The 72,089-nt window shown below is 38.5% G+C and overlaps 2 protein-coding genes across 3 annotated transcripts in view; one reads left to right on the top strand and one right to left on the bottom strand.

Moving 5' to 3' along the window:
* Positions 1 to 10,008, bottom strand: part of ddias (DNA damage-induced apoptosis suppressor) — a 39,044-nt gene extending 29,036 nt beyond the window's left edge. Inside the window, exons 1-5 of one of the 2 annotated variants that reach the window (XM_042494171.1) lie at positions 9,710 to 10,007; positions 8,481 to 8,642; positions 7,712 to 7,811; positions 6,494 to 6,801; positions 3,523 to 5,018 (exon numbers count right to left, since the gene is read on the bottom strand). In XM_042494171.1, the coding sequence (XP_042350105.1) occupies positions 3,523 to 5,018; positions 6,494 to 6,801; positions 7,712 to 7,811; positions 8,481 to 8,642; positions 9,710 to 9,831 (2,188 nt within the window). In that variant the 5' untranslated portion in view covers positions 9,832 to 10,007. Of the gene's footprint in view, positions 1 to 1,250; positions 5,019 to 6,493; positions 6,802 to 7,711; positions 7,812 to 8,480; positions 8,643 to 9,709 lie in introns of those variants that run through there. The other variant, XM_042494170.1, reaches the window with a different exon arrangement.
* Positions 10,009 to 13,644: 3,636 nt separating this feature from the next.
* On the top strand, positions 13,645 to 42,187 carry LOC121949157 (voltage-dependent T-type calcium channel subunit alpha-1H-like). The gene is made up of 32 exons (XM_042494775.1): positions 13,645 to 13,705; positions 14,874 to 15,010; positions 15,130 to 15,218; positions 16,828 to 16,987; positions 17,825 to 18,143; positions 19,410 to 19,502; positions 20,664 to 20,830; positions 21,397 to 21,451; positions 21,543 to 21,662; positions 21,984 to 22,132; positions 22,978 to 23,163; positions 23,296 to 23,413; positions 24,745 to 24,900; positions 25,028 to 25,141; positions 25,321 to 25,377; positions 25,643 to 25,728; positions 25,883 to 26,006; positions 26,367 to 26,435; positions 26,874 to 27,058; positions 27,203 to 27,329; positions 27,612 to 27,737; positions 28,912 to 29,001; positions 29,327 to 29,507; positions 30,746 to 30,912; positions 31,008 to 31,117; positions 31,240 to 31,373; positions 31,603 to 31,661; positions 33,305 to 33,383; positions 33,665 to 33,786; positions 35,198 to 35,356; positions 36,505 to 36,588; positions 42,101 to 42,187. The coding sequence occupies exons 1-32, from the start codon at positions 13,667 to 13,669 to the stop codon at positions 42,185 to 42,187; spliced, it is 3,948 nt and encodes a 1,315-aa protein (XP_042350709.1). The 5' UTR covers positions 13,645 to 13,666.
* The last annotated feature ends 29,902 nt before the right edge of the window (positions 42,188 to 72,089 follow it).

Here is a 72,089-nt window from a genome sequence, read left to right as displayed (position 1 = left end):
TGCCATTTTATGTTTGCTCCAACTAATCAGTGACATGTGACATATCCATGTCAACCAATGGCATTTTTTAGTTGTTCTGAGTCGTTACAATCAGCATTTTTATAACATCAAATGATCATGAGACTACTTTTATTTGAAAGGAGTTGCTTGTCGTGACGAACCAACAGGTTATCGCCTCACTTTGCAGTTCCCCCGTAGCACTATGCAACCTATAGTGTCTCTCAGTTCATCATTTTGCCATTAGTTTATTTTTTTAATGATGCCCTATAACGTTATCACACAGGTATTTACAACCTCAAGATCTACAGGTCCTCCGAGGCTCACTGCTTTTTAACCAGTGGCTAAAAAGATCTAAAACCTGCCATCACCATCGCCAAACCTATCAGATTACATTTAGTAGACAGTCATTTTACTGTGTATAGGGCAGCATATTTTTACATCTTTCTGGGTGAATTTATAGTTTATTTTCACCAAACCAGAGTTGGTGAAGGTTTGAACCATAAAAAGAGGAACCAAGGCAGTCATTGTAAATTCTATTTTGCGTCTGTCAACTTTGAATTAATTGTGTTTTACTATAATAAAATTACAGTTTATTTAAATGGAGTTTGTTGGGTTTGACGATGATGATTTTGGGCTGTTTTTGCAATAATCTAATCAAACATGAAGAATAACAATCTAAGACCGTCAGTGGCAAAACAAGCAATTTTGATGGACGTACGTCAACGGTGCTAACGTGCCCTGAGAGTTTATATTGCAGCCTGGCTACTCATGTCGCTAAATACCTGACCAATACCCTTTCAACTCTGGATTTCTGCGTTTATTTCATTGTTGTAGTAAAAGGATGTGGTATTTTGTGGTCGTTCCAATAAATAAAGACTGTATCTATGCTAAAAATGTACACATCAAATAAAAAAGATCAACCAAAGAGGATGCTGTAACATCCACGTACATGAGTATCACACCAACCCAGCTCACTGTGCCTCTGCACCACATTAAGTACAAAGCTTCAGCTGTTAAATTCTTCATCTTGCTCTCTCTTCTACTCACACATCCAGAACATTGGAGTCATATTCAGAGACTGCTATTCTTAGCTCTTTGGCATGACACTGTACACATTCATTCCTACATTAACACCACTGCAGAGACAAACACAGTAACAGCAGAGCAGCGTCTCTCTGCTGCCAACACAACGAGCTGTGATTTAAATGAGACTGGAGAGCATTCAAAAGTGACACAGCGTCTTGCGGCCTTGGGGTGCATACCGTATTTTGAAAGCAGAACGTCCCTGGCTTTTTTCCAGCTTTTATTCCAGGGTTTTTGTTTCAGTGCCAGTATATTTTGTCTCTATTTTCTATTAATAAAGGCAAAAATGCAAAGACAAAAAAAAAAATGAAATTGAAATCCAGTGAATCTTAGATGTGACAGCAGCAGTTAATTTATCAGATACCCACATATGATCATTTTTTGAATTCAAAGTTGTAGTACAAAAGGAGAAAAGACAAGGTTATGAATAAAAAACAGCAATGACTGAGAGGGTGGAGCAGCAGAAAGATTTTAAAACAGAGTTAACAATGTGTCATGGGCACATACTACATGGCACGGTCCCAATACCTGAAACTAGGTAAGAAAATCCACACCTGCATGTTCAAAAGATTTTTGATCTGAAGCTTTTAGTTACTAAAACGTTTCCAATAAAAGTCTCAATTATTCAACGACCGTGGACCATGTGCATGAGATTCTTCCTTTCAAAACAAATCACTTATGTGTGGACATTGAAACATTAAACCCATATGTGATTAGAAAACCAAAGACATTAATGAGGAATTGTAAGAGCGTTTGCTCTCCTGCAAAGGCTTTCCACAAGATTAAGGAAATTGGCTGCAGGGATTTGCTCCCACTCAGCTACAAGATCATTTAAGGTCAGATGCTTTAGTTGGATGCTGAGATCTTTAGTATCACCCATTCTATTTGGGGTGTTTACAGATGTCAGATACTTACATCTAATGCTTTTTAAGACTTTTTCAAGACCATTTTAACCAAATTTAAGACAAGTTTTTGAAAAAAAAATCATCATTTCTTTTTCCAGCATTACAGGTAAGTATATAGGTATGAAGTAATCCTGTGCAGAGGTTTGTTTTTTTTAAACGCGAATATTGTTAATAAAGTGAGTTTGATTAAAAAACATTTTAGGGAAGTGCAGGCATGCAGTATAAACATTTGTAGGTTCTGCGGTAGATTTAAAGACTCTTAACATCTGAAATGCGGACTTTCATGCAGAAAAGCTTGACTCATTTTGACAAAAAAAAAAAATAGATTAGTTAAAATGTTTGCAGCAATAAAGACTAATGACCTTTGAAGCCTTATATTTGTAAAATTAAATTAAAGATATTTTAAGACTTTATAAAGACCTGCAGTCACGTCTACTGCAAATGTTTGCCAATGGAAATTGCATAGCAGTATGCTCAATTGTATCCCAGCCTGAGGCAGTTGAACCCACAATTTCTTAATATTATTTTTAAGATAAGGTGCATACGGCATAAGGTGAGGCAAGGCCTGTAGTGCCTTTCTCCTCTCTGAAATATTTAAAGGTTCAGTGTGTAGGATTTGAGGAAATCTATTGGCAGAAATGGTACATAACATTCTAATAGTAACTAGTGTATAATCACCTGAAACTAAGTATAATTGTGTTTTTGTTTCCTCAGAATGAGCTGTTTATAGCTACACACAGAGCGGGTCCTTTTTCAAGGAGTCTGCCATACTTTTTCTACAGCACCCCAGAGTGGACAGACCAAACACCGGCTCTGGTTAGGGCCATTCAAGTTTTCAGGTCAGCAACCATAGTTCCCATACAACACTGTTTCCCAAATCTCTCCTCGAGTACCACTTGTCCTGCCTGTATTAGATGTCTCTCTCCTGCTCCACAGCTGAATTAAATGATCAGCTTGTCATCTAGCAGCTTCAGGAGTTCATAACGAGGTGATCGCTTGAATCAGCTGTGTTGGAGCACAACTGCCTAACTCAGAACGCACGTTATTTTTTGCTGTACAGGGACTTTCCGCACAGAGTTGGAGTCCAAAAAGGTTAATTTTAGCCTGCCAGATAACGTTATATAGCTGTTCTTTTTTATGGCTAGTGACACAAAAACACCACGTGACACTTCTAAGGAAGATTGCAGATACAGCAGTAGAAACTGTTAGGGTAGGACAAGCAACACTAGCCATAAAAAAGAACAGCTATATATATTAAAAAGTCTTTAATTCTTACATAAATTTGTAAGGTTCATCTGCAAAAGAACCTCTCAGACCGAGTCAGAGAATAAATCTCTGGACCAATCACATGCCTCATTATCATCGTCAAGGAGGTAACATTTAGATCCATCAAGACTTCCCTCTTCACCCGTCTCACTGTCATGACTTTCTGTTTGTGCCGGACCTCTCTGTAATGATGTGAGAGTTTGATCCAACAAACAAAGAGTTCTTTTATAATTCACCCCATCTCCCTGCTGGCTTTCCCGACAATTACCCAAATTACTGCTGCTGTTATCAGTCGGCCTTTTTCCTCTGAGCTTCACACACTGTCGTCTTTCAGCAGCAGGAGTCGGAGGAACGATTACTTCATTGTCTTCATGATCATAGACGCTCATATCACAATTACTTGAGTCACATTTGTGCTTGATCCTTCTGGCTGACTGTAGAACCCGTCTCAGATGGTTCTTATGCGTGTCCGGTTTCCAGAACCTTCTTTTTGGGGTAAATCTGTGTCTGCTGGATGTTGAACTCCATGCTAAGTTTTCCTTTGTTGGCTCTCTGCTGCGCTGGGACAGCTGTTCATCACTGACGCAGCTTAATTTACAAAGAGCAGAGGTGGCAGTAGCTGTCTCTTTCCTGTCCCATTCAGGAAGACGTCTATAAAAAACACCGGAATCTTGACTGTCAGGTTGAGAACTGACTTCAGATAATGTCAACGTTCTGCTTGGGCCTGTCACAGCACCTACTTTTACAATGGGGGTGGACTGAGAGGGAGGGATGAAGTCCAGCTCTTGTGTGTCTCTATTTATGCAATTTTGACTTTTCAGTGTCTGTCTTTGTGGTGTCGAATGTGTCGCGTTATCACTCCTCTGGTGCGTTGTTTTTGGTTTGGAAAGCGGCGGGCGAGCCTCCGTGGTCAACCTGACAGTTTCTGCATGTGTGCTGAGCTTGTTTGTGCTCACATTGATTATGAATGAGCTACCAAAAAGATCTGCTGAACAATTATAGGTGTCCTCTTCAAGCTGCTCTTCTTCGTTTTCAAAAGACAGAGAGCAAGCTTTCTCGTCCTCCTGGTTACCCTCACTGGAAGAAATATTTCTGGATTGAGTCGTGTTGGCACTTCCTAGAGGGCTCTTATATTCCTGGTCGGATAAATCATTTCTGTCACCTCCATTCGGTGCAGGTGTGTTGGCGATATCCAGTAATATCTGTGAGTGGCAGCCTGTTATCTGAAATTTATGTGAGTCGTTCTTGTGTTGCGAGCTGATTTCCAGGTTGTTTCTTGATGTTTCTTTTTGATTTTCCGCATGTTGTTCTGTTTGTTTGTCAAAATCTTTGTTCTCTTCACACAAAAACTCTGTCAGACTCTCAGAGAAAGGCAAATCTTCCCAAGCCAAGGAGTCTGACAACAATGTTTTGGTAGAAAAACCCTTGGAGCTGTTATATGCAGGTGGAGGGGGACTGAACCAAGTGTTCAGGATGGGGGTGTTTCCAACAGCCTTTTCAGCAGATGAGTATGAGCATTTGGCTAATGATGGACTAAGGGAAGAGCTGCACTCTAAAGAAAGAAGAGGTGACGGTGCTCTCTCCTCTGTGACTTTCAGGATCTCTAAACAGTCTCTTTGTGCATGATGTGATGTTTGTGAGCTCCTCTCGTCTCCGCTGTCCTGGGTGCTGCAATCTTCCTCCTGCTCTGCTGATGAAGTTACTAGTCCTAGTGACTGTTGCCATGGAGGGGTGGGAGTAAGGGTGCCGTCTTGGTGCTGCGAGCTAGAATGAAATCAAAAGCAACTGTCAAGAAATGTCACAGAAGGGAACAATTCATCCAGTGACGCCACCTGACACATGAGAGCTAAAGTGAAAAATAATGCTTTTGCATGAATGAATGTAGTGAAATTAAATGCTGTAGTTGAAATGAAAGAGAATAATTGAAAGTCGCATGTGAAGTGCAAAGATAAAAAGCTTGTAAAACTAGTGTTGTTTTTACAGTACATAAAGAGGATCAAGAGCAGCTTTAAAGAGGGTTTAAGAAGAGCTTGTAAGATCTTTTGTTGTTTTTAATTTCAGATTGAGTCTAATTCCCATTTATTTTCAATTTGTTTCTGACCTCTGCAGAGTCTAGCTATGATATAAAATACCAGGGCTGTAACAGTTCATGTATCAATACCCAACCATCACGGTTTGGGGGTCACGGTCTGATGCGCGCAGCTACACACAGAATACACTGCGTGTAGATTAATGGACGTAATATGGAACATAAGTTGTTACAATCACACAATGGCAAATGCAAATAACACACCAGAGCTGGAAGACCCGCCTGTTTGTTCCCTGTGGGGGTGAAACTGTTCCTTGAGAAACTAAATTGCCAGCCAAAAATTAAATACGACTGTAACTGGTATCCCAATCTGCGTGACATCAATGCGAGAGTTATTCTGTAGTATTTTTTTTTAAATATAGTTGTTACTGATATTTTTGAAATTTCACAATGCAAGGTCACAAAAAATATTCATCAAATACTACTTCCCATGTCATGGCATTTTTAAGACTTTCAATACATTGACTGAAGGCATTCTAATAGCAAGAAAGGCCTTATTTTTATATTAATGAATTCAGTGCCTTTTTAGTTCCATGTTATGTCCTTTGTTCCCTTCTTTTATTTAGTTTATGCACATTTTTCTTATGTGTATTAGAATGATAATTGACATAACAATTTGATACATGTAATTTCCTCTTTGTTTCAATTAAAATATTTGAAACATGAATTAAACAACTTTTCAGACTTTTTGAGTGTCTGCAGGAACCCTGGTATAAAGCATGGTGCTATTTTCAATTTCATAGCATAAGGTGTTTTTCCGTTTTGTAGCCTGTTGCTGTGACCTGTTATTACCTTTTGAGAAAGTCTTCAATGGTTGTACAGTCTAAAACAGAAGTGTTTGAAATGTTCCTTATTTTTATAATAAAAATTGTTTACTGAAGCTGCCAGAGGAAAAAGTCTACTTCAGTTCACTGCAGGAGGATTTTCTCTGACTTTGACACTACTATCTGTTCAAAATAAATAAAAAGAAACAGATACTCATGCATTTGTGTTTTTTTTCCCCCCACAGGACAAGTCTTGCATCAGACCATGGCTCCTAATCCAGCGTATGAACCAAACCATGACCTCTGTATACTGTTACACCCATATAACATACTAACAATTATTAGGCAGAGAGCAACAGTCATTAGTAGCTTCGTATAGTCATTACCTTTGCAGTGACTGCGAAAGAAGACCTGAGGCAGAAAGTGTGGCATTATTGAAGCTGCTAGCTGGAAAGTGGCAAGGAATCAGCAGCAGGGTTGTTGCTGGGGGTCTTTTGCTGGGATCGGCGGATTCTTTCTCATATTCGGCAGCTTTCTGAAGAAGGATCCGATAATAACTGACCACTGTGCAGCCTTGTAGGCCTGTAGCTTTGGGGAGCAGCATCTGACTGGCAATAAAGTGGACTGCTTCTTTACTGCTGAAGCCATCTGCAACAGGCCCTCTGAACCAAGGCCAACTTTCTGTTTCGGCTACCTGAAGGGTACAGAAAAGATCAGGGGTGGTTGAGGTTTGTTTACAAATGAAATTCAATAAAGCTGCATTTTGGACATGATGTTCAAATATGTATGATTATAGACAGACCAATACTGGACTTCTGAGGTCAATACTGATATCAACATTTTGGTTTTTAAAAAAAATCCGACAACAACATAAACACATAAACCTTAGATTTTCTTTTAGTCATACCGGCAGCATGGCACAGAGGGGTGTCAGTCTCTCAGCTGGTTGGACCACCACTGTGGTCCAGACTAAAATATCTCAATAACTTCTTGATGAATTACCATAGAATTTGGTAAAGACATTCATGGGTCCCAGAGGAAGAATCCCACTAACTCTGGTGATTCTTTGACATTTCCTGCAGTGCCACCAACTAGTCAAAGTTATAACTGATCCTGCAAAATATCTCAACATCTACTGGATGATTTGGTATGAGATTTTGTACTGGCATTCATGGTGTGTGTGAACATTTTGGTGATCCCCTGACTTTTCCTCTACTGGCACCATGAGGTTGGCATTTGTGTTTTTTTTAGTGAAATGTCTTAACAAGTGTTGAATGGATTGCTATGAAATTTGGTACAGATGTCCATGGTCCCCTCAGAATGACTTACATAGTTGATCACTTAACCATCTCTCTATTTCAATAAATATGTATTTTACTCTCCATTACCAGTATACCAGCAAAACTGCTGACATTCCCCATCAGCAAAAGCTGTACTATGTCATGTGCTAATTATCAAATGTTAGCATGCTAATATGCTAAATTAAAATGGTAAACATTATACAGGCTAAACATCAGTGTATTAACATGCCAACTTTAGCCATTTTTTGCTACTTATCATCCAACATATACACTAATTTGAGCAAACCTCAATTGCAAATGTACCTTTATACCAAAGATGAAATGTCTGCCAATGAAACAGTCCTGGACAGCCTTCACCAACAATGTGGATCTGGTTGATGCTCCATCTGAGTTCTCCACCAACCTGCAACATTACAGACGTGACAGAAATTCACACTGTTTTTTTAGGGGCTCTGGCTCCTCTAGTCAACTCAAATTGCTCCCTCTGGCTGTGCCTCTGGTGTGTGTGAACGTTTCAAAACTGAGAAGCAAGTGGTACCTTGTACAGTTGCTTTGGCTCACATAGAGTGAATGGGTGAATTTGACTTAGTGTGAAAGTACTTTGAGTGGTCAAACAATGTAAACACTGGTAGAAGCAGCGTTACATCACCTCACTTGATACAAAAACTTCCACAACATCATAAGTTAATACACTTTTCTAAATTAAAAAATCAATACCTAGGTAAAATAGTAGAGGTGCTGTTTCACACCACAAATGCTGTTAATAAAAGTGTCTGTTGTTTATCATTCACACAGCAACATATACTACCACCAAACACAGTAGTAATACTGCATAGGAACTTGGAAGTATCTATAAGTGAGCCATCCATACAGAAACTTGTCCAAAACTAATGACACACAACACAAAGAACGATGTAATGCTTCAGATACAGAGCATGTTTAAGGTACCCTTAAATGTCCTGCAAACCTGAAACACTTTTGGTCTTTCAGGTTATACAAGACCGGTGTAAGTTGACAGAGTAATAAATTGCTGAAATTTGGAGTTGCTTGACAGACAGTTTCCTTTGCTCACCTCTGTAAACCACTTGCATGGATGCCAAAGAAGGGGTTCAAACAGGTCCCAAATACTGTTACTCCAAATATGCTTCTGTCCCGGGTCACCTTCAGTGAGAGACGATACCTGTAATCAACCTGTTCCCTCAGACAGCTGTAACCACACTTGGAGCATCTGCATCTGTGAAGAAAAGACATGGCAGACAAGTTAAAGTGTCTCCATGTGTGAATGAGTTCTGGGGTTCCCACACAGTTTCATAGACTCAATTTCAAAACTTTTCAATGACTTTTTAAAGATCCATAATACAATTTCTGAGACCCTTCATAGTGTATAACACAAACAGAACTATACAGTATATGAATATTAATCTGCAACTTTTTCCAATATATTCTTGATTTATTTGATTGTAAACTCATTTCTGGATGCAAGTCTGAAAAACAAATGTTGCAGCATAAAAATTAGACAGACACTTCTTAAGCCTTGGAATTGGACATGGATGGATATCTACAAAAGATTAATGTAAAACTTATTTATTACAACAAAATTCAGGAACTTTTCCAGGCCTGGAAAATGAGATTGTGAAATGTCTTGACTTTTACAGGTTTTCCATGACTGTGGGAACTCTGAAGTTCATTTGCTTTGTAGGAATCAATTCATTTTCTGTTTAACCCTGTGAAACATAAGCAAACTGACTTAATTATATTCAAAAACATGGGAAAAGGGCAATTAGCAACTTAACAACTGTACCAAAAATTAGCAAGAAATTAGTAAAAAGTACAAGAAAATGTCATGAAAATTAGCAAATAAAAAATAAACAAAAAACAATGGGAAAGTAAAAAAACAAAACATAAAATGACAGAAAATGTATAAAATTATAATTCTGTAAAATTATTTTCAAATACACAATGATGATAGCAGAAACACAGTTTTCCCCCTTCATTTTTAAAAATAATTTTCCAAAACTAATTTCTTTCAAGTTCTAAATAAATTAAATCAATTTGCTCAGGTTTCTAAGGTTTAATTACTGAACACAGCACAAGAAAGTTGTTGTTGATCCAGTTTTCAAAGGGTTAAGCTTATTTAGATAAGTTACAGACTTTTATAGGTTTTCCACTTTTTAAATTAATTCATTTTTAGTTAACTTGAACAACTTTCAACAGTCAAAGTAAGACTCTGAGAATAAGATCCACTTTTGCCCCAAGAGTACTGGAATAAATCTGTGTTTTTCGATGTAACTGTGTTTTTACCTCGTCACGTCCTGCTGTTCAACATCAATCCTGGAGAAACAGCTTTTGCAGCACGGATAAAACACGCAGGTATCTTTCAGAGACAACACAACACAACCCACCAGAGCCCGTCTAACAGACATTTCCCAGCAGAGTGAGCTGCTGCAGCTAGCAGGCTAACATTAGGCTAACTGAAAGTTGTCACAAAACGCATGTTAAGTTATATTAACTTAACTTTGACGGCAGCAACTTCAGCGTGACCAAATATTTAAATAGACAGAGGCTAATGCGGATCAAAGCTCAACATTTCTGTGTTTTAACCTGTCTTTTGCTATCTGAAATCACTTGCTTGTTAACTTGCTCACAACGTAATTCTTCTTCTTCTGCTTGTTTTGATTTACTGGCAGTTGGAGAGCCCGCTGGGAGGCGCATTATCGCCCCCAACAGGCTGGATGTGACACCCCAGAATGGCAGTGGGAAAAAAATCAATATTATCTACTAAATTAATATAAAAAGACCAAGCAATAATTAGAATATATATTTTGGGCGTACAAAATGCATAAATAAATCTTACCCTGTGTTATTCTGGATACTATACTTTTAAAAAACACACAAAAAAACAGTGGTGCTTATTTTATTTGCATTCCTCGATGGTATAACTTGAACAATGTCATATACAGATATGACTTCACAATAAACATTGATCTAACATTGATTAAAACATTTTCAACAGAGAAACTGCACTCCTCTTCATTTAAGAATTTATACAACATTAGACTTGCAGTACAGTTACAGCAACAATGTCCACCTTTTATACCAATAAATTCAAACTAAAACCAAACATATGATGGAAATATGAATAGAATTATTTTCACTACAACTTTTACAGTGGTATTATTGTTTATTTTCCAACATAAGTTCCAGAATGTGAGGACTGAAGCTGATGTTTATCTGCCTTTAAAAATAATTAATTGTGTTTGAACAGAAGCAACACTTTATATGGCATTACCTGTTGATATAAGCTGCATTAACTCAAAGGGGATATTTCTGTAAAAACAGAAACATTTACAAGTGGACAAAGACACCCAAGGTATGGACTTTTATGTCCGGTAAGTACTTCTCCTTTTAATGCCTCAAAATACAGAGAGGTTTACACACCGACCTTTTGTTAACTTAACAAACTAATATTATGTTTTACATTCATTTAAAACATTAGTCGACATTTTTATCAAAAGCGACCCATTCACTGAACTGCTTCAGTTGCTAGTTTATATTCAGAAACAACTCATTAGCACCACCGAAAAAGGTTACAGGTGAGACCGAAACTACTGCCACATTCAGTAAAGTACTATGAATTATCTTTGTTTACAATTAACCAACATAAAGTATGTGCAGTTAAACATTTGCAGTTATTGCGTCTCATAATATGATGGGTCACTGGAGTTTCTGTAACACCACCAGGGTAGAAAGATGGACGTCGACTTGATTAACTTTGCGAAAAATATGTAACTAACATGGAAAACAGGTGGGTAGAGATGTTTTGGCATAAGTTATTGGCCTTTATATGGATTTGACATTTATTAAACAGCTTACCGTGGAAGTTTCTGGGTCTGAAGTGCCACGCAGCTTCTGTCCGTCAAATATTCATGCGACATTTTAAAGCCGTTAATGATGTGCTTTAAACTGCTGACTCATAGCTAACTTTAGCTAATGTTAAAAGTGATTTTCGCACGAACAGTCAGCTAATTCGCCGTTAACCTGGACAAACTGTGGTATGGTGATATATATTCAAGCCAAGTTTCGGATTTTGTTACCTCTGACATTATTTGTGCATCAACGAGAGGGTATTTAATGATTTTAGGCAACGTAGCGGCGGCTAACATTATCCTAACATTAGCATACAACGAGCTAGCTTACAGAAGCGTCAGTCTGCGATACGTTTGCGCATGCGTCATATTGGATGCGACAAATCTCGGATATAAACAAACACAAGTAGACATAGAAACTGTGATTTCTGAATGAATAGCACTGACGTTTACATTTTAGTGATTTTGATTCATCTCAATCATTGCGACATAAAATTTTTTAAATCAAAATAAGACACTGCAACTGGCAGTGAGTCTGCTTCCTTTTCTTTTAGCAGTGAAGTGATATACTCAATAACAGAAAATTATAGACCCTTATTTTATTGTGTACAATAACATTTCATGGTAAAAAAAATAAAAAAGTAAAGTAGGCTGTTATTATAAATCAGATATGCACAATACATTATACAGGTCAATTGTCTATATTTTGTTTGATCAATATCATATGAGGACTAAGTGCTTTATTAAATTGAACTTGATTTGCAAGACAGCAAATGCAATATAAAACAGGAACATAAAGCAAAGAACAAACAAACAAAATAAACATGCGATACCAGGGGTTTATAAAAAAAGTTCTACACAAATACAAACTGAAAACAGAGATATATGTATATATATATACTCAATTATATATATATACTCAATCAAAGTAGAAAATCATATTAATGTATATTTTAAAAATCACATTTTGCATGCAGAGCAGTATGAGTGTGAGTATTTGACACTGCACAAAAAATAATACCTATAAAAATCAATTGTGCTGCTTATCATTGACATGTCCTAGGCTGTGATAATAAAAAAAAACATTTTTGCATGTAATATATTAAAGATAATTCAAAAAATTCTTTGCAACTTTTACTCAAATAAAGTGTCTGATTGTTTTCCACCACATATATCTCCATTATGTAAAATGAAATAAATTACTGTATTTTTACACATAGCCCTGATGTCAAACCATGCAGATAACTTTGGTTTTTAGTGCTGAGGCATTTAGTTGTTATCATGGAGTTGTATGGAAATTAGTTTGTAACACCTGTATCAATGAAACCAAAACAATTACGAAAGAAAACAGAGACATGTCTTTGCAGAAACAATGACTCAGTGACTTAGGGGTAATCCACAATCTGTTTATTTATTTTTGTTTGTTTTTTCGCTGCCTTTCTGTCATGTCTTTTTCTCCCTCCATGTCTTTTCTTCTCAGTCTCACCTGGCTCTTTACTACTTCCTCTCCACCTCTTTCTGTTTGACCTCCCTTCAAAGTATGTGGGTCTGGACCTCATCATGATTGAGTTGGAGGTGATGAAGAAGCAGCCAGCGGTGGCACTCGCTGTACCAGAGCAAGGAGTCTCGGTCTTCTCGGAGGAGGAGCAGCTGCCCTACCCAGCCCTGGCTCCTGTGGTTTTCACCTGCTTAAAACAGACCACAAGACTACGAAACTGGTGTCTGAAAATTGCCTGTAGCCCATATCCTTTCTAGTGCTGGAAGTTTAACTTTGTCTGACCCCTGGTAAGACCAAATATGTGCAATTAGAGTGATAAAAACCTATGTGAGCTTGAACAGAAATCTCTTTCTCGCCTATATGATTGTGGTATCAGTCTTCTTTTGCTGCGTTCAGCACCTTTAACACATTTTTCTTTCTAAAATTTAGGGGGGGGCAATAACCAACTTGACAAGAAATGCCCCACAAATTGCAAGAAATTAGTAAAAGGTGACAAGAAAGTTACCTGGAAATTAACTTTAAAAAAGGAGGGGAGGATTATTTAAAATTATGTCACACAAAATGTATTAATATATAAATAAAAAAGATAATAATATATCAAATTAAGTGTTGTTAAGTAGCTTGTTTCCTTCTCTCCATGTTTTTGAAAGAAATTGAATCAACTGTCTCAGGTTTCAAAGGGTTGAATTATAACAGTATTACAATATTGTATAAACTTGGGCATTATTAGTCCCATTTGGTGCCTCCAGTATGTAATCATCTGTTGTTGATGATTTATAGAAACTAATGAATGAATATGATCTCATCCTTCGTGTTTTTACCTTATCCTCTTCCTCCACTTGGTTGGATTCTGTGTCTGTACTGATGGTCCTGCTTAACTGTGGGAGTCTGGGCATGTACAAGCCGGGTGTTGGGAGGAGCTCCAACCTAGAGGTTAGTATAACCTTTGCATTTACACCAGTGAAATGTACATTTACTGTGTCATAAACACCAAGTTTAAATGCAATTTAAAAAGTGCATTTCTTCTGTGTACATCCTTTCTCTCCATGAAAACACACGACCAGCACTAATTCTATCATTGCAGCGTGGCTCGATAACGTGCTGTTATGCAAATCATGCATTGGCTAAATGCTATATCGTGGTGTGAGATACGGATGTCCAATTTCTTTTTACAGATTTTATTTAAACAACTTAGTCAGGATTGCACCATCAAGGATTAACTATTAAATTTGTTTAAATCATGTTTTAGGTTTAAATATTGTTGCACCACACCGATTAAATTTAAACCACTATTTAAATCTCAGTTTAGTGTTTACTCTAAACCTAGATTAAATTTAATTCTGTTGCAAAACTTTAAACTGCAGTTTAACCTATTATCCAGGGTTAACTTTAAACCTAAAGTCAAACAGTTTTAACTGTCACAGTGGTTGCCGTTTTGAGATGGATTGAGCAAAATAATCAAGTTCTTCGAAAAAAGTTGAGAGACAGACTCTGGCTTTTATAATAATGAGTTTTTTTCTCTTTTATATTTATTAGGAGCCAACAGCATGCAGATTATATTTGTATTTATTTATAAGTATTTTATAAGTATTTGTTTATTTACCTGTTACCTGTTAATTTACATATGACACTTGTCCCTATTGATTAAACTCAGTATAAATTCTGTTTAAATAAATAGACCTGGCCTTACTAAACCAAGAATAATTTTTAAAAGTGCAAAAGATCACTGCTTATTTTAAAATCTGAATTTACTCATTTTATAACGGGTTTAACTAAACTCTGATTAGAGCTAGTTTTAGATTAAATTAAATTAATCCTTGTGGGTGCAACTCAGCCTTAAATTAAAGTTCATTTTAAACTTCACTTCACTGCTTCAGCTCGGGCTATTCTGGTTGAGCCAAAGACAACATTAACACTTTTCTGCACTTAAAGCAGGTTGAGATGTTTCACAGAGAAACTGGCCATGTCACTCCACATTTGCGACAAGATAAATTCTAACATAAAATGCCAATGATGACCTATTGTACATAAAATAATAATACTGCTTTTGCCACTCATATCAGCATAGTTGTTTCACTTTTTCTTTAATCATGTGTGCCAGGTGCTGGATTTCGTTGTCTTTGCATACTTTATGTTGGAAATGCTCATCAAGATGGTGGCCCTGGGAGTCTTTGGTTACACAGGGAGTTACCTTCGCAACAACTGGAACAAGCTGGACCTCCTCGTCAACTCTGTAGAGTTAGTATACGTTTATGTTTTCATATTTAGTGATAGGGTGTGTGAATTTTGTTTGTTGTAAATGAACGAACCCTAATTAAAAGTCTTCTCCCGGTTTCTGTCTGCAACACTTCCTCCAGGTTGTTTGGTTATTTCATGGATTCTCTCAGCATCCACTGGCCAGTCTGTCAAATGCTCGGGCCGATGCGACTGATCGGAAGAGTACCAAGTAAGTCAACATTTTAACATTTTGCTGTTTTTTAAAAACAAAGCTACAGTGGGTAATATACATAGTAATGTTGATATTCTGAAACTTATGTGAGTAAAAGATTTCAAGCTTTCAAGCTTTCACTGTGACTCAGTGGTTGCCGATCCCTATAATAAACCTCCTAAAGTAATCTTCTTTGCATTTTTCCTTCTGCCCTTTTTTGTAGAAATAACTATTTCAAAATAAAGCAGGTTTAGGCATCTGAAACATGTATTTTGAGAACCTCTAGGACTACATTTAACACAGAGGGTTGCTACACAGTATGTAAAAGTACAGAATTTGATTTAGCAATTTTAAGCGCTGGTGGTTTGGAGTATGAAAAACATTTTTGGGTTTTAGATTATTACCTCTATTTTGTTCTCTAAAATGTAAAATTCAGAATTTCTAAAAATAAATTGATCATACAAGCAGAGTTCTTTGTTTACCACAATGTGTGAAAGAGAGTGCAGGCTAAAGCAAACTTGATGTCGTTTGAAAACAAAGAAAATAGTATAGCTGGGACAGAGTAATACGCTTAAGGCCCCTAAATGGCCAACAGAGGCCCTGGCTAAACTGAGTGACAATCAGATACAGATTATAAAAGTCTATAAAAATTGAATTTACTGTTGGTTTGGACATAAGTGTTTGTGTTGATGTTGTTCCATTGTGTGCCTTGACATTAACGTTATGTATTTATATATTGTGCAGTACGGTGATAACCGAACAAGTGAAAACACTCAAGAGAGACATACAAATACAATGAAACTAAAGACGGTCAAACAAAACAATACAAAACAAACAGGGAGTACAGCACAGGCTTAAACTGGTGGGTATACAGGCAATGTGGGGGGAAAAACAGACATAGCAAAAATGTGTACACAGATGGATGTGTGTTTGTGTGTCTGTGTAAGAGAGACAGAGAGAGATTGGGATGATGACTGTGGGGAGGAATGAGGTTAGCTATTAAAAAATAGAATTAAATTAAAAGTATTTTGTCTCGACACAAATGTACATATACCACATTCACATGGTTTCATTTTTAGCATAAATTATTGATTTAATATCATTTTTGAAACAACAGAGAAAAAACTTTAAGGGCATTACATTTAAAGTTTACATTGAAAGATAAATACAACCAGACCATAGCATGACAGTGGCAGCTTTTCTCTTCTTGATTAGTAGCAGCGAACAGTAGGATCACTTTAGCAGACGTTAACAATAAGAGACAGCGAGAAATCACAGCTAGTGTTAGTGTTTCGATGCTGCGGAAAATGAGTAGTGAAACGTATTGAAATTTTCAGAATTGATATCGATAAATCGATATTTTTGCCCACACCAGTGTGTATTGTGAATGTGTATTTTTGTATTCTCATCATGTAACTGTGTAGACCCCAAGGCTGCTGCAATGCAAAAGCAAATGGGGACTTAATAAATAAACAAACAGACTAAGATCGATTGAAACTGAAAGTCGGTCAACTGTCCGTCATGTGTGTTAACTGTAAACGTGTGCACATGTGATACATTATATGCTTGTGTGTGAGTTTGAGTCAAATTAACTTCTGAAGGCATCTTTCTGTGTTTATCTGTGTAGGCATGCGAGACGTGGTGACAGTACTTGTAGGCACTGTGCCCATGCTTGCAAACGTTCTCGTCCTCTACCTCTTCGTCATACACATCTTCGCTGTTGTGGGAGTCCAGCTGTGGGCGGGCGAACTACGCAACCGCTGCTTCCTGGGAGAGGACATAACCACGTAAGGACATTGCTTGGTCTGCTTTCCAGTATTTGTACTTTTCTCTTTTCTCTTGGCTGCATGAACATTGACCAACAAGGTGATCTGCCAGGTGGTTCTTAATTTATTGATTATAGTTTGGTCTATAAATTGTCCCAAAAAGTATAAACAAACAAACAAAAACAGCCCATCCCAGTTTCCCAGGACTAGAGGTGGTTTCAGATGCTTGTTTTGGCTGACTGACAGTCCAAAACCAAAAAGAGAAGATATTCATTGTACATTAAACACATACAAAAAGCTAATCCTTACATTTGTAAAGCTAAAGCCAGTGGATGTTTGGCATATTTGTATGAAAATTACAGTCACACAGAAATTCAGTTGACAATGCACTGATCATTTTAATTGTCACCGATTAACGTTCTGTCGACTGACTAAAGAAGGACTAATCATATCCATTGTGATTTATTGCATTTGGTGAAATTGTGTCTGTGATATTGATGATATGATATTGATATGATATTGAGAATGCTTTTCCACTTTGTGTACAAAATGCTGAGCAAAACACTAACTTAAATTTCTGTGGATAAAAGCAAAATTTCATAAAAACTGTTAGTCAACTAGATGATAATTTTTAACATAATAATAATTCTACATCCTGTTTTTTTGGACATTAGGGCTTGCTTTGTCTTTACATTTCTCAGTTTTTGACTCTGTGGTTTATCTATGAATCACCAACACGACCCCCTGTATGTAAATTATGTTTTCTTAAAACTGTCATGTGTACACTAAAATCTATGTTATGATTTCTATGGCGTATCAACTCTGCTGAGTATAAACTGTCGTTCTTTTTCCATCCAGAAAATACAACGTGTCCTTAAGCCCATACTTCATGACCAAGTATGGTGAACATGTCCCATTTATTTGTTCGCTTGATGGCAATAACGGGATGCGGCACTGTCACGATGTGCCCCCTTATGTCGAGAATGGGAAAACATGCTCACTGGCTGCTCCCCATCATGCCTCAGCTGCCAATAGCTTCGTCCCCACGGTGGCAGGTGCTAACTCTTGTGTAAACTGGAACCTGTACTACAATGTCTGTCGTTCTGGGGACCAGAACCCTCACATGGGAGTTATCAACTTTGATAACATCGCCTATGCATGGATAACTACGTTCCAGGTAAAAAGGACTTTAATATCTGCAGAAATACAGTTTTAATGTGAGCATGTGGAAGCAAAAACATTGGGCAAAAATTGAATTTTAAGATTTGTTTAGTCTTGATTTCCTGTTTCACTTTTTAACAATGGGTCTCATTCATGAAATGTTGGTAAATCTGTGAGTAGATTTGCACATAAAACACCTTAATGCTAAAAACATTCATGAATGCTGCGGAAAACTCTGATTTCATCGTGGGCACGTGTGTATGTTCATGAATGCCAACGAATTATCAACATATAATATAAATAATATATATTCGTATGGTCCATATGAGGTCACAGTGCCTTAGTGCCGCCATTTAAGTAAGAAGGAGACGACAGAGGTGAGAAGACACAGAAATCAAAATGAAAAAATAAAGTCCATACGATATGCCTGGAATATGTTGTGCTGTTGTCAGTTGTCAGAGAAACCCAATTTTATTCCATCCCAAAGCAGCTAGATCGGCAGAATAAACAAACAGAAACAGAAAGCAACAGAAACTTGTTTTTAACAAATACATAGTGGTGAATTTCTGTCTCATTTAGATGCGCTGTGTTTGCAGTTATGACGATCAAGACAAGTCTGCTGTCGGTCACAAATATGGCGCCGGGCAATTCAGAAGTGATATCTTCGGTATCCATAAATTGATTGATTGATTGATTGACATCATTTCCTGTGTCAGCAGTGGACAGCGGCTCGTTCTCCTCTTCGCCCTGCAGGCAGGGACAGGAGCAGGGGGAGCAGCTGGGCTCTGTGGGGGGCTCGGACTTGTTTGGGCTCAGGCTCAGTACTTTAGGCCATGTGATGATCTCACAAATTGTTATACAATCTGATGGCCATCGCTAATCTTTCTTTCACTGAATCTGCTAATTGCCAACTAATGTTTGTCACATTTAACTTGTATGTTTCAAAGGTGTCAGTGTATTGTGAACTTAACAGAGCACAATACCAATTTTAATGACAAGCAATATTTATCTGCATTCCTCATTCACACAAGCAATACGAGTGGTCAGAGGGGGGTGTAGATTTTGTTAGTACCTACAAAAAGATCGGAGCTACTTATATATTGATAAATGCCAGAATACACGCACATTTTCTTCTGCTAACACTTTTAACACAAGTTTGTTCTGCTGACGTTTCATGAACAAGACTGTTTCAAGACGTTTCATCCCAACGTTTTTAACTCAGAGTTTATACAAATGTCGCCACATAATTACATGATCACTTTCTGTCTCTCTCCACCCCCAGGTTGTCACACTGGAAGGATGGTCAGAGATCATGTTTCTTGTCATGGATGCTCATTCCTCCTGGAGTTTTGTATTTTTCATATTCGTCACAATTGTGAGTAGCCACCATAGACTGTATAAATAATTGATGTAGCTGCCATGACGTCACCCGTTGGTTTGTGGACTGCCATTATGACGCCTTGAATTTGACATTTTGGCCATTGCCATCTTGGTGTTTTGGAGCCATAAGTGACCACATTTGGTCGAGAGGGTGGAACTGTTTGGTTGAATCTGACTCACAGACTGTATCTACAACTCGTAGACAAAATATGAATAACTTTAAGCCCTAATTAAATGTAAACGGGAGAGTCATATAAAATTTCACCCCAAGTACAGATGTCATGAACACAGAAATTAGTTATAGAGACCAAAGCTCAACTTTGTGCCAGGCTGTAAACATGTTCATTTCTGCTGTTAAGTTTTGCATTTTAACATGGAGGTCCATGGGGATTGACTTACTTCTGAAAGCAGCCTCAAGTGATCATTTCGAGGATTGGAAAAATTTTGCTTTGTGGCCACTTGTTCTTGTTCTAGTAAAAAACTTTACTGTACTAGTAAATTTTTGGCATTAGTTGACATAATGATCTGTAAGGCTGTTTAAATAATTTCAGTAACATCTATGAAAATCCAACAACAGCAGCAAAATGCATTGAAATTGAGTTGTGATTTAGTCTAAAATACTGTATCTGTCCCCAAGCTGCACACCCAACAAGCCTGAACCCCTGTAATATTTAATGAACCTAGAATTAATAAAACCCCATTTTTTTGCTGTGATCCTGGCTTACTACAGTTCTATTTGAATAGCTTGTCCATCTGTTAACTGTAGATCTGAGTTTTATGCTGTGTTAAACCGCAGATGGGTGTTCCTCACATAATTACATGAGACATTGTTTACATGCTCTGATGTAGAAAAAAGAATAAAAGACTGACAGAACCACCCTAAAGTTATCGGCTGTTGTCGGGCCATTTAGTTAGAGGTTGAGAAATTGAATATGAAATATGCAATTTTTAATACTCTGCTTTACACAGTCTGCAGAATGATGGTTTACAAGCTTGTTGTGTTCCCCCTGAAACAGAGTTATTTGATTTGTATCATAATTTTTCTGTCAGGGCTAAATTGAATTGAGGGCAGTAATATTAAATTGCTTTATGCAATTTCCTTGAAACAGTTTTCAAACCCTTTCACTAAATATTCTGTCTTTATTTCCCCAACCAGATGGGCTCCTTTGTCATGATGAACGTGTGCGCAGTCGTCATCACCACCCAGTTCTCGGACAACATGAGGCAGGAGACAGGAGAGCAGAGTGCTGTTACTGTGTTTGTTAAATGGATTTGTCAAAAGTTAGCCTCCTGCCTACGAGGGATTTCCAGCAGATCAAACAGGTCAGTCTCTGTGCGAGCTCAAAGTGCAAGTTTTTTTTTTTTTTAAAGTTGTGCTTAAAACACTTAATTAACATATGATATCTGTGTGTAAAATGGTGCAAGATTATTCCATTACTTTCAGGATAAAAGTAAAAATAAGTGCTGTACCCTTAAAAGTGTTCATACATTTTCAGTCAAATTTGAATTTGGAAGCATCCAGGTAGAGAAAGTGAATTATTATTTTTTATCATTTAGTAATGGATTTCACCTTGTATATTTCATCTCTCTCTCTTTTATTGTAAATCTGTATCTTTTATTATGTTTTTTTAATTTAAAACATTATGTTCTTTTTTGAATTGCTCTGTGTATGAAATGTCCTGTACAAATAAAGCTGCCTTGCCTTGCCTTGCACACGGCCTAAATGCACTTAAGCCATGCATTTCAGACCATACGCTACATACTGTTTAAGTAGGGCCCAAACAGGCGCATCACTAGAACAAAGGGTCATGTCTTCATATAACTTGAAAATAACACCCTGCTGATCTATTTTAAGTCACTTACTGTTATTTATATCCTTTCACCAAAAGACATCGTAACAAGGTGCACCCCGATGGTGGCGTCGGCAGGAATACTGCCTCAGTGGTGAGATTAATCAACAACTCTCTTCAGTACCAGCAGCAGCATCGTTGCTTTACTAACAAGGACTCACTTAACTAACTCCCTTTTCTTTCAGGTCTGCAGACCGTACATTCGAAATCTTAGGAGGTTTGTTAGATGTAAGCTCTTCGACAAAGTGATCATGATTGCTGTTTTCTTCAATATTCTCACTATGGCCATAGAGCATCATGGGCAGGTAAGCAGCAGCGTGTTTCTGTCTGCTATACCAGGCTTCTGTGAATTTCAGGTGTGTGAGGTGAATGATGGACTGAACACCTGAGAGCTTCAAAGATAGTTTTAAGAGAATATTTTGCTGTGCTGGGGAGAAGGGGAGAGGCTTTTCAATGTTAAGAGCCCCAAAGGGAATATTATAATGAGATATTAACTACTTTATTTTTCTTTCCGTCTCATAACTTTTTTTTGTTGCTTCTCTTTTCTTTACATTTTGCTCCCTCTCTCCATCTATATCCCTCATCCCCGCTGTCCTCTCTGGCTCTCTCATCCTGTCCTCCTACAGCCTAAGGAGTTGACAAAAATGTTACAGATCAGTAACATCATTTTCACCATCATATTCTTCCTGGAGATGGTCTTAAAGCTGCTGGCTCTCACATGGACATACTTTAGGAGCCGAAACAACATCTTTGACTTTGTCATCGTTATCTTCAGGTATTATGATCCCATGTGGTTTCACTATTGACCTCTGTTATTGCTTTGTCCTGTAATCTGAGCATTTGTTAACCCTTTGAACTCTGCAGTAGAAATGGTCCTGCAGTGCCTACATTGCTGTTTTTGCTTATTGTAATGTAATCTCTTAGAGTGTCTTCAAATGCTTCATATCCCTAAAATCAGTGCAACCCGAGATAAAATAACCATAATAACTGATGTATGTATTGAAATAGGTGTCATTAAAAAAGATATAAAAAAATTTGGTGTTTTTATATTAGATTTTACAAAATAGTATAGCAAAATATATTGATCCAAAAGATTTTTGAAATGCAGAAACATGAACTAAATATTTCTTACCAACCATAAGTAGTTTGAACTATGCTCATCATTTACTTTGTTAGATGTACTCATTTTTATGAGTGCAAAGGCATTTTCACGTTTTTCACGTGGTTTGCACCCCAAGTGACGTAGTGAAATAATGTCATTACGACATGATGAAACAGAGCTTTTTACTCCAAAAGGAGTGAATGATGTAGTTATTATGGTTTTTATTTTAGATTGATTCAAACAGAGTTATGCAAACAATGGCTGCAGGAGGTCAGTTTTTAAAGGGTTAAAATGTACTGGTATCCAGATTTCATTGTTTGGGGTTCAACTCTCCACACATTTTGTTTTCTGACCGTGACGGCACAAAAGCTGTTCAGGCGTCGAGCAAAACTATTGTGTCTAGTGTGTTAGAGGTGAATGACACTGAGTCAGCCATGTGACACTAGAAGGCATATTTGTAACAGTAGTCAGGGAGAAGTTGGTAACCGCATATTAAAATGTCGTTTGTGGTTTTTCAGTTTGTGGGAGGTAGGGGCTAAAGCCGATGGCAGGTTGTCAGTTCTGCGTGCGTTTCGTCTGCTGCGGTTTGGGAGGCTGCTTCACTTCCTCCCTCACCTGAAGAGACAACTGCTGGTGCTGAAGAGGACGATGGAAGAGGCCGCCTCGCTCTTTATGCTGCTACTGTTTTTCACATTCATTTTTAGGTATGTACACACAAATCTTTCATCCCCATGTGTCTCCGTGTGGACTTCCGTAATGTCACAAGAAATTTCTGTTAAAATAATGATGATCAGCCATGTGATGTTTGATTTTGAAATTGGTGCTTGTTTCTGCAGCATACTCGGCATGTACCTGTTTGGTGGTAAATTTGACTTCAAAACTCGGCACGAAGACACCGTCACTGACCGAAAAAACTTTGACACCCTGCTCTGGTCCATGGTCACTGTTTTCCAGGTTAGTTTTTGGCCTAATGTGTGCAATCATCATTGAGTGCCTTCACAATTCAGTTTGCACCTCAACTTATTTAGTGTCTAACGTAACATTTTCTTACCACTGAGCTTTATCAGCACTTGATATACTCACTGGCCCAGCAGCCAAAAAAACATATTTTTTTAGAAAAATATTTTGGCTCATTTATTATACAAATATAAAAACCCTAAGAAACACTAAAGAGCTTTCAGTTTGAGACTGGAAAAAAGCGTTTATATAAATATTTATATATATTTTTAATGTCTGTGACATATTGATCAGATATAGACATTGAAACTGTAGGTTAGGTGTAATTGTGCTGTGCAGATAATGGTGTAGAAGTGCTGCTGGGTCTTTGCGGTGATCACATACAGATGCTAATTGGATACTTTTGGGACCAGATGCACAAAATTCATTCATGACTAAAACTGTGTATACATGCAAAGGCAGAAATTTGAATATGATTTTTTTCATCAGATGTATAAAGACATACATACACCTGATTCTGTTTTATAAATCTCAGTCATTGTGGTGCTTGGTGCACGTGGACGAGCCTCATTTCTATACCCACAGTTTGCCATAAATGGATGTAGAAACACCCTGAAACATTGTTTGCATACTTGTGTCTCTCCACCATTCATTAATTCTGTCTATGAGAAATACGGTGAAGAAGTACAGTTTTATGGACTGTGTTGCATCATCACATTTTTGCAAATCACTATTGTGGTAAATCTTAATTATCTTCACTATTAAACCTCGGATCAGTGCTTCATAGTCCTTATCTTGAAATTGACTTTGCAAACTGCTTCACATGATGACACTAAACAATCACTAACAGGGAGATTATTGTCAATGAAATTATAAAATTCATTGCTCATAAATAATTTATAATCAACATTAGAAATATGTGATAAATTACAATAAATGTGTCTTTGATTGACATTTTACAGAGCGCTATGTAGCCTGCAAAAATAATAACAATCAGTGCACCTGATTAACAACCTAAAAACAATGTTAGTTACTCTCTTAATTTATATTTAATCTCGTCCTTATTTCACCTTCTCCTGAACAATGCTTGAAGTGTGCATATTCTCACCACACAGTCTTTCTTTATAAATACCAGTTACAAGTCATGAAATGTGTTTGCATGGTTTTTATGAGCACAGACTGGTTATGCTTGAGGTGCACCGGGCCAGTGACTGGCCAATCAGCTCTCCTGGCTTAAACTTTTACTGGACCCAGGCTATGGGGCTATTGGTTATATCAAACCCTGCTTTGTCTGTGCTACTCTGTTTTCTTAAATCTCACCTATACAGCTTCTGACTCAGGAGGACTGGAATCTGGTGCTTTACAACGCCATGGCTGCCACCTCCCCGTGGTCCGCTCTCTACTTTGTTGCGATCATTGTGTTGGGTACACACGTTCTTCTCAATGTACTCGTGGGCTTAGTGGTTCAGAGCTTCCACACGAGGGTGAGGACTTCTGTCTCAGTTTTCTCCAAGAGCCAAATGTTTGACACCAAGCAATAACAACAGCACACAAACTTACACACACATGTATGTATGTATGTATGCCATGCTTTACCTTCTGTTTTTCCAGGACCCCTCAAGTACCAGCGAAGACTCCTCTCTCTCTCCCTGTGGGCCCGACAGCTCCCCTCCAGCCAGCTCGACTTTTGAGAACTCTTCTCAGACAGACGACCGCGAGGAACACGTAAGTTCACAAAGAGTCATACGTTGGTAACTGTGGCTTTCAGGATCTGTTGAGAGATAGTACTTGTGGTGAACAACTTGTTTACTGCTCCCTGATTACAGTTCTGAGACTCAAGGTGCTGTCCTTACACAAACATAATCACACACACCTTCACTCAGCTCTGTCTCATGATGTTTCAGGGCTCTCTCTCTAGCAGTGGGTCTGAGGAAGACTCTGCATCCACCCAGGAGGACAATGTAAGTACTTTAAAGGGAAGAGTTAAAGAAGACCAGTTTGGGATACAGCTGAGAATTATTCTTGGTTTAGGACTACACAAGGTTTTACATGCAGTAATGTGGCAGAAAGTGAGGCAATTTGTTCCCCTTTGGTCTCTTTCCTTCTGTTCAAAGCAACATTTTGCTGGTGCACCACATCTCTCTAGTGTCACTGCTGGCTCTTGAGTATTTTGTTTGTGCTTTTGATAAAGAGAGGCTGCTGAAGCTTTAGTATTCACCCCTGCAGGGATCGCTGAAGTGGATCCAAAAAGTGGTCCGCTGGTGCAAAGAACGTGAAGAGTGGTCATTTTTCGTCTTGTCCCCACAGAACAGGTAGGTCTCATTTACACACAAAATGTAGGGACACAGGATTCACACTTTGAAAATGTATTTTATATTACACCATCACTTTTATTTCCACTTTATCTTCCTCTTATGTTTAACTGACTGTCGCTGTTTTAATTGAAATGTGTGTGTGTTTGTTTAGGTTCCGCATCTGTTGCCAACGTGTGATCTCTCACAAGATGTTCGACCACATGGTTCTGCTCTTCATTCTTCTAAACTGTGTCACCATTGCTATGGAGAGGCCTGGAATTGACCCTGAAAGCACGGTGAGACACCTTCAATTACTGTAATTTTGAAGAGAGATACACTTGAAACCCTGCAGAGTGTGGAGACACACAACTCTATTCAGTCAAACATATAAAGGCATCGTACAATAACTACAGACAGATATACACACACACAAACACACACACAAAAGGACTGCACATGTGTGTCTACACTATAATTATACTACATGTGATGTGGGATGAGAGCAAATACAGCATCACTGCAGACTGAGAAACACAGACCTACACACAGTCAAGCTGAATGTTTTACATTTCATGAAACAAATAATATGTATGAGTTTGATTATATTTAATAGAAAATACAGGCAGATGATAAATAAATCTCACTCTGCCCTCCAGGAGCGATGGATCCTGAACATGTCCCGTTACTTATTCTCTGGTGTGTTCCTGGTCGAGATGCTTGTTAAGGTAAACATCAGTTAACATCTGTGTTGTTTTTAACCATAGAGGTTATAGAGAAAAGGCATTATTCTTTATTTAGGTGTTTGATTTTAATGATGAATATGAGTATTTGGCTTCTGAGCTGTTGAGTAAACTTTCCAAACCCTGCATGGTCAAGATCATATAAAAGAAATAAAGGAACATGCTTACATACCTATGTTGCGAATTACACAGTATGTAAAAAAAAAAACACAAAAAAGACACCAAAACAAAAAGCAGAGGCAGAGAAGAGCTCACATTCATTTACATCTGGACCTTTGAAAGGCCAGAAGCTAATTATGACAATTCTTAAACTTTGTTATATTTTTGGATCATTTTGTAGCTCAGACTTTCATCTGTCCTTCAAGAATGTTTCAAACAATCCATAAAATTGTACTGATAATTGTGTTATTGCTGTAACACCAGGTTCTAGCTCTGGGTGTGGTGTTTGGGAAGGAGAGTTACTGCCGCTCTACCTGGAATGTCATGGACGGTTCGTTGGTGATCCTGTCTGTTGTCCACATTGTTATCTCTTTGGTCAGTTCGGACAAAAATAACATGCTGGGCATCCTCAAAGTTTTGCGTCTGCTGCGCACACTCCGCTCACTGAGGTACAGAATAATTTCTTTAAGAATAGAGGTTTGATTTCTGTTTGTGTGGGTTGATAGCAGTGCATATGTTCTGGCACGGTTTGTGTGTAAGCATCCCACCTAATTTCATATTTGGGTCTGTTTGTTTATGTTTGTGTGTTCCAGGGTGATCAAGCGAGCCCCGAAACTGAAGCTGGCTGTTGAGGCTCTGATTGCCTCGGTTAAACCCATCGGGAACATTGTTCTCATTTGCGTCGCCTTCCTCTTTTTCTATGGCGTCCTTGGGGTGCAGGTACATTGGCACACACACACATGCACACACACAAACAAACAAACAAACAAACACATAAGCTGTTTTCTCATCTACTCCAAACTCCATGCAATCTCCGGAACGTCGGGTTCTATGAAAATGAACAACATGACCCCTGACCAGCACACATAGTAAACACCTCTGTTGAGAATGTACTCCTGCAATTTTTGGCATTAATACTGATAGCTTTGATGCAGTTGAGATGTTTTCAGGACAGTGTTAACTCTACATACTCTCTGTTTTTGTCTTACACAAACACTGCAGTTGTTCAAAGGGGCGTTCTTCCACTGTGTGGGTCAGGACACAAGAAACATCACCAACAAAACCGACTGTCTGTCAGCCAACTATCAATGGGTACGAAAGGAGTACAACTTCGACAGCCTTCCTCAGGTACAGTCGGATTTTAATTGATTTCTGTGAATATACATTAAAGCTGTTTAAATATAGTAAATTTGCCTACTGTGTAATACAATACATACAGTATTTAATCACTGTCTAAGAGTGAATATGCATCTGCTGCTAAGCCTCATAAAGTAATACAGAGAGAAAATTACTTGCTAGTATTGCACTTGCTGAGGAGGAGCTGTGTTTAGGTCTTTATGGTTGTATGTTAGATTTATATCTCAAAAACTCCCCAACAGATTGCATTAAAATTTATTGTTCTTGAGATAAACTGACACAATTCATGAGACTTTGTACAACCAAATTTAGAGGATACATGCACATATTGTCTTTGAACAAACTTGCAAAGTTGGATTTTATTTCACATAAAAACAACACCACAGTAACTTGATGAATTATTGCCTTTAATTCATTGGCCATGAGTCTGACTTTCTTGCCATCGTCAACAACTTAAAATATGTAGAATGCATCCTGGTTTCTTCTAAATGGACAGTTCACCACAGGTGACACATTTTTCTGTCACCTGTGGTGGTATTTATTAGTCGAGATTGTTTTGGTGTGAGTTACAGAGTGTTGGAGATATCGAGATGTCTGCCTTCTCTCTAATATAAAGAAAGTAGATGTGGGGCTTAAAGCACACAAAAAAACATTTGAAAACTCAACAGCAATATCTCTTTCCAGAAATCATGACCCGGTTACTTAAGATAAACCACATACCTTGTTGTGAGCAGTTTCATGCGGGCACTATTTTCTTTCCACCAAATTACACCTACCAGTCGTACTGCTGCTCAGAAGGAGTCATGAATCTGCTAGCTCACTTAGCACCACTGAGCTTACTAATGTCACAGCTCAGCTGAGAAGGATGCCAGTAATGTTTACGTCTCACACTGTCAAGTGCACAAGCCTGTCGTCCATGAGTAAATGCGCTGTGATGATACACCAAAACAATTAAATTAGTAAATAGAACCACAGGTGAGAGGAAAAATATGTATTTTTGATTTTTGGGTGAACTGTCCATTTAAGGTTGAATAAAAGAACAAAGAAAAACATCAGCTAATTGTAATGAATGTATATCCCGTAACAAAATAAAAGATCTTATAATACTAAAACCTGGAAAATCAGTGTGTGTTGACTTAACAGTTATTTCTTTTCTGTCATTCAGGCACTGATGTCGTTGTTTGTAATGTACTCTAAGGACGGCTGGGTGAACCTCATGTATGATGGTCTGGATGCTGTGGGAGTAGACAAACAGGTATCTTTTGCTTCCAATATGTCTGATTTGTATTTTTCTATGGTTATGTACATGATAAGGAAACAATGAACAGTGCAGACTATACTGTGATTGATTACACAACTCTGGCAAGTTTGATGGTTCTTTTAATTCATTTTGTCACGGTACAGAAATAAAATGGGAACTATTGATTAAAGTGAATGCAGCAAGCACATGTCAATATGCAGAGAGAGAGATATAAAATGCACAGATTGTTTCGCCATCTTAATACAGGAGTGTAATAAATGTATTTTCCCTTTTATGCACTAGAAAGTTAAATATGGCGCCTTCTCTCTTTTCGTCTCAGCCTGTGAGGAACAAAAACGAATGGGTGCTGCTTTATTTCATCTCCTTCATGATTGTAAGCTTCTTTCTTCTGGACATGTTTGTTGGTGTGATGGTGGAGACCTTCCACCAATGTCAGCAAGAACAAAAGAAAAAAAATGCAGAGGGAGAAGCATCACAAGGCCAATGCAGAGGTATGGAGAGTGAAGTGGCTTGTTGGTGGGTTTTTTTTTTTTTTCAGTATTGCCTCTCAGAGTTGAAAAAAATCAAAACAGAAATATTGCTTTGGTAATGCAAACAGTGGCTAAACAGGAAGGCATGGTTGATACAATACAAGTCTGATGTATGTGACTTTATCCAAATTTTATTGTCAAAGACAAAAGCTGCAGCTGGAGATAGTGTTGAGCCTCTTGTGTTACAGAGGCACAGTGTCCAAAATGAACTTTATGACTCACCAGCCAAGGGGGGTAGATGAAAAACCCACTGACCAAGCATATTTTTTAGTGGCCATTATATATTGCCTCTTTGGTTTCACATATACATTCATTTCAGTACATTTAATTGAGACAATAAGGTATTATGTTGAATACAAACTTAAAGAAGGGGCCAAAGCAAAATCTGACGCAAAATTATTCAAGTGTATTGAAAAACTCATCACCACAGCTTAGGAGCAGCAGTGCAGTGCGCCCCTAAAAGACACAAAAACAGCATATTTTATTAATTTCATCACTATTTTGGTACAGACATTTACCTGCCAGTGTGGAGTATAGCCTTCACTTACCAAACAATAAGATCTACCCACCTCTGGTGCTTGGCAGGTGTTGATTTTGGACCCTGCATACACATAGTCATTCTAGCTGTTTTCATGCACTGTTCTTTCGTATACCCACGAAAAGTATAGCACCAGAAGTCGTTTATAACCCACATAATTGTAAAGGCTGCTATCATATGATCAACATGCTTATGGTTGTAAAGAAGGAAGTTGTATGAAGGCCAAAAGTGTGTGTAAGGAGGCAGGTTGGGGTGGTAGATGGGTCAAACAAACACAAAACTTTTCCCCCACAAGTTAAGAACGATGTGAAACAGAGTCAACTTTGATTTATTTTAACGTACGTCGTCACCATTATTATTTTTCCGAAACCTAACTGATGTAACTTTATGTATGCAACGTGACAATGTCATTTGTGGGCTGTTAATTCATTAGATATATGAGGATGATTTATGAGGATACGTTGCAAGATTTGATCCATTAAGACAAAAAAAAATAATGAGTGCAACTCTGAATGTGCATGACTGATAGAAATTTGTCTCTCTTTTCTGTCTGTGTACATCTGAAAATCTGCATCTTTATGTTTGTGTATGTCTGTGTCTGTGTCTGTGTGTGTGTGTGTGTGTGTGTGTGTGTGTGTGTGTGTGTGTGTGTGTGTGTGTGTGTGACAAGACAAGTTTGTTTCTGAATCTGAGCAGATGCCATATTACACACATTACTCCCGCATCCGTCGGTGTATCCACACTCTGTGTTCCAGCAACTACCTAGACCTCTTCATGGCTGCTATCATTTTCATCAGTGTCTTGATGATGGCTTTTGAACATCATAATCAACCTCCGGTAAATGCACACACACATACACACAAACACAAAATTAATCTGCATTGGTGCTGTGAGGGCGCAGAAATTTACGTGCGTGTGTCTGTGTGTTTCAGTACATAGAGAAACTCACAGAGTATTCCTTCTATGTGTTCACCGTCATCCTGATCATGGAAGTCCTGCTGAAGCTTGTGGCATTTGGTGCACTGAGATTTATACAAGTCAGGTAACACACTAGAATGAGGTGGAGTTTAATTTCCTCAATTGCTGTTGCATGTCGCATTGTCGGTGCCAAAAGTGTGACATGATGTTGTGTGTGTGTGTGTGTGTGTGTGTGTGTGTCTTTAGTTGGAATCTGCTGGATCTCGCTGTCATCTTGGTTTCCATCATTAGCATCGTTTTCAACAAGATGAATATGGCAGAAGTAATTCCCATTAATCCCAGCATCCTGAGAGTCTGTAGAGTCCTCAGACTAGCACAAGGTATGCACGCACGCACACACACACACACACACACACACACACACACACACACACACACACACACACACACTTAACAAAGGGAAATCTTTTGATTCTATCTTTAATTCTGTCTATTCTTTACGATATCTTTGGATGTCAAATGTCAAATTAAGTGTGTGTGTGTGTGTGTGTGTGTGTTGTGTATGCACGTATACAAAGCTTTTTTATTATCTCCGTTGTGTCTCTTCAGTGCTGAAGGCCAAAAAGATACGAGTTCTGCTGAAAACCATCATCAGTACGCTGTCACAGGTAAACACTTTATAATGTCTGATTCATTATAAATGTAAAGTGAGTATGAACAGTTTTGTTTTGCGTGGGAATAAGCACGCTCATGCTGCATTGGCGCTCGAGTTGATGATTACAGCGTGCAGTTAGTGACCCTGAAGTTTCTCTCTGTCCTGTTTGCACACTTGAAACTCGACAACAGTGTTGCACAGTTTCGTTATTAAATTTGCATACTAATAAAGATCAAACGCATCACATAGAACCTCATCAAGTTGCTTGTACAGCAGCATAAACAGATTTCTAATCATTTAAACAGGCTTGCAACAGTTTTTGAAAGTAATTGAAAGTGCTTGAAATAAAAAGGAAAAAAATAAAATATATGAAAGTGCTCGGATTTATCCTACTGGAACCTCTGACTTTGAGCTTCTGTTGGTTGTAGGTTATTGGACTCTTCGAAGAAATTCAGCTTTGTGCTAAATTCAGAGGTTTTGTGGGCCAACACAAAACACAGTGCAGACCGAGCTCTCCATGAGTCCTTTTTTTCTCATAGCAGCGGTTTTTCAATTGCAGGGTGAATAATTGATCTGACTGTCAGTTCTCAACTGATCCAATCAGATCGATAGATGTGAGGAGCAGCTGTTTGTAAATTAATGGAAACTTTTAGACCCAGTAAAGTGCCTGGTTAAGTTTCACTTTAATGGCATCTGATGTCCTGCTGCTCTGTGTCTGCCCCGAGTACACTCTGCGCTGCGACAGTGTGCTGTCATAAATAACAGAACTGTATAAATATTCCAGTAGCACTCCTAATAACCAGTCTAACTCCAAACGTAGAATATCTATTTGTGTCAGCAAGTGTTTTTATTATAGCGGCCTGCCACAAAAAAATGAATGTATGTCAAAATACAGCACAGCTGTTTCAAATGGTCTTCAAATTGCTGCGCAAGTTAAATTTGGCACAACTAGGCCCGTCAAAAGCTTTAAAAAGATTACAATTTTATATGGTTCTTGGACTGGTATATATGAGCATTATTTGAGTTATTGGTACTTCATTTTGAAATAATTTTGTCTTTAAAAAGCTTCAAAAGTCTTTGAAATGTCTCATAACAATAGAGTGGCAATCCTTTAGGATAAACACGAAGGACATCCAGGCACTCCTAAAAAAAATGCAAACAGGTGAAAGGTGATGAAGCCTTCATTATGGTGGAGAAAAAAAACACACAAACCACGTTTCGACCGCTACCGGTCTTCGTCAGGGCTTTTCAATAATTTAGCCACTATAATAAAGGCGTTTTAATGCAATTCCTCCTTGATTATCAAGTTTTTCACATTTCTGTGCCTGGATTTCCCTCTGTTTATCCCGTTGGTTCCCATTTTCTATGAACACTCGGCACAAGTGGCAACCCTGTCTATAGGGGTATGTGACAGTTCTCCACAGTGCAGAGGGAGGAAGTATTGAGTTTGCAGCAATGAATTAATACAACAAATAGAAATCTTAAAATGGCGAAATTTTTTTAAAAACTAGTCATTAGTAGAATTTAAGGCCTGTCTTCAGTTAAGGCTTGTAGTTCCATGTGGTTGAGGTACATAATGGCCCTGGTCCCTGGCTGAGGATTCACAGTATCATTGTCGTGTCTGGTGTGAGGGAACTAACATGCATTTTTTTTCAGGTTGGAAACATTTGTCTGCTCTTCACGTTCTTTTTTTTCATTTACGCTGCGCTCGGAGTGGAGCTCTTTGGCAAGCTAGGTAAGTCACACTGCAAGCAGAACACACACATTCACATAGGCTTGCTGCAAAGGATCATGGTCCCAGAGCTGATCCCACATGTGCCCAGTTTTCATATTGTTGCCACGGAGAACAAGAAACCCTTTTGCTTAACCTCAATGAGCTGTCTGCCGCAGCCATCCCAAAGTGTGCGCTTGCTAATAGTCTGACACACATATCTGAAGCACGTTATTGGTTGAAACCATCACGTCCACAGTGCAGTAACATCAGTATCTGCATGTCTGTGTGTCTCTGTTGATCAGAATGCACTGACGATTACCCGTGCCAGGGTTTACATCGCTACGCCAACTTCAAACACTTTGGGAAGGCCCTGCTAACGCTCTACCAAGTGTGCACCGGAGACAACTGGAGCGGGATTATGAAGGTATGCACACACACTCACACACGTACTCATGCATGGATATACACAAACTCTATACAAACAGTATGTAATTCCCTGACCGCTGAGGGAGATGTGATGTCAAAAATCCCTATCAGACAGTTACAAGCATTGAACATATATTTTTGAGGGTATTATCCCGCTGATATCATGGCCACTTGCCAACAAAAATACAATTTGTTAAGTTAATACTGGCGCATTCATTTAGAACTGCAAACACCTTTATCATGTCAATTTACGCTGTTCAGTTTTCACATTTCAGCCAATGAGAGGGGGATCACTCTAAAGTGCGATTTTGTGTGCAGGATTGTTTAAAAAAGTGAGATATGTTTAACAGCATTAGGTCATTTGATACAAGGTTTTATGGGAAGTAGAAGTCCCTGATTTCACATTAAAGACAGTTTGATAACCCTTTAATTTAAGGATCTGGAATATTATAATATTATATTTTCTTGGAAGTGTCCTGAAAAGAAACTAGCTGTTTGGTTCTCATTATAGAACACAGGGAGTGTTTCAGTCAGTGCACACAGAAGGGAATTAATGGGAAATTTTTAGTAAATTACAGAACTATAAAATAAAGTGTTACAGTAAAGTTATAAACTAACAGATCCTTCGAGTTGAAGCTACAAACTTTGTTAATTTTCTACATTTTTTAGGATATTTTTGCAGCACCTAGGGGCCGTACACATGCCATGACTTTATCCTCCTGGAAAGCGCAGTGCTACTCTACTGTCCACTCTGTGCCAACTTTCAGGAGCGTGGAGTCAGGTTGCATTTTAAGTTGCTAAGCAGCCATAAAATGCACCATATCTTAGCCATCTTACTTGAAATCCTTAGTGCAGAGCTGGTCTTCTTCCAGGTGTTTTCCAAGTTGGCCTAAGATACAGTAGATGTATGGAGAGATGCGAGAGATGTAAAGCTCAGGTTATCCCCGCATGAAAATAAAAAAATTAAATTAAAATGAAAACTTGGTTTAAAAAATTACCAATAAATTTACCCTCTACCTTCTTCTACCTTCTAACTTCTCCTAAAATTTACAAAAGGAGAGATGTCTGCCGGCTGTGCATGGTGGTTCCTCATCACATGACACGCGGTGCACGCTCCTGCGTTCCAAACTTGAACTCTGTTCATCTCATGACGTGGCTGATGCGCCCTGAAACATAGGCATTCAGGAAGGCATGTGTATTGCAACAGTGTCGACGTGGCTCACGAGCACGCCCGCCCAACAATACAATGGAGCATGCAAAAGGCTGTTACATTTTTAAACAAGCACAAATAATAACTACTTTGGTTATGAAACTGTTCAGATATCACAGTAAGAAGGATTTTGTGATGTCTGCGTCAGTCTGTGCTCCAGTCCCTCTTCCTCTCTGATTATTGCTCTGTGCGTCTCAAGGACACACTGAGGGAGTGTCGTCCTGGTGATGACAGCTGTTTGAGCTATCTGTCCTGGGTCTCTCCGATCTGCTTCACCAGCTTTGTGGTTATGGCCCAGTTTGTGCTGGTAAACCTGGTGGTGGCAGCCATCATGCAAGCTCTGGAGGACATCAGCAAGGTACAGTTACTGCAAATGCACAAACAAAGACAGCACACAACATGTAGCCATTCTTTGATAACAACAGGTCAGTAATTTTATTTATATTTTTAGCATTTTCCTTTGATGTTTCCCAAGGATAACAATGTAATCTGTTAGTAATTATAGTGAAAACAGATTCATTGTCTTTATTTTGCCAAAATATTGAAATTAATTACAGCCTAGAAAGTATTTTAAGTGTACAGGTCAGCATGAACATGAAGCTTACAAATACTCAACATATAAAGAATAAAGTTTCCAACAATAAATGAATAATTAGTTAATATTTACTGCAATTTAAAATTAGTTTTACTTTTAGTAAATTTAATCTGGAAACATCTGATAATTAACTCAAAACAAGGGAGTAAATTCAAATATCTGTCCCAGTATGTGGTTGTTTTTTCTACAATAAGTACAAAATAAACAAAACACTGCATCTTTTTTTAATGTAACATATTCTACTAAAAAAAACCCCACATTGTCATCAATGGGGTTGATTTACCAATAAGGTGCAGGGCAAAGTTGCACATCCAGATCAGTCAAAATCAGTCACAGGGTAAAGATGAAATAGTGTCGCATCATTCCAGGAACATTGGGCCTCATTTACCAATATCTAATTAAGTTTTTTCCTAAATTTGTTTGTAAGAAAAATCCTAAGAAAAGTCTACATCAGATTCCTGACGTGTTCTTAAACCCCAGAATTGTTTGCACCTGTGTAATGATGTCCTCATAGGTTAAGAGCACGTGCCAGTCGATCCTAATTAGCATAGGTGAAAATCCCCATAAAAAGCCATGAGGTGGGAGGTTCATGCACACACACACACACACACACACACACACACACACACACACTAACACAGGCTGAAGCTGAGGAAAAGTAGGGACAAAGGACGGTCTGCAGAAAGTGGAGCAAAAAATAAATGAATTAAGAAAGAACTTGTTTAGAAGTGGTGTAAAAACATACCCTGTACTAACTCAAAATCAGCTACAAAGAAGTAAAAAGCGAGATTGTGCCGTGGGAGGAAACGAGAACAAATTCATAACAACAACAATAATAAAGTAAACCAACTTTGAATTCTGACTTTGAGATTGAAATACCAATGTAACAGAAGAATGTTTTAATACTTCAGAACAAACCTACTCATTTGTCTCTCCCTCCGGAGGAGGAGGAGGAGCTGGACAATGAGCGGGCCCAGCTGTCTCCGTCGCAGAGCGTCAGATCCAGCCCCAGTCAAGCCAACACAGAGAGATCCTCTCAGCACACACACACAGATTATTTTACGGTTTAAAGCAGAAATGAACTGTATGTACATTTGTTTGTACCCCAGGTGTTCCTTGGCTGTTTTTACCTTAACAGAGATATTTGGAGATCTGTTATGTATTGATGTAAACACTGTAAATAAGATATCTTTTATAAATGTTATTCAAGTTTCATCTAAATAGAATGATTAAGAGATGTATTTCATGAGATTTGTTATAGTGATGGTTAACATATTGATGGAAACTGTAAATACAGTGAGTGTTAATATGATTATTTTAAATGGATGTGAATGTGAATATAAGTGTTTGTCTTGTGTTCTGTGTGTTGTTATTCTACTTTTTATTCTCTTTATATTAACTGTGTATATTGTATATTCATTGGGACTTGTATGTTGTGAGAATATGTAAGATAAATAGAACAGACTTGATTTACACATAAATAACTGTTGTGACATTTTTTGTTATCAACAGCACTCACTACAGCACAGTGTTTTTAATATGCATAGTTGTCGCTCCTCCTGTGTGAACACTACATGTATTATGGAACTGGGATACAGATGTGCTCTGTATTCAAACACGTGGAGCCCTTTACATCCTCTGTTTTAACTATGTTCACATATGTACATTAGTTTTCAGTCCTTTTGAATAATTTGTGACAGTGGCAGGAAATTGTCCAACATTTGTTAGTTTCCTCCTCTCTCACAACTAATTAAAGAAAATGAAAGTAAAGAATTGTGCAGGCATTTAGTTATTTGAGATGCTGCTCCACCTGATCCTGTAAAGATCAAAGATAGTAAAGTTTAAAGTAAAGTATATTGTGTTGCGTAGACTTCATATTAGAATACTTTGGTTTTTAAAGCTGTTGTTTATTCTGAATATTGCAACCAGTATTAAAAGGAAAAGAAAATCTAACTTTTCTTTTTTTTTAAATCAGTGTCATGGCACACACAACATAAGGTTATATTACGGATTACCTTTGGTCATATGGTCAAACCATTTTAGCCTCTTTAGTAAACTCAACATACTAAATTTCAGTGCATTTGCAGGCAGTGTTGGAGAGGTAACTTTTGAATGGTGATGGGTTACATATTGGTCATATTGTAAAAACTGTAATAAATAATATCACTGTTTAAATTACTTAAAGTTGATTACCTTCTAAGCTCTTGCCATGAATGGAAAATACTCATGTACAGTACCTCAAATGTGTATTGCAGCACTTGAGTAAAAGTACTTAGTAAACATCTTGATAAGTGCTATAATTATTTACACATTTTCTTCTCACTAATTGTAACTGGTAAATTTAAAAAAAAAAAAAGTAATGTAGAAAGGTCCAGACCCAGACACTTTAAAAGAGGAGATTCTTGGCTTTTTAATGATATCAGTATTGATTTTGTACTCCCCATATTTAGCAAAATACGTCACATTACGTCATGACTGTCACAGGACCAAAAGTTTAGAAAAAAGACTTAAGCGTATGCCGCAACTGGGAGCGCTTGATGTGTGTTAGGGGCTGTGCCGGAATTAAACAAATACATAGAAAAGCCAACACCGCCTCGACAAGCTGGTGGACACTATTTTTTCGCCAACTAGGTAAGTGAAACAAGCGTACCCATTAACGGCGCAGGAAGAAGAAATGCTCTTCCGACAAACAGAGTTAGCTTACACTGTTAGCAATGAACTTCACACAGGACAATATTGACAACTTTAATTAATTTACTATGAAAACAACTTTTTATTTTATTGGTCGGCGGACCCTCACTGATTAAAGGAATGTGAATAATCGAGGAATGGACACGTCTTCGGACGTTAGGACCGCTTTAACGGTAATGAGACAGCACTGTTTTGCCGGTTCGCTTTCGTTAGCTAAGACACTGGTTAGCACGCCATTATTTTTTTAAAATCGTTATTATACGTTAGTGCCAACTGTTTCCGTACATTGAGTTTAACAATTAACTTCTGGAGAATTTAATTGAGCTAACAGATAGCATGGCCATTGTGGTGGTAGTTCTAAGATTTAATGTTACATTTTGCCGGTGATGCTAAGTCTCTTATTTAACGTTAACTATGTCACTACATAAGGGTGTAAGCGGTTGCCATATTCTGAATGTCAAGACTTTGAAAACCCACTGAACCTCACTTGATACTATAATGTTAAACCTTTTATTCATAATTTCAAGACATAGAGGGAGGAAGAGTGGAGTTCATTTGGACCATGGTGAAGTTGACAGGCGTTTGGTGTTAGCTTGTCATTAATTTTTTACAGCTTCAAAACTGTATTTGTTCTCTGAATTTGATGTGAGTTTCATATTCTGAAAGACTTTGTTCCTTTCAAATTAGTCAAAGTGACCCTAATACACAATAGGAACCCACAAAATGTTAAGAAAAGTTGTAGTCTCAGATGTATTGTCCTTACTAGCTTGAGAAATACTATATCTATACACTTATCTAATGTTTTCTGTCACAGAAGACTGATGAGGCTTAATTGCCTTGTTAACTTTATATATATAACACTTCATTCAGACTTGACAGAAACAAAATAAAACAACCAGATGTGTCCACTGTTCCAGCAATCACCAGCTCTGGTTTGGTCAAAACCTTTAATTCACCTTTAATTTCCCACAGTCTCTCGTTGCTGGTATCCAGCTGCTTACAGTCCAGTAACTTTGCCCTTCACTACAAGTTGTCACAATGTCTTTTAGCTCAGCTACCTGATCCACCAGTAAAGAGTCCAGACTAAGCTCTGGTGGTGCCTGTTGTGCACTACAATGAGTTTAATAGAAAGAGGAGGGCTTGTATTTATCGTGGTAATGGAAAAACAAATATTAGGGATTTTAGAAATCCCTGGTATACTGTAACACAGTTCATTGACAGAAATCCTAATTTTTCTAGGAAAAAAATAAATCAAGCTATCTCACTAATGTGTAGCTGCAGTATAGCTCACCCCCTTCCTGTTCACGGATATTGGCCGAACTACAAACTCAAAGTACACATCAAACAAATTTTTCCCAAAGATGGTTTCTGTTACGTAAATAGTTCTTAACAAGCTCATGTTTGTTCATGACTTCATTTTTTAAAATAAGTGTGGTGTAGGGGGTATCAATGCCATATTAATGCCAGTCCTTTTCACGCTGCCATATGATACATTGTCATATTAAAAAATATTGGTTATAGCCACTTTAGGCATAGCTTTAAGATCCTAAGAAATACAGAGGGAATCCATAACTAATGATGTCAACAATGTGGAAATAGATACACAATAAAACGGAGGACACAAGTTGAAATATCCTACAGCACACGGTAATGTGTGTAAAGGTCTGCTTATATGTCACGTTATCTCCCACTGCACATGCATGCCTCCTTCATCCAGCTCTTCCATCTCTCGTTCTCTAAATCCTTTCTTCTCAACGCATCCTTCTTCTTTCGACATTCCTCCCTCAGTGTCTCTCCATCTCTTGCACTGCAGTCGTTTGTTTCTGGCTGTCTTTGATCATGAGCTGAGGAGGACAGTAATCTACTGGAAGCCAAGTGTTTATATCTAGGACAGCTGAGAATTAGGTCACACGTGATTTCTGCTGCCCTAGGCCCATACGGGTGCTACCTCAAAGTTTCCTCATGATTGTCTTTCTCTACAGTGCCCAAGTTTGTCAACAGTGACTCGGCAGAACAGATGCATATGCCCGGCCAAGTGTCAAGGTGAGACCATGATAAAAGACAGATGTCCTGCATAATGCTCTGTACTTTCACGCTATTTAAATCAATAGGGTGGCAGTGGGCCAACTTTAAAGGAGATTACAGTGATTTACAGAGTAACTGCACCCTTAAAATCAGCTAGAACCCTCTCTCCTGGAGTGTTTAAAAAATGCAACATAGGGGTGACGGAGCAAAAACTATTGCTGTCATGGCCAAGATGTGTGTAATACTTGGGGTCAGGGGACACGGGGAAACAGGCTGACCACCGCTCAGCTTTGCATGGGAAACAAAGGAGAGTGTCAACTGGTGGGTCTGCCATTTTGATCCACACTTAAATATCTCAACAAATATCAATTGGATTGCCCTGAAATGTTGTGCAGACATTCATGGTGCCCAGAGGATAGATCCTAATGATGATGACCTTCTTCTGGCCTCACTGAGCTGCTTGCTGTAGACCAATGATGCTCAACCTATGACCTGCGATAGGGCCCCTGGTGGCCTACCGATCATTTTCTAATTGATAATGAAAATAAGTTGATTCACTATGGGGATTATTTTTGTAATTTGAATGTAAATAAGGTGCCAGAGTGCATAAAAAGAATCAGAATAGAGATTCATCATGGAAAAAAAATGCCTTGGGATGATCTCACACATCTCTGTCAGGGCCAAATGTTCTCATACAGCAAACGTCGAAATGTCTAAAACAAGTAATTCATTTATTATATACACTAATAATATTATTAAGCTTTGTTTATCAGCTGGCCCATGGCCTCCTGTCATATTGCAAAAGTGGCCCCTGAGCAATGCAACCTGAGCATCTCTGCTGTAGATGCTTAATTTTGTCTAAACTTCACAGTGTCAAATTTAGCCTGAATGTTGACCTGACAAAGACACTAAATAAAAGATATGATAAATATAATCAGGAGGGTGTCTTTTATATATTATTGCATGGGGATGACTTGATTGAAAATAAGCAGAGCATAAAGCTCTTCCTGACTGCTTAGGGTGTCTGAGAAGATGTCAGTGATGGGAAGTGGTAAAAAGTTTTGTCTCCATCTTGTTTATCCATTTGAAGAGATTGAAATAGTTTTGAGGTAAATAATGTTGGAGTGAATGCAAACACTGTTATGAAAACGCTCAACTTTGGCACCATGAAAAGAAATCATATTTGCCATGATGGATTATCCAGCAAGGTCTTTTTTCAAGACTGAAAGCTGTTTTTTAAACTGTACATAAAATTGATGAGTTGTTGTAAAAGCAAGAAAATGAGCCACGACGTGCCAGGAATTATGGAAACTACGCAATGGGCAGAAAACTTTCTCCAGTTTACATTTTATTTAATATGTTATTTTACAAAGTGCAGACCTATGGGTGTGATTGTCCCCCTCAGACTGGCCATTTTGATACTATATAGTTTCCTCGCTCTAGTGGCTGACAATTTGCCTTTTCAAAGTAACAGGAAAATACTCCCATGTTTTCCAAAAAAAGCTATTGCCGAGTCTCATCAAAGACCACACTGCCATTGCCATTACCCTCTCTACATGTTTTGTCACTTTTATATAATAAAATTGTGCTTTGGAATTTGCCTGCAGACACAAACCAGCAGGACGCCTGGTTGGCTTTTTTAAAAAGGTAATACCACTGCTGATCAGTAATGTGCAGAGACACAGGGAGGCTTGGAAGGAGTGAAATTTAAGACTTTCGTAAAGTAAATGTCATAATAAAATGTTTCCTGTCTGCACAGCTACACATAATGCTGCTTCTTTACTCCATCAGGCCGACCAGCAGCAGAGTGCCCAAGCAGACTGCATGGTGATGTCAGAGAGGACGGAGGCATGTGTGCTCCCGCAGATGTGCCGGTAATTATGGGGGGATGAATAGTGATGTTTTAAGAGGAGATCAGGGGCAATTACAGTGATTTAAAGCAATGGAGCTGGGCCCCCGAACACACACCTTCTAATTACTAGGCAAGATCTCAGATCTCACAGCACACACGACAGATTTGGCATGTTTGCATAATCAAACAATGGCTGCTGTATGATGTTTATCTTTCAATATTTAAAGGTCTCGATTCTGCTCGTGCTTGATTGTGCATTTGGTCTGTGATATGTTTGCTTCCGTCGCTGTTAATGACTTTGTAGGAGCTCGGTGATATATTTAGCTGCTAATCAGACGAAATTAATCTAAAGTCGTTTGGAAATTTTTTTGCATTGCAATAGCTTGCGGGAACGCGTCTGATACGAGTGCGTGAGAGGGGGTATCCACAAGAGGCCAAAACAAGGATATAATTTCATTTGATTGCTACACTCATCAAGTCCAAATGAAGATTAATGAACACATGATGGAAGATTGAAAATAATAATATTCCCGTTGTCTTTAGGGCTCTAATTTGTTTGAGAACATGCTGTCACGCTACAGAGGGCTTATTGGCATTTGCTAATGGACTGCTCATTGCAATGGAGATGAGGAGGAGGGCATCTGTACACACTAGTAAGGCCACATGCTATAAGTGGTGTAGAGATGTACAGTATGTGTTTTATAAGTGCTATTTGAGGCAAGTGTGAGATGAAGAGAAACCTAAACACTGGAGTGTGTGAGCAGGAAGGAGTGTGGGATGTATGAGGAGGGGGTGGCCAATTCCCTAAATAACTTGTTCATTGATTGCAGCAAGTAGATGCAGTATTGATAGTGTTGTTCGCCCAAAGGACCCAGATCCACTAATAATTAATTGCGATAGAATGAGGAGGCAGGGCGTCTATACTGCATTGCAGCTCTACACAGTACATTGGAGAGACAGTATATATAACTACCCATGTCCAATCCTGTCTTCCATATCATACCAACAGCAAATGCATTTTGAGGGAGTGATGCTGCCCCAATTCTGTTTTTTTTTAATCAACAGAATGAGGAAAGATTTTCAATTACCCTCAGCTGTTTCACAAAATGTTCTTTCTGAACATATCTGCAAAATGTTTCACAACCAAGGACGTTTGTTTCCTTTCAACATTGGTGACATATTTTTTTAAAAAGTATTTTATCCTAATTTATTTGATAGGGACAGTGTAATTTAATATAGTTTCAATACAGAGAATAAGACTGATGTGTTGCACAAAGAGTTCCAAGTTGGGCTTTTGCATTAAGGTCGGCAGTGTTATTGAAATATACAGTAATAAAACCAAAATGCACAATAACCATGAAAGGCACATAAAATGCATTAACCACAATACATGTACCAAAACAAGCCTCATAAACGGGTTTTTCATGTCCATGTTACCACAGTCATTGAGTAGAATAAATTAAGGAAGGAACATGACATTTATTGAGCCTTTCACAGCATGTTAGTTTATTTTAATAATGCCTTACAAAAAAAAACAGACTTTGATCCAGGAGACTGTCGATTGAGAACAGCAAACAAAAACATTGGTTGCAGCGGTTGCAGCGTTCCTTTAGTGAAATTGGCAGTCTTTTCCTAACCATAACCAAGTGGGTGTAATCCTAAACCCAACCACCTATCTCTTATACAACACAAAAGGCTGCCCCTGCTGCCATTTCAGTAACGCCTGGCTTAATATGATGAGCACAAATGAAAACATCACTTTAATCAAACATCTACAGTCTTGAGTGCGTAACTATTCCCCTTTATCCACTTTATATTATCTCTCATAAATACTGAACAAAATGAGACCAGATTTTAAAACTTAACAGTGCTGATCATATATAAACCAAGATTCAGTCACTGCATTGCCTATTTCTCACCTGAAATGTTTTTAGAGACGTATTTTAACTTATTGTTTAACTGTAAAATTAAGTAGTTTGTTACCAGCTGACCAGCATATTTTTTTGAACAAATTACTTGAACACTAGTGGGAGCGTTTATTGGTTTGATGCAGCACAACGCATAATGGTAGTTTCACGTTTTCTACTGAGATAGCAAAAGCAAATGCCACAGCCTTTTTCCTCTTTTTTCTGGGCAAATAGCAACAATTTCAAAATTATTTGCGTCTTTCTACAGCATAGACAGCCTAGTTTTAAGACCATCTTTTCAGCAGTGAAATACTTGCTTTAGTTTCCCTCAAATTGTTATTAAATTGTTTTAATTTCTGTGTATTATGTATTATGCTCTATGCATAAGTGCCTGAAGTTTGTTTTTCCCCCCATGTGCTTTCCCTTTTTTCAGAGCACCTGAGTTTTTTCTTGAGTTTTATATGACAAAGACAGTATTCAAGCACACCAGAACCTCGGTTTCACAAGTTTGTGTGAATTTAGTCGAATAGCAATCATTTTTAGGAGAAAAAGTTGTATTTTGACACAACTGGACAATCATCTCTGGTATAAAAACAACATTATTGGGTGAAAAAGCCCTAGTGTATTAAAAAAACAACAACACAGCAAACATGCTTTATTTTCATCTCAGGTTCTCAAGTATATTTATAATGTGAAGATCCAGTAGACGAGTCCCACAGCGTGTGTGTGTGAGTGTGCAGCTTTGCTTGTTCTCTGCCCACACAGTGTGATAGGTGATCTATACTATAGATAGAGAGCACACTGGAATAGACTCTTTACTTCAGCATGACACTCTGATACACACAAACTTCCCCTTATGCTTGTGTGGAGGAACAACACACAAAGACTGAATAAACAAATTGCTCAATGATGCTGGGCCAAGTACCTCACAATACTCTATCAACAGTGTGTGTGTATTCATTAGATGGAAATCTCTGTACAATCTTTAATTACACAAAGTCATGCCCTATTTGAGAGGAACAACCTGAGATCTTGACACCTTACTCAGGGTCATTCTCAGAGATATGGATCAGTATAATGAACCTCAATCATTGGGTAATCCCATTTCTTATTTTTACCCCTACCCCCAGTTCTCTAATACCACTTTGCCTCTCTACAAGGAGTAGTAGTTAAAATTTTCCCCTATGAAATGGAAAAACCCTTCAAGACCCTGATATTGGTAGTTATCAATGTTGGTGTTTACGTAAACAGATGGGACGAGTGTTACCGGATAGTGCAAATATGCCGTCTTCTGCTGTGGTGATTTTAAGTGCGTGGGCTACTGGCATCCTTTTGTGGTAGTCAGGATGCTCGTGATTTGTTCACAACTTAACAGTAATGCTATCAATTGATCAGACAATTCATCAAATAACAAAGAACACTGATTCTTTACCAAGCTGAAATTCAAAATCACGATGGTATGATTTTCAATACAAAAATACAGGGAGCTCCTCTGTATGAAAAACTAGGTCCTGCTCAAGCCTACATGCAACATTGAAATATGTCAAAATGCTGCGCTGTCATGGACAAATCAGCAAAAACAATTTAACCGTAGGTAGTTCTCTACAAAGACATCAGCGAGAGACCGACTATGATACATCTGTTAAACATTTATCTTAAACAATGCAATCGTTCTGGAAAAAAACACAGGTGTGGGTTTCCTTTGTTGCTTGTGCAGACAACATGCTGTGGATTTCTCATAAAACTCTGTTTTAAGTACTCTGTTTTTAAGGGGAACAAGCCAAGTGGCACTTACATTTTACCAAACCCCTAGATGTAAACACGCAAAATGGAGGGGCAATGGCTAAGTGGTAGGGACTAGGAGTATATTGGGAGTGAGTCATTGTCTCCCTCCTACTATCTGTTGAAGGCAAGTTACAATCACTGTTTGTAAGCAGCTCAGCTCAATAATACCACGCTTGTGCACATGAGTTATTAATAACAGCTCGCTCTTCATGCTCATGCTCTCAGCTTTCGACACTGCGGCTGCACAATGTCTTATTCTTGAGCACCGTTGTCCAAATTGAAAGCACGGCGATGCCTGAGGTTTATGTGTTCTGTCGCAGTCAGGGCCGGGAAATCACGTCCGACACGCCGCCCAGATGAAATGTGTGATTCGAAAGGAAGGCAGTGACATCCCTATTATTTCCTGAGTCATCAAGCATCCACTCAAATACCTTCCGTCTGCCTTTCATCTCGTCTCTCCTTTCAGTCTGTCCGTGTGTTTAAAAATGTAAGCCTGACACGATTGCTGTTTTATGAACTCCTCGGCGTTAAATAAGTTTAGAAATGCAGAGACAGAACGTACTGTAGTGTGCAGAGCTGCTCTGAGTTGAGTGTCTAGCACTGTTATTTCCATCCTATCCCAGCTAAAAGTTCGCACAGGTGGGCTTACGCTCACATTTATGCACAAACAGTAAGAATTCTGCTGCTGTCTTACTCATCGCTGGGGGGGTGAGAACGCGTGGGCGGACCCTCTGGGCAATTTCTGATCCCTCACACCACCCGAGACAGAAACAGAAGGTGAGGGAAAGAGAAGCAAGAGCGAGACAATGAGAAAGATGGTGTGCACTGTATGTGTGTCTGTGTCTGTGTGTGTAAGAGAGAAAAAGGTTATGTAAGGCATGTGAAAAAAATGTCAGCCGTTGACATCTTGCATGATCTTTGGAAATACAGCTCTGTTGTAAAGTAGATTCATTGCCTACAGAGCAGAATAACATTAATTAAACCTTGTAGAAGTCTATTTTTGAGTTCTGGGTTCTGGAGGAGATGGAGAGAAGAATCTTAAAAGGTGACAGAGAGCATGTCAGCACACCAGGCATTATGTTTAGCCATGAATTTTCACCAGGATTACAGCAAATCAGATGAGTGTCAAATGATATTAGGACACAGAGAGAACAGAGGGGATATATAATTTAAAAAATGCAAGACAAGTTTGACGTGTTGTAAATATTTTGGCATCACAATAATGAAGATTAAGCTTTTCATTTCTACGTGACGTCTGGATTGACCTGATCTCTAATTGTTGTTGTCAAGTTGCCGTTTGCTCCCACACAGATGCTGCTTAGCACAGAAAAAGAAGTGATCCTTGTTTCAGTTGTTGCAGTTCAATCAGTCAGTTCACATCAAACACATTTATACAAGTTAAAGGTGTGTACGGACACCAGCTGCTGCATAGCCACTCCTCAACAAATCACCATACATTGCAGGATACTTTCTGGTGTATTAAAGGATTACTTTACTACCCTCAAATCACCAATTGCACTGTATTGCTTGATCTGTGTTAGCTTGAATTTGTAAGCAAAACCTTTTCTCACATACCCCGCATGAATTCAAAATTCATAAGGATCCAGGTTTAACAACAGCAAAACTATATCAAAACATCTGTTTATGAACTCTCACAAAACTTGTGCAGGATTATTCAAGCCTTTTTTTTCAGTCATATGCTCATGCCTTCCAGAAAGACGGCTGTTTCTAACAGGGAACTAAACTAAAGAGGGAACTTAACTAAAAGTACGGTATTTAAAGAGCGACAGCCTAGAAGGGAGGTGGATGATGGTATATGGACCTGCACTTGAGTCACATTCACACATTTATACACTGGCAGTTGAGGCTACTGTGCAAGATGCCGCCAGCTAGTCAGTTTAGACATCCACACAAAGATGTAGCAGCCATCGGAACAATTTGGTTCAGTATCTACACTTTGACATGTTGACTGGAAGAGCTGGTGATCGAACCACCAACCTCCTGATTAGTGGATGACGTACGCTACCTCCTGAGCCATTTCCTCCCCTTGATAAGTGAAATAAAGTCCTAGGAGACACCCGGGCAACCGCTGTTGGTGTCTTGTGTAAAACCAAAAGTCAGTACAGTTTTTTTAATAACATTGTATAGTGCCGGTATGTGCCGCATACTACACTAGTGGCATATGTCATGTATGTCAGGTGATTTTACATTAAGTTAGTAGCAAACGTTTTTAGTCAAACCATGATGTTTTTTTCTAAACATGACTGTTCTTTTGTCGCCTAAGGACGTAAATCTCAAAACAAAGCTTTTTACAGAAATTGTAAGTTGATTTTGAGAAGAGACTGCATGCATTTACTAAGTGTAAACTGTACATTTCATATGAACACTGAAGTTTATTTTTAATAGATACCATCCATGTAACGAGCATAAATTGACACACTGGAGGGCTGCCTAGAGCGTCATAGTTTGTTGTGTAGGGTCACTGACCAAGTGTTTGATAAGTTGGGAGTGAGAATATGCTGAGCTAGCCATCCTGGGTTTTGAAATCAACATTTATTGCATTACTTTGTCGTTGAATCTAATCTAATGCTGCCAGCTCTCTCCACCTTCGCCAGCAATATTACAGCTGAACAGTGTAGCAGTGTGACTATCTAGTTCTCTGGCTTCACTGAGAAAACACGTAACATCATCTCTGTTAGCCGGAAATTATTTTAATTACGGAACCTCTGCTTTTATAGCTTGTATGGGCACTTGCCTCCACACTTCATTACTATATGCTCCTCTACACTTGGTACTTGTGACACTTATCTGATTACAAAGCTGAGTTTTACATACTTTAAGTGCGGCCCTCATAGACTCTCTATTGTCTTCACACATATTGCTCCATTGTGTGAGTGCCGTGTGTGTACTCCGTGTGCATATCTTCACATTTTTTTACACAAGCTTCCCTGTTTTGAGCCCAAAGAGAAAATCACTGCATGCGCTGATTTATAGTTTTAAAGGCCTTTCATCTATCAGGAGCAAAACTGAGACAGTGATGAGCCACCGTCAGTGAACCAACACGCTTTCCTAACCATGAGCTACTGCCTCACACCATTACAACTAATGTTTCTGTAGACGCTCACACCTCAGGACTGGTGATGTGTGTGATCAACCTGAGGCAGAACAACAGCATACATCAAACGTACTAGCTTTGTCAGTAACAAGATATTGATTTGGATCCGTGCCCAATAGAATGATGATATGTGTCTGCTTGGTTTGGCCGCCTGACAACAGCGATTTTTTTTTTTTACTGCTCTCTTGCACTCTCTCTTTAGTCCCAACCATGCCAGCTTTCCCGTCTGTCTTCTCTCATCCATTTCAGAGTGTCTCTTCCGGTGTGAGGGGAGACCCGAGAGACTGGCAGGGGCATCTGAGACGTGCCATGGAGATAAGGGTTATAGTGCTCAACAGACAGTGTCTGTCTCCAAACCCCTTGGCCAGATGGCCACTGTCTGCCAGGGAGATGGCCAATCCCCCTGGTTCACACTTGCAACTTCACACACACATCAACACACATTAAATAAATATACTACAGCTATAAAATGCTACTGTATTAAATCAGGCTGTTCTCATGCACTGATCGTATGTATACCTATGAAAAGTAATGCACCAGAATTTGTATATAACCCATGTAATCATGAGCCAGTAATTCTTAGATAACCCATGATTTGAGGAGGCTGCGATCACGTGACCAATGTGCTTGACAGCATTAACAAAGAAGTACAGTATTATAAAGAGTGAAAATCCACACTGGAGGGACGTTTGGGTGGTGGAAGTGTTAAACAAACATAGGACTTTCCCCCATGTGAGCAGTTTTGTGTCCCTTGTAAAACCAAGTCGACTTTAACTTATTTTAAGGTATATTGGCACCAAGGTTTTTTTCTTAAACCCAACCTATGTAACTTGATATTAAGTACATACCTTTATGTAAAGTATGACACCCAACCATGATTTTTTTTCTAAACCTAACCTACAAAACGTATGTAAAGATTGAGACTTGTCAGGTAATGTAACAACGCCTAGCCATGTTTGTTTCCGTAAACTTAACCTATGTCGCTTTACGTTAAGTGCGTAACTTAACATTTAGTATGTAATGTGACGACATGTAATCATTTTTTGTTTCCTAAACCTAATGTACGTAGCTTTACTTTCCTAAACCTAATCTTTGTAACTTTACCTTAAGAATGTAACTTACGTTAAATTTGTAATGTGACGCCTAAGCACGTTTTTTTTTTCCTAAGTCTAACCTCTGTAACTTCACTTTCTTAAACCAAACCAACGTAACTTTACTTTTCTAAATCTAACCTATGGAACTGTACATTTTGCATGTAACTTATTAAAGTACTTAAGGTGAAAATGCCCAACCATATGTCTTTTCCTAAACTTAGCCTACATAATTTTATATTAAGCATGTAACTAGCGTTAAGTGCGTTACGTGATCACCCCTAAAAATGATTATTTTCCTTCCAACCATGTTTCTTCTCTCAAATGAAACCTACAGAAATTTACCTTCCTAGATCCAACCTACATAACTTAAAATTAAGTATGTAACTTTACATTAAGTATGTTACATGGCAACTCCATTTGTGGGGAGTAATTTGTAAGTTGTGCAGACCGTTGCATGTGCATTTTTGTAAGCTATCACATTAATGCGGTGATTAAATATGTTAACTGTAAAAGGTGAAGCCGTCACACAGAGGCAAACTGGATTGTTTTCATCTCTGCAGATTGGAGCTGTTATGTCAGTTGAAGCTGAAGGTACTAAAAGCTCAACATCAGTAAAAAGCATAAAGATGTTTGAACCATATGTGTTTTCTGTGGCACATATTAGGTTTAGCTGTCTGTCCCATCCTTGGCAAACACTGGCTGTAACATGGCAGCCGTAGAGTGCAAGGCCAGGAAAATGAGAGACTAAGTCTGTGTTCGTTGATATCTGCCCAAGACTCCCGACTTTTCCAGGGGGAGATGTAACCTTCTGTAAGCCCCCCAGATCCACACACAGATGGAGACACTCATCTTTCCTCCTCCCCCTCCTCTCTCTATTCTCCCAGGCGGAGCCGTTCATCCTGCCCCCGAGAACATATGTGCTGCTTCTAGGAGGGAGTGCAAAATCTCATATACGGGCCAAAATTTGAGATCTGGCATATTTCCCGAGGGGCTTTTTATTGTTCTGTTGGACCTTCTGTTTTGATGGACAGGCTTGGATTCGATGCCCATGTAACACAGGGCACACTGAGACCTCTGTTGTGCCAAACTTCAAGTTAAAATATATGTGGGAATAGGCCCAAACTGGAAGATTAGTGCAACACAGAGAAAAGGCTCTGAACTGTATTGTCTGTCAGCAAATGAGGCCACATTGTGTAGCCTGGGTGAGTATCATGCAAGTTGTTGGCTGTTTCAGGTTTCTGTTGAGAGCCAGTTACCTCATCCAATATTGCTTTCACTTTCACAACGGTGGAGGATGATTAAATGCAATTTTCATGCAGGTAGTGGGCTATTAAATGGCCTCACCTCTGCAACTCTACAGTCAGCTCTTCATTTAATTTCTCTAGAAGAATGAAGACAGACTGAACGTGTAAGATTACTATGTGGTACTTGCAAAGGTAATAATGAAGTTAACCTAGTATTGACTTTTGGATAATACAGTGTAGTCGTTTTGCTGTCTTCAATCTTTTGGAAGATTTCCTAAAATAGATGGTTTTGTGTCATAGATGCAACTTTCATAATGATTGATTTTTTTTGTCTTCACCCTAGCAGCGCTGGTGGTATTTTATTAAATCTAGAGTTTGCAAACCAATTGAGTAAGTGCATCATATTACCATAACAACTGGCAGAGGACCGATAAAATCGGGGGATAACAAGATGTCAGTGTTCAGTCAGTTCGGTTTCCATCAATTGAGTGCAGAATATCAAAAGCACTTCAACGACACTGTTAAATGCCCCACATTTATGTGCATCACAATTCAGTAAGGTACAGTTAAATATTCCACAAGCTTTTACTCAGCGGTCATTTGCAATCATCATAGACCGAGACATTTTGAATTTGATCATTCATGAGCTGGTATGATCAGTACAAGTATTTTTGAACTTCAAAGCGAATCTCAGATTTTCTGACCTCATTAAAAATGATATGATGCCCTATAATGCTCATTCTGTATAGGTCATTGTGGCACATGTGCCCGGGGTTCATGACAGGCTGCAAATTTGTGAAAATGTGAAAATTGGGTAATACATGAACTTCTGAGAGTTTTTCAATAATAAGGAGATTTTCAGAAGTCTGCAGTTGCATAGATTTACACTCCAACCAATCAGGGAAGAGATGGCCCTGGGAAATATGAGACATGTGAGAACAACAACTCCTGCTGAACCTTGCTTTCACTTATTTCATGTAGTTGGCCCTAACTTCTTGATTTAGACCCAAAGTATCAAAGAGGCATTGAATAAAGAGGTCAGATTGTGGAATATAAAAACATCACAAAGTCCTACTTTACAAAGATGCATTTTTTGCATTCTGCTGTTGTGAATTATACTGTGAAGCAGTACGTTCATGTTTCTACATAGCTTATGCAACAGTAATTGTACTGGTCTTCATACTGATATGACATTGAAATGCATTTTCTACAGACTTCCCATTATTTAAATATCCAGGTAGGAAGGTTCCTTGGCGTTAAGGCATGTAATGAACTTGGAATATGAATAGATTATGCAAGGGATAATGCCTGATGATGGTGTCCATTTTCAGGAATTATTGGCCGGTGGGGAGGTGTGCGTGTCGGACAGTTGCCTCGAAGACCAGTAATTCCTCGTAATGGACAGCTCGAAGGGCATTTTTCCGCTTATACCATGGTCACTTGCCAAAGAAAAGAGAAATCAAGAGTATTAATTTAGAATTTCACGCATTTTGCAATCAATTTCCCTTGTAATACCTGAGAATTTCACTAATACCTGGAAGAATTATTACAATCCTAAAAGGTTGTTAGGCAACCCGTTGATGAAAATAAACAGGAGGTCTGTGCTGCAACGTGTAGTTACATTTCTGGAGGATGCACATTAGGCTGTGGCAATTTGATGAAATATAAATCCGGCCTAAAGCATTCTTATGTAAATGTAATGTAATAAGAACAGCCCAGCATTCAACTTTTCTGCTGCTGCCATGACAAAAAAAGTACCAATACAAACGGAAATTAATTTGCTTTCCTTTGCCTGCAGTGTTGGTGCAGGAAAGCTTGATACTGTGTCTAAGGAGTCGAGGATTGGTAGATTGGTAACAAGAGAAACATTGAGTCTGAAGCAGGGGAGGGCCTGGGGTGAGCACAGATCATACAAGTCATCATGGTTCATGACTGAGTGTGATACTAAGAGGGAGCATGGAAAATTACCACACAGCAAATTAACTCGGCAGAGTGTGATTAAAAATAATTTTTGTGAAACTAATTTGCACTTACTGTAGCATAAAATTAAGGTTGCGTTGGAACAGTTGGTTCAATTTTCAGAGGACCATCAGGACTTTTGAAAATTTAATGAGGATCCAAATTGCCTCTTTCTCTCCCGTTCACATCATGTATTTGTGACAACCCAATGCTGTCTCTGTCTGTTAAAGACCAAAAAGCCGTACAGAAGGAACATATTAATACCCGCACACAAGCCCAGGTGGATCTGGCAGGCAGAATTTAGGAAATACTTTGGGTTTATAGTTGCTTGCTTCAATGGACAGTATTCTGCCCATAAAATCAGTTTTTTATTTGATTGCAGTGGAAAATATGCAGAAATTCAGAGAGGTGCATCTGATGGACATAATTGAAAAAAAGGGATTTAAAAGCTGCCATGTTGCTCTGATCGTCAGCCTTGTGATTTCAAGAGAATAGCTCTGCGGAGGGCAGAGGTTACAGGTCAGCAAAAGGTCAAATGGATGACCTTTTGTCTCGTGACTCCATTTAACCCTTTGAAACCTAAAGCGACAGCACTCTTCTAGAGCTGCTTACAGATGCCTTTCACAAGTATTTAAACCTTTGAATGAATCCTGAGAACATTGGTAAGATTTTTTTTCAAAAATAGGGGAAAGAATGTAATGAGGCAACATGGTAATAAAGGTTCCACAAATTTTAAAAACAGTAGATTAAGAAGATTTTAAAAAATCTAGGGAAAAATCTTTTTTTTTTTTTTTTTTTTTTTTTTTTACACATTTTCAGGTAATTTTCTTGTATGTTTTTTTTCTAATTTCTTGCAAAGTTTTGGGTAATTTATTCTTTTGCTGCCTCTTGCCTTCTTCCTGTGTTTTTGCAAATGACAAGGGTATTTTTTTTGCAACAGCTGTTTAGAAATCAAATAACTATATAGTCCATCCCACTAACTTAATCTTGCTCAGATGGGGACAAAAATCCATAGCAAATGCAATATAATGTTTTAGAATATACATGTAAGAGGGCATGAAAAATAGCCCTTGGCAGTACAATTTTTGGTCATCACAGTTCAAGTTTTTTAGGGTGAAACGATCTGTAACTGCAATTTTGGTGAGGCCGCCTCTTAGTGTGTGTGTGATGTACCTTTCCCTCTTGTAGCTGACACACAGATTGGCCTACTTGAAGGGAAGAGAGCGGATCTTTATGAGCTCCTCATGATAAGGCAGGGAGACATTAGGGTGACGGGTGTTCTAACCCGTCCTCCTCATGGTCATTGTGTGGAAGAGAAATGTTAGAAGATGACAGCAGAGAGAGCAAGCAGATTATAATCATCCTTTACCTCTGCATGGCCTCCATCCAGCCGAGCGGCTCTCCTCTCGTCCTCTGCAGACATCCGTGGTCTGTCTAAAATGACAGAATAAGCGGCCATGACTGACTTTGATTTGTTAGAGGTGGCATGTCTGCTAGCCTGAGTGCTGTCTCTGTCCATATATCAGGGTTTCTGCGGATCCTTAAAAAGTCTTAAAAGGTGTTGACTCCATTAATCTAAAAATGAGGCCTTAATTGTTATTTTAAAAGTCTTAAATCAATCTCTAAAAAGTCTAAAAAAATGCTGAGACATGGGAAGAAGGATTTTATGAATATTTATTCCTTCAAGTTGCATTTTTTTGCAGATTGGGATATTGGTACCTGCAACTCTGTTTCCAGTTGGGATTCACTGCTTGCCTGCTGTTACTGTATCCTGGACAACACGGGGAAGTGCAAATTCAATGAAAATTGGCTGTTAAACCAAGATTTCTTGCCTAAACTGAAACAAGGCAATGCACACAAGGCTTGATGTATTTTATGTGAAAAATATTTAAAACTCAGCATGATGGGAATCAAGGCAGTGGAACTGAACATGCAGAGTGAGAAACACAAAATTAAGAAAACCCTACAAGAAACGCCAGCTATTTGTCAGTCCTCTTTTACTCTTGTCTTCACCTCGCCTAGAATGTGTTAATTTCTTTCAACGTTTGAAAAAGATCATCTAACTTCTTATTGGACTGGAATCTCTGTGTGGCAGTATTTGACATTTTATGTGTATTTGTGTCTCTTTGGTATCGTTTTTTTTGTCCCCTCTCTGAATTGAGAGCTTTTTGCGGGTCTTTAACTGCAGTAACTGAGTTTAAGTCTCACTGTGGAGAAATGATCAGTTGATTGGTTTTTTGGTAGGATTGGTCAGAACTAATCAGAGCAGTGGATTAGTTAAGAGAAGCAGCTGCTGCAGAGGCCAGTGAAAGCAAATATTGAGATCCAGCACCAGACCGTGGGGTGTGTGGTTTCCATGGAAACTCAGTCAGGTTCATCTAAAGTTCTTTGGACAAATGATGCATAACACTAAAATGACAGCTCCATTGCTCTAAGGAATAGAGCGTTCAATTTCTGCATGAACTAGAAAATGCATTTCCTGTGAAAAATTGGTAGATGCTGAAAGCTGAAATGAATTAGGGATTATGGCTGAAAATGCAGAAATGTAAATTATTTTTTTTCCCATTTCTGTCAGTGTAACATTTTGCCTAAATTTCATTCCGAGTGGCATTAAGAGTCTTAAAAGAGTCTTAACCCTTTGTAACCTGAGCAAATTGGCTGGATTTCTTTTAAAAACACAAGGAAAAGGTAATGAACAACTTAACAAGACATGGCCAAAAAAATCAACAAGAAATTTGCAAAAAACAAACAAACAAACAAACAAACAAACTAACAAAAAAAGTTACAAACAAATTAATTAATAAATGACCCCAAAAATGTTTTTTTAAAAAGTGCTCAGAATTAAAGAATACAAAAAAGTATATTTTTCTATAACATAACTTAAAATGAATAATTATAATAATTATGAGTATAGCTTTCTGGACATTTCTTTATATTTTTTTTCTTTATTTCCCCTTCAGATAAATACAATTATTCAGATATTTCCCTTGTCACGTTTTGCAAATTTCTTGCAATATCTGGAACGTTTCATGTCAAATTGCTCACTGCCTTTTCTTCCTTTTCCTCCAAAAGAAATCAAACCAATTTGCTCAGGTTTCAAATTATTAAATCTAACTTGCCATAAGCTGAAGGTACCCTGATATATGTGTGCAGAAAATTGACCTTTGATTCTGCTCCGTGGTGGTGTCGACATACAGTCTGTGCGCTTTTGCACTTTGTGTACTGTATTAGTTGGTAATCAAAAGCCTACATTATAAGCACACCACAGTCACTCCTGGTCTAACATACAGTATCTGACAGAAGAATGGGAAACCTGGACACAATGCACTGGAGACGCCTATTAGCCCATTTATATTCGCTCTCTGTCACAACCTGTGTGGCTGTAGGGTTAACCAGGGCCGACATGCAGTGGAGCATTTATGTCCTGTCCTTGTCTCTCTGTTTCCCAAGCTCCATCACTCAGGCTCATGCAGAAGCAATATTAATCATCACAGCCTCCCTCCATGCACAAGCCGCAGTAATGAAAATAAAACACACTCTGGTGCTCATTCACCGGAGCAGAATCTATCGATGACTGTTGCTCATTTATTTCATAATCAGCGAAGGATCCTTGGGGTCTCTGAGATTTCTCCTTTTATGTGCCTTTTGTAGAGAATATAAAAATGTTTTTTGTTTCAATGTTTATTCATTTTAGATCTCAGACGAGGCACTCAGTTGTAAGGACGTGCTTTTCTTTGTCCCATTATTTCAGCAATAAGTGAATATTTTTGATATTATATTTTTATATGATATTATAATATTTTTTAGCCCTGTACTTAAAATATTAAGTACATAATGTGATGCATTGTTATAGATGACACCACCCAAAAGCATATAAAGAAGTCAAAATTAGCACCACCTCTACCAACTACAATCCAAAAATGCTGCCTACATGTTCATACTTTAGTAACCATCACATTATTGATAATCCAATAATGTAATAATAGGGATGATCAATAATATCAGCACATCATCCATATCAGCAGATATTGGCTTAAAATTGAAAAATCAAATTCGGCCAACATGCTGATTTCTGCTAATGTCACAAACCAATATTTTTTTTTATATTGACAAAGTGAACATGTACAAAAGATTAACTCTTAGTTGAAGTATTTTTCTTAAACTTTACAATGAATGAATACATACATTGAAAAGCATTGTGTGCATCTGCTGGTGGGCCATCACAATTATAGTATGCATAATATAAGTTAAGTTAATTCAACTACAGAAGAGACTTTATGATCACTAAAAATAGGTAGAGAAAAATTGTTGAAATGTACAAAATGTACAAAAGTAATGTATCTGTGCTAAACAAAAATGTTCAGTGTTCACATTTCTTCTGATGATTTGGTTGGAAGTGGATTAGTTTTACTTGTTGTTTTGCTACTTTTATTTCGGTAGTTTCGTCATACCTCTTACACCATTGTCATCATACATCAAAATTGCAGTTTTACTTGCAACAGAAATGTCAACTCGTCACTGCAGCAAACTAATAGTTTCTTTTCTCCAGTGGAGGTCCAACAGCTCTCCTTCCTTCAGTGAGGTTAAAGGTCAGACTCAGCTGCAGAGCATTACCTTTCTTGGCTGGGTGGCATTCAGGTATAAACACAAATGTGTTAGTTAAGTCTCAAAATCAAAATGATTTAACATCTTCTATAGTCAGTTTAAAAAATGCGACATATCAGAGTAACATGGCTTTAGATATCTATTTCTTTGCCCTGGACTGCTGACTTTCCCACGTTAATTTCCGAGTTTTTCCGAAGGTGATTTAACAGCCCTTTTGAACAAAGGACATTCCTATAGTGCGTCTGTGGCAGAAGAATAGAATAAATCAGATTGTGTGAGTTCCCTGATGAAACAGAGGAGTATTTCTGCTTGGTGTCATCATACTCATTATGAGACACCATTTATAGATCTGAGAAGGTGCTCTCACATCCTTAGAATAGCCATGAGGTCAAATTGAGAAGAGCTTTACTTTAAACAGACAGAAGTGTGCCAGAAGTGTATGTTCTGTCTCCTTTGTAACGTGCCGACATTTGGGCCGTGAATGACACATTTCTGTAATTTACCATCCTGCTGTACTGTGTTTTATTCACTCACTGAAGGTGTTTGGAGGGAGCTTTGATTTATTTCTCCCAGAGCTGCGATGAAAAGCATCTGTTTACTGTATTAAACAAACAACAAAGTGACTCACAGTCACTTTATCTCATAACTTTGTCTTTATATTGTCTTGTATATTTTTACATTTACTCTTATTCTTGTTGTATATACCTCTTTTATATTTATTTATTTATTGTTATCTTTCTATTTATCTTTACTTAATACTGTCTTGGTGCTGCTGTAAAATCTAAATTTTCTTCTGGAGATCAATAAAGTCTTTTCTTTTCTTTTCTTTTCTCATCTTAGCTTAGCTTAACTTGACTTTACACTTCTTTTTCCTTTTTCTTTCTCTTTCTCCTTCTCTTTTTTCTTTGTTTATTATTTTATCTTTTCTTTCCTTTTTTCTTATTTTAACATCTGTTGTCTTATTTTCTTCTCTTTACCTCCCTTTGCTTTCTTAGCTTTTCTTTTCTTTTCTTTTCTTTTCTATCGATTAATCCAGTAGTAGATACACAGGAAAATATACGGGCAATTAATCAACAGCAATTTTGACAGACGATTTATCATTTAAGTTCTTTACCAAGTAAACATGCCAAAGATTTCCTGTTTGAAGTTTCTAAAATGTGAAGTGTGTTGCTGTTTCATATTTGGACTTTTTCACAGTTGACAGACATTTTATTGACAGAATTGTCACGGTCCAATTCAGTGTCTAGAGGCCCTCAGACATTTTATCAAAGACTTTCTGGCATATATCTTTAAGTTATACTATTAATCTTACTTTGTTTTTTTACATGTCATTTTTATGAGGATTTTGATTTCTAGGTTCTTAGTTTGACTTTGACAACAATAATTAAAAGCGAAAATAGTCCCTTTCATAGAATTGGTAGTTGCAGCCCCAGGTGAAACATATAATCTAAAAGGGTAATGTTTGGTATTGAATTGGAACAAGGTCACTTTTTCCTCTGTCTTTAGCACTTATGAGTTTCAGTTTAAACAAATTAGTTGCACAAGATATACTCAGAACCTTTCCTTTTTTCTTTTTTTTTGCAATTTACCTTTATTTCCATATGCAATCATGTATAAGTGAACATACAAACAAGCTACATAAATCACATAAGAAATGTGAGTATCGCTTCGACCTACAGTATCTTATTAGGACTCTGTTCATAGAGGACTAAGACATCGGCACCCAATTAACCTCATTCTAACTAATATGCAATCACCCATATGTTTAATCAGACACTTCCTCACATGTCCGTTGGGAAACTGGAGATTAAAGAGAAGGTCAGAAGAAATCTCAATTATTTTGTTGCTGTACCAGCACTCCTGTACATGCACTTATATACAGTCACATCTCTATACATGTCTCCAATTACTGTAAAACTTCAGTAAAAAGCCAAGTCTCAATTAAATACTTGTAAGTCCAGCAGATATACCACACCACATTTTAGAAGTGTCCCAGAAGCCTATCAAAATATCCGCCTCATTTATTGTTGATGGAGCAGCGACACATTACACAGAGTTTTCCTGCTAACAGGCACTGTATGCAAAATATAGATATGATATAATAATTATGAGGATAAAACTGCCATTCATCTTTGATTCATGTGTTTCATAACCAACATTAATATTTTGATATTCGATATTTAAAGTTTTTTTCCCCCATAATGTTTAGAATTTCGAACTGTACACTGAAAATTGAAAATGTGCAATAAAAAGTGTATGGAAACAGGCCTGTAGACATCAAAATATGACAAGGGAACTCCGTTCGACACTGTTTGTCTGTTTAGAAATCAAAACCTAAGAAGGTTTAACCTTAAAAACATCCTGTGCATTATAAGATGCTCGTGTGTTTTTATGGAAAATCTTAGTCTGAAAAGTAACTAGTAACTACAGCTATCAGATGGAGCAAAAACTACAATATTTACCCCTGAAATGGAGAAGCATAAGTTGCAGAAAATGGAAAAGCTCAACCTTAAATACCTCAAAATTGTGTTCGAATAAAATATTTCAGTAAATGCGATGCAACCATTTATGTTGTACCATATTACTTTTGGGCTTGATCATGCCATAAAATATTGTTTCAACTCTCAGTAGTCTCCCCAAACCCCGTGCAGATTTTCATGGGTGAGTTTAATTCAGACGAGTGATAAAATATTGATCGCCGCTGAGTGGATATATAAAATAACAGCTTTGTTGAAACCACAAAGAAAAGTTAATAGTAAAGCAAGGCATGAAAAGATTGCCCGGTGAAACAATGTCTGCATAAAGAATGCTCTCCCTCTCCTGGAGTGTCTGGATATCTGCCATGAGAATAATAAGACCCTGCATTCAAACAGTGCGCACCAATGTAACAATACATGTTTGAAATAACTATCAGAGGGGCCATTCATGCAACCTTTGGTTAATCACCCAACTGCCTTCTTCCATTCTCTGCATCCTTTTCTCTCTTACCTCGCGCTCAATACACCTCCACATAGTGCAGGAATCTCATTCATCACTGCCAGTCCACAGTGGATATTAGTAACCCCGCAACAGTGTGCGAGAGTGTATTATCTCCCTGCTGCTTGTCTCCTTACTTCATCACAGACTTGCCCATGTAATGGAGTAATTTCCAGAAAGGGTGAGCTGCTGATTACAGCTTTGTTGTTGGTGTGTGTGTGTGTGTGTGTGTGTGTGTGTGTGTGTGCGTGTGTGATTAATTCATGCTGACCTTTTTGCAGTTCTTTCTGTAGACCCTGAGATCTGCTGTGGCCTACTGTGTATGAGCATTGTCTTTGTTAATCTCTAAGTCACTGGTGGAAGAAATACTCTTTTACTTTAAGCAGCTGTAGGAAGTTTTAAACTGGATGTAAAATCATCCCAATTTGGGTTTCCCCAAACACAGGTAAACCAGCTAAATACTGCATTCCCATTGCCAGTGAACACACTGCATGTGTCTGCCTTTCTGTCAGCTAAGGTGTGTATGTGTGGGTTGTTTTGTTGGTGTGTCCATGTGATGTCACAGACAGGCAGGAGAACAGGTAGCCAGTAGACAGCAGCAGGTACAGAGGTCTTTGAAAACGCTTCAGTGGTTTCTCTTCTTTATATATCTCTTACTTATTCAGAATCTCTTTCAAAGTCGGCGCAGATGTATTTGGATCGGTGTGTTAGCACTGCTTAGGAGGACACGGTCAGGTTTAATGATGGTGCATCATTGCATCTTGCCATTTAAGGAGCTGAAATTAGCACGTTCACCAGGGTGTTGTATTCCTATCAATGCAGATAGGAGCCAAATTTTCCTTAGTTGCACAATCACTGATGTTACTTTAAGAAAGCTGTGTGTTCACCAAAGCGTTTTTTTTTTCCTAGCTGAAAAACAGCAGTTGTTTAGCACTTGTATTTATCTTCTGTGATGGTTGGTCTTTGGTGGGTTTATCCTCGCCCTTCTCCAGCTGTGATTGGCTGTCTGGTGACAGTGACTAGTGCAGCGTTTTATTCAAAGTTAAACATTTTCCAACTCTCCTATTTTAAGAGAAAATAGATAAATAATCATAGAAGACATTCAGTGTCAAAATTATCAAAGTCTCCAAAGAGACATTGCAGTTTGCGGCTGGATTACTAAGTTTCTGAAAGGGGTGCAATACCACCGTCATGTTGGAAACAGTCGGTCCAAAGCCAAGCACTGTCCACCGGCCAGAGGAAACTGTCATTTTGCCCATACTTAAGTTGTCTCCTAATTATGCTGAATGGACCATTTTAGAATAATATGTATCATATCATAATTATTGGTGCATATATGTGTTCATCACTTTAATGTTGCAGCTGGTAAAGATGGAGATTATTTTGATTACTTTAAATACTGTTGGGTAGATTTATCATAATTTACTTGATTATGTTAATAGTCATAATAATTTCCTTTTGAATTGTAGTCAAGTAGAAGTAGAAAGTAGCAGGTACAAGTACTTCAAAATTGTACTTAAGTAGCCTATAGTTCTTGAATAAATGTACTTAGTTACTTTTTACTACTGTAATAAAGTTAGGAGCAACATATAGTGCAGTATAGTTTGTGCACATATCAGTGGTAGAAAATATCTGTTTCAGTGCTGCACTTAGAATTTCTATGCACTTGTACTTAACTTGAGTAACTCTGTTTTATGTAACTTTTTATTTTACTCCACCACAGTGGCAGACTCAGGCTGTCTGAGGGTCAAGGGTGAAAAAAAAAAATAAATCAAAAGGTCACCAGCTGCATGCAGTGGGGCACCAGCGAGCAGAATTTTTTCTAGCATGTAGGGCGGCCTTTATGGCACGGGCACTGCATCATGTTTTCTCAATTTTGAGGTTAACTGAGAGTGCACCTTATCAAGTTTTCTTCACTGGAAGGGCAGCCTCATGCTTTATCTACCATAGAGGCATCCAAGAGGACATTGCTGCTGCATTTTTTTTCCAAACATGGAGGCACGGAGGGGTGCTATTTAGAGAAAAATCTTATAAATTCCTGGTGCAGAAATGTGTTTTTTCTTCTTTCATACCCTCACTTTTCATCCCACAATCCCAAAGATTCATCTTGTGACCCACTATGTAAACTTAGTTTTAACTAACTCCATTTCCACCAGCTGCAACAGCTGTATTAGTATTCTTTAGGCTGTTCTTGTGCACTGTTTGTATGTTTTTCTATTAAAAGTAATGCACCAAAACTTGTATATATCCCGTGTAATGATGAGCCAGCAAATAGTGCATAACCCATGAATTTTGGAAGGCTGCCACCATGTGACCAGTGCGTTGATGGCAGTAAAGAAGGAAAGTGGCTCAGAGCGGTCCAAGAAGGAAGCAGGTTGGGGTGGTGGATGGGTCACAAAACAAAAGACTTTATGTCAGGACATTAGGTTTCAGAACTGCATGACCTCTGAGTGAACTTTGAGTCATTTTAGGGTACATGATCATCACTTTTCTTTTCCCTAAACGTTACCACAGTAAATTTGAAATATTTATGATTCTGATCTGATTTATCTGTCTAAACCTAAAGACGCCAAGTCATGTTTCTTTTGTTAAACCTCGGTAACGTAATGTTAATGATATACCTTTACCTCAAGAATGTAATGTAATTCGTGGGCTGCTTATTGGCAGGATGTCATAGAAGTTTGGGTAGTATGCAATATTTCGTACCTTCATACCCTCCTGGAAAAAAAAAAAACGCTGTTGCTGGTTGCCAGCTGTTCACAGTCCTGAAACTTATCCCTCCACCAATAGGTGTCCTGCTCCACCAGTAGAGACCAAACAGTGAGCTCTGGTGGTGCGTGCTGTGCACTACATACAGTGACTTTAATGGAAAGAAGAGCGCCTGCATTTGTGACGGTTTTGAAAAACATGTCTTTGGGATTTCCAAATACCCTGTTTAACCATAATATCGTGATACTGCCCAAGCTTGATATCATAAAAACCGTTGTATTAGGATACTAGTGACAGGGGTCATTTTTCTGCAGATAAAGTACTTTTCTTTTGAAACCTTTTGTAATACTTTTGTACTTACACTGAAGTAAGATACATTTAGTACTTACATGTAATGGAGTGTTTTTACATATAAGTAAAAGATCTGAGTATTTCTCACAGCACTGGTGCATACTCGCTAAAGCAAACAAGCTTTTCATTTTAAAGGAAAAAATCCATAGATCTTGCTTTCAAATGCTTGAGGATGCAGCAGAAGACACTAAAAGGAGAGTTCTGAGGATCGAAGTGTCTGATCATTCTGTGAATATCATCCGGGTGACGGCTTATGGTAAAGAGTGCAGGCGTTAAAGCGCTTATTGAGCATATGGCAACTCTCAGAAGACTTTCTTTGAAATCTCCTCCCTGCAACCCGCAGAAGTCTCGTCTAGTTTATATTCTCAGTGCAGAGCAATGTGTGTCTCCCCATGCCCTCGGTCTATGGGTGGCATTATAGACTCAGCAGGGTGATCAGTGCGGGTCAGAGCCAGCATTTAACCCTCTGTAGCCCCGGCAGCCTCTCTCCCTCCTGGACACCTGTTCTTCTTTCACACAGGGAGGCAGTGCTGACTCAGAGGTGAAACCAGTAATATGGTTGAGAGGTAGAGATGTTTCTGAAACTGTCTGACTGGAGGGGTCCAGGGAAAAAAAGTCAGTATCTAATACCGTTAAGATCAATCAGGGCCTCAAGGAAGGATGCTGCAGTGTTTTTCTTCCACTCTCACTCACCTCAATGCAGAGGCAAACAGATCTTTACATTCGATACTATTTCAGGTGCAGTAACAGGGATTTCTCCTCAGAGTGATGTAAGAAAAAATGTTTGTTGAAAAACATGTGTGCTTGTGTCTCTGTTCATGTAAAATTGAAACTGATTGGGAAAAAAAACTGTAAGTGTATGTATGAGGTCCCAATCCCTTGCCAGAAAGACAGACTGAGAGAAAACAGAATCGCAGGAGCCAAGAGGGAGGGGTTCGTAGAGGATTTGGGTCATAGATTGCCAAGAGGGATCGTATTGTGTGTGTGTGTGTATGTGTGTGTGTGTGTGTGTGCGTGTGTGTGTGTGTGTGTGTGTGTGTGTGTGTGTGTGTGTATCCGGGTCTGTGAATGTGTGTGTTTGCATGGGTTCTTTTCTGTTTCTGTATGTGTTATGTCATGTGTGCCTCCATCAGTTACACAACAGATTTACTGATTAAAACCAAATACGTTTTTAGTATTGTTTTTCATATGGAGAGCCATTCTCACTGCGACTATGGATTACTTAAGAGGAAATTTATATAATGTAAATGTATACAAATAAATATGCATTCATTTTTGCTATGCTAGCTTTTAACATGGCTATCTGGCAAGGTTGATCAGTCAGTTGCCCCATTTCTTTTGTTCATACTGAACTATGGTCTTCATTGAGGATTGTTACAGACATTCATGATCACCAGTGGATGAATCCTCATGACTTTGGTGATTTCATTTATGTTGTAGCAGCAACAGCAAGCCAGTTATGTACTCATCTTGTGAAATATTTTAACATTTGCTAGTTAGCTTCCATGGTGCTGAAGCAGTGATGAGGATTTGACTTTTTTTCTCTAGAATTGCCATGAAATTCAGTACACACATTCGTGTCCCTCTCAGGATGAATTTTAATAACGTTAATGTTCCCTTTACTTTTCATCTTGTACCACAATATGCTCTGAATTTCAACATATCCAATGGTTTGTGAATGCTTGCAAATTTCCATTAGCCTCAGTTGAATTTTGTGTTTAGTGCTAATTAGCAGATGTTAGCATGCTAACATGTTAAACTGAGATGGTGAACAAGGTAAACTTAATATTTCGTCAACATCAGCATGTTAGCATTGTCATTGTAGGCATGATAGCATGCTGATAATCTCTATAGGTTGTTTTGCACATGACGTCACGTCTCCGCAAAGAACTGCAGACAGGAAGGAAGTGATTTCTGCATGGAGAAGCACTACAAAAATGCCGAAGTTTTGTGCTGTTTACGGCCATGTCAACCAGTGAAATTGGGAAGCAAAGCGAGAGATAGAGAAATTTGCACAAATTGTTAGTAAATACACACAAACAAATTATTGGTAAATATATAAATGCCGCATAAGGATAAGTAGTGCATTTACATAACTAGTAAAGACACAGCTCTTCTCTGGGATTTTTTAAATAAATAAGTAAATACATACATACATACATACATAAATAAGACCACAACTTGGTAGAGATTTCCATGATGCTAAAACAATGATGAAGATTTGACTTTTTTTCCTCTAGAATTGCCATAAAATTTGGTACACAGTCATGTCCCTCTCAGGTTGGTAAACATATTAATGAGGCATGAGGATAAGTAGTGCATTCACATGAATAGTACAGACACTGCTCTTCTTCAGGATTTCTAAAAATAATTTGAAAAAAATAAGACTCACTATTTGGTAGAGATAGAAAAACTAGTAAGACCCCACAATTTATGTTAATACAAAGAATTTTAGTGAAACTTTTTTTTTTACCCTTATAAATGCATTTTTTCACTACCCCAGCCCCTCTTAGACAGACATTCACTTGCACACACACACACACACACACACACACACACATATTCATACACACACCAGTATCTTCCACTGCAGGGTCACAGTACACTGGGTCAGCCAAAAACCACTGTGTCTGGAGCACTGATCTGTAGCTGTTAAGGGCCTTGCACAAAGGCTTGCTCTTGGCAGTGATGTTAGGCGCTGTGGGTGAAATGCCAGCCTGTCTCTATGCGCTGGCCTGCATCCAGCTAACACTCTCCCATGAGGTCGAGGGTTATTGGACCACTGACCTCCACAGCGATGATTGGCCTTTAACTGCACGGATGATGGGGCATCATGAACTTGCAAAAATAATACTGTACTGATAAAAAAGCAGCTCAACTCTGCGGCCCTTTGACTGGATTATGTGTCTGATGAAGTGTTTCATGTTCAGTAACAGTGGAGTGCACCTATTTTAGAGTTAGTCATGGATGTAGGGGTAACCCGGTAACTCCAGCTTCTGTCTGTCATTCACTCAGGCCAGTTGGATTTATTCTGAATCTCCTCTGTTTATGCAGCTCGGGGGTCAGGAGGTGACGACCCACTACTCTGGACTGTCATCACATGACCTCACAGTGACATCGCTCGGGGAGATGCCCTGTGGACTCAGCATATCTGCACTCATCTCCTGTCAATCATATCAACAAGGAGGGAGCCTGTGGTCAGAGGTGATGCTTAAATGTTTTCTCTTTGCCGCAGTGTGTCAGCAATGTTTCTAAATGGTTGTAAATATTGTTTTGACGTAAGAGAAAGAAACGACCTCAATGTTTGGTAGCTGGGATGAATCGAGGACTATGCATTCCCTCGTAATTTTCCAGGGAAAGACAGATTCACCTTTGAGTATAGCTCGTGAAAGTCGCAGCAGTGGAGCATATTCACCCCTGGAGGACGTGTTCATGAGTAATCAGATTTTGTGAGAGATTTTGGAATGACGAGCATCTGACTTTTCTTTGCTGTGACTGGAAAGATGATATCAAAGACCTTTTGTGGTTTTTTTTTTGTTTTGTTTTTTTTTTACAATTTTTCAACCATGAAGCACATTTAATGTCAGAATTTAGTGTCATGAATGTAAAAAATGAACGAAGATATTCACAATACAGAAAGCTGGAATCAAAGAAAAAAAGGCTGATGGAGAAAATCAGCACTCCTTTTGATGATTTTTTGGATCAGTTGTAAGATCTGCGGACGATCCTGGTTTGGACTTTCTTCTCTCTCTCAAGTAATGTGTCAGAATGATTGGAATCTGTGGATTATTTGCATGTAATTGTTGAATCGAGTTAAGAGATTGGAGGGATGATTGAGGGCCCCGTCTCCACATGGGCCGGCTTTATCCAAAAATGTCATAGACTGAGATTTGGTTATGGACAAGGCTGCGCTTCATTAGCACAGAATGAAGCTGTTGAGACTTTTGCAGCTGGCCTGGAAGCACAGTTTAATAGACTGGAATCAAATTGTCGGATGGAAAATAGACTGAAAGCTCTGTGGGAGAAAGCAGTCAGGGAACTTTTAGAATCTGAATTAGGGTTTATTCACTGGATTTATACTCATATTTAGATATAATAGGACTGCATATTCAACTTTTTGGACAAGAATATGCACACTGCATCCATTAAATCCATTAAAATATCATAACTACAGCACATTTCTCATTTTCTCTTGCTGGGTGTTTTAATTTCCATTATGCAGCATATTTGTCACCTTCTCTGATTACTGTTTTAGCCTTGGGAGGCACTGCCTAAGCTTTGACTTTTCAGTGTTACGCACGCAACTGTCATGGCTGCATATCAACATCTGTGAGCACTGTGATAGTTTAGGCTAATGTTTTAATTGGTTCCCGAGAACAGAGGGCAAGCCAAATTGCTTTAGTGTCCCAGAGGCTTTCTCTCTTAATGAGATATTCTCCCCTCTCAGGATCAGAGGGGTCCTGACCCGCGTGTCGTCACTGGGATATTATTGTTGCACGTTCCCCCCTCTCTCTGATGGAGCGCACTGAGAGGTTAATGAAAGCAGAGGAGATGTCTGTGCACACATAGGGAAGTGCTTCTTGCAGACACAAGCTAAAGAGAGTAGAAGATGCGAGAGAGAGAGAGGAATATGGCTTTTGTTACATTTGACAAGGAGGTCATGTATTTGGCTTGGTTTGTATGTTAGTTTGTTTGTTTGTCTTCAGGATTACGGAAAAACCACTGGTCCGACTTTTAGGAAACTTTATGGAAGGCTGTGGCATGAGCCAACAAAGAACACATAGATTTTTGGAGCAGATACAAGGACTATTTTTCACTTTGTAAAATACAACATACATAGTCCAGGCATGACTGCCTGCCAGACTCCTGCTTTGGGTGACTTGCATAAAAGAGAATTTGTCTTAATTTTATTTTCAAGTGCATTTTGATGTTGAAAAAACAACAACATACGGGTCAGATTGTTGGTGTTAAATGATAAATTTGTTCAAATGAAATAATAAGAATTCAGCTGAACGGATCGGTTCGATCATTGCCATGGTAATCAATGTCCAAATCAATATTCTAATGCTTTATTTTTCGATACCATTACCCTAAAAAATCTCAAATGGACTACAAATAAAGAAATAATAATCAACCCTAATTCATTGTGCATCAATATTAATTAATAGTTATTCTCAGACAAGGAGGTATGAACTATGTGATAGGCCTAATTTTGTGACTCTTACAGTTTGGCCACACGGAGCAGGCTTACAGATTCACTAGCAAGATGGTGAAGAAGTTAAACATCTGGAATAGTTTCAAAACGCACAACGTTGCCCCCCAAAAAGTTAACTCGCAGTATGCCAAATTCACATGGCGTATCACCAATCTACAACAGGCTTGGTAAATCCCCTGAAAACTGTAAGTAATAGCTTAGAAGTCTTGCAAAGTATTATTTTTTTCTAGTTGTTACAGCTAACAATACTGCAGCATGCATGCTAACAAATGGGCTAATAGTCACATTATTTTAGGTGCAACGATAGTTTAAAAAATTGTCCTCTCATCTCTTTTGATAATGCGGGTCTCATCTCAGCCGAAATCCAACTAGCAGTGTTGTCCTAACAACGGCAAAAGTGCAGACAAACCTTATAGTGAAAATGGTGGTTAGCTCACAATCACCAGGGCAGCTGGTGTTGGGGATGTGGGGTGTTAATAGTGGAATAGTAGCCAGATTTACACTGCCTGTTGAAGACGGGAATATCTTGCCTTAATGCCGCTTCACTGTTCAGTATAAAACGTCCAATCACTGAAAGGGGGGACAGAGTGGTCTCGCCTCTAAGCAGTGTGGCATTATGATTACATATTATGTTGGCGATCACACCTTGGGATATTTAAAAAGCAGCTGTCAGCAGTTAGTGACTAAATCAAAGAAGAACAGTGGCTGAAAATGTCTGCAAATAGGGAAAACAATGAGATTTGGGAGCTCCTTACCCTCCAAGCAGAGGACAGGATCAGCCACCATATAACAGACGATAAATGACTGTGATTGGCATGTTAATGCCATTGTCATTGTTTAGAAAAGGCTGCCGAGGCTTATATCATATGTCTCACTAGACGCTGCTTTGTTACATATCACGCCAGTCATGCCTCTTTTGATTGGAGTGGAATGATGCAGCTGTCATTTTAGTTATATGTAAAAATGCAGGGGCTGCATAAAGCAGGGACTTTGTTGTGGCCTTATAGCACAATCTCTGTGTGAAAGCAGCTAGTGTTAACAGCAACAGTGTTGACAAAGCTAACAGAGGGGACATGAATAATAATCGTTTGCCGCTACATTAGTGCTCTGAATGTCAATTGCACCTTCAGTATTGCGAGATAGGGCATTTGGAGGTCTGCGCCTTGTTGTAGTTTTGAATAAAACCTGGAGTTACTTTTCATCCTCCCAAATGAATTACATTTGACCTTTTTTAAATGACTGTGGCCGTTCTTCTTCTAGAGCTCAGACCACTGCACAGTCCGTCCTCACCTTTCATTGGTTAATCAAAAAGAGGAAGAAAAAGAACAAGGCAAGACAGAGCAGTGAAGCTGATGTCCTTCACCTGTAGTGACGAAGGCTCTTTAAACAGGAATAAAAAAAAATGAGAAAAGATCAGAATCTGTGTGGGCTGTCACTGTGGAGTGGCTACATTTCCTTTTTGGTCTCTTCACTGTGACAACCAAGAAGAAAGGAAGGAAAAGAGAATGAGAGGAAACGAGGAAGCCAGTTAGACGGCCGCTCTTGCCCTCTGGCCATTTTTTTATACCAATGATAAAACAGAGATATCAGAGATATGAGAAGCAGTCCTACTGATAACAGCATATATGACACCTACCTCCTTCCTGCCAGCAAAGCAGAGATATAGCAGATACCTAACACGGAGATCTTTATTCTGTCTCCCTCAGGCCTTGCAGCACCACCTCTTCCTCGCTAAGTCCTCGTCTATAAGGTGCTAAATCAATCTGATACACCTTGTTTAACCCCCTGAAGGATCTGTTAGATTAAGAATTAACTGGCAGTTTTAACCCACAATCCATTCAAACTTAAAGTCCAATGATAACCTCATGTCATGGGGAAAGAAGAAAACGCTCTGTTACTATTTATAGCCACAATCAGGTTAACAACATGTGAGTAAATGCATTTTCTGTATCAGGAGATTTTCATCTGTTCATAAAGGCGTTTTTCTTATTTTATTTGGATGTTTTACCCTAACTGTGCAGAGTTAAACACTTAAAGGCTGTTTTCAAGGAAGGCTGAAAGTTTCTCTGTTGCTCACTTTAAAGCAATATTTCAGATATTGTCAAGTGGGGTTGTATGAAGTCTTTCTCCATTGTCAGTGTATTACATACATTAAATGCTGGTTAGGCAGGCAGTAGAACCACCTTGTATGCTTTGCTAAATGTAGAATATTTTCATTGCTTAACCTTGCTGTCAGATGGCGTTTTTCGACTGGTTATCTTCGCCCTCTTCAAAGCCAGACTCATTAGCAGTAATTTTACCTCACTGAAGACAGAAGTTGCTGGTCTACTGCTGCCTTGATCAGTTAGTTTAATTAGTCGATATTGTGTGATTTTGGCGAGGCTGAACTACCAATTTAACACCAATGTGTGTGTGTGTGTCTTTCTATAAAGTTTGGTCATATTACATAAAGCTGTTTAGAATTTATGTGCTTATTTGTTATCGGTCGCTCCCGCTCTTTATGCCCCGCACCGATGACAGCTGTGGCCTGAAGCTTGTTTGTGAATGCATCCCATTCTTGTGAAAGCAATATCTCAAAAACACCTTGAGGGAAGTTTATCATATTTGGCACAAACGTCCACTTAGACTCAAGGAGGAACTGATTGGAATTTATATTTTTGGCCATAACTCAAGAATCCATATGCTAAAATTTCACACAATCTAATTAGATGAAATAAATCTGAAAGGTAAAAGGTCAGCTTCACTGTGACATCACAGTGTTCTGCAAAAACACTTTTCTGGCCATAACTCAGCATCTTGTCTCAGAAACAGAAGAAGACATATTTTTTCAGATACTGAATTGATGAATCTTAGGTGCATACCTTGAAACTGTGCTGATTGTTTAGATCCTCTGTGCTGCCGAGGGGGAGATATGTGTTAAGCATCCATGTTTTAACAGACATAGATGTAAACTGTGAGAACTTGAGTG

This window comes from Plectropomus leopardus, chromosome 10 (genome assembly GCF_008729295.1).
Source record: "Plectropomus leopardus isolate mb chromosome 10, YSFRI_Pleo_2.0, whole genome shotgun sequence".
Taxonomy (NCBI): domain Eukaryota; kingdom Metazoa; phylum Chordata; class Actinopteri; order Perciformes; family Serranidae; genus Plectropomus; species Plectropomus leopardus.
This window is presented reverse-complemented; position numbering and strand designations above follow the sequence as displayed.

What these genes read in the sequence shown, in the direction of transcription:
- LOC121949157 (XM_042494775.1), top strand. Translation starts at nt 13,667, where the DNA reads ATGTACAAGCCGGGTGTTGGGAGGAGCTCCAACCTAGAG. An exon ending in CCATGGTCACTGTTTTCCAG is followed by an intron (nt 23,414 to 24,744) that starts GTTAGTTTTTGG and finishes TCACCTATACAG; the next exon opens with CTTCTGACTCAGGAGGACTG. An exon ending in CTCTGGAGGACATCAGCAAG is followed by an intron (nt 35,357 to 36,504) that starts GTACAGTTACTG and finishes TTAATACTTCAG; the next exon opens with AACAAACCTACTCATTTGTC.